This window comes from Phyllopteryx taeniolatus, chromosome 12 (assembly GCF_024500385.1).
Source record: "Phyllopteryx taeniolatus isolate TA_2022b chromosome 12, UOR_Ptae_1.2, whole genome shotgun sequence".
NCBI lineage: Eukaryota > Metazoa > Chordata > Actinopteri > Syngnathiformes > Syngnathidae > Phyllopteryx > Phyllopteryx taeniolatus.
Window position 1 is genome coordinate 18650301 of NC_084513.1, and position 72089 is coordinate 18722389.

The 72089-nt window shown below is 42.2% G+C and overlaps 1 protein-coding gene across 2 annotated transcripts; it reads right to left on the bottom strand.

Annotated features, from left to right (window-relative positions):
- Positions 1-23788: 23788 nt before the first annotated feature.
- On the bottom strand, positions 23789-45714 carry LOC133487070 (protocadherin-17-like). 2 transcript variants are annotated; one of them, XM_061793059.1, is made up of 4 exons: positions 42295-45714; positions 37849-37907; positions 37511-37680; positions 23789-27301 (listed from the first exon to the last, which is right to left on the bottom strand). In XM_061793059.1, exons 1-4 carry the CDS (start codon positions 44764-44766, stop codon positions 26730-26732), a joined length of 3273 nt encoding a protein of 1090 aa, XP_061649043.1. In that variant the 5' UTR covers positions 44767-45714; the 3' UTR covers positions 23789-26729. The 2 variants fall into 2 exon arrangements, with proteins under 2 accessions (XP_061649043.1, XP_061649044.1); XM_061793060.1 differs by lacking the exons at positions 37511-37680; positions 37849-37907 and having other exon boundaries at positions 27013-27301.
- Between the last annotated feature and the right edge of the window lie 26375 nt (positions 45715-72089).

Genomic DNA, 72089 nt, shown 5'->3' on the forward strand with positions numbered 1-72089 from the left:
AGAAGCATCCGGACTGTTATGGACGCAAAGTTGAAAAGCCAGCATCTGTGATCGTATGGGGCTGTCTTAGTGCCAATGGCATGGGTAACTTACACATCTGTGAAGGCACCATTAATGCTGACAGGTACATACAGGTTTTCGAGAAACATATGCTGCCATCCAAGCAATGTATTTTTTATGGACGCCCCTGATTATTTCAGCAAGACAATGCCAAACCACATTCTGCACGTGTTACAACAGCATGGCTTTGTAGTAAAAGAGTGGGGGTACTAGACTGGCCTGGCTGCAGTCAAGACCTGTCTCCCATGTGCGGCGCGTTATGAAGCGTAAAATATGACAACGGAGACCCCGGACTCTTGAACAGCTGAAGCTGTACATCAAGCAAGAATGGGAAATAATTCCTCCTACAAAGCTTCAACAATGAGTGTCCAAAGTTCCCAAACGTTTATTGAATGTTGTTAAAAGAAAAGGTGATGTAACACAGTGGTAAACATGACCCTGTCCCAGCTTTTTTGGAATGTGTTGAAGCCATCAAAGTCTAAGTTAATGTTAATTAATTGTTAATTATTCGCTAAAAACCATAAAGTTTATCAGTTTGAACATCAAATATCTTTGTAGTGTATTCAATTAAATATAGGTTGCACATGATTTGCAAATCATTGTATTCTGTTTTTATTTATGTTTAACACAATGTCCCAAATTCATTGGAATTGAGGTTGTAGATATATTGGGACAACATATGAGTTAACCACCTAACCTTAACCAATTTAATGTCTTAGTAGAGCTACACAACTTCTGTTCCTAGTACACTAATTTAATATATATAAGGCATATAGACAAACAACCTTTCACACTGTAGAGTCTTCAGTGAACCTAACATGCATGTTTTTGGAATGTGGGAGGAAACCCGGAGTACCCGGAGAAAACCCTCTCAAGCTTGGGAAGAACATGCAAACCCTTCTCCGACTCAGGCAGCCAGATACGAACACTGACCTCAGAACTGTGAAGCCGATGTACTGTAAAGATGGATAGAGAGACTTTAAACTGCCCAGTAACAAAGGTGTATTTTTATTTATTTACATTTCAATCGCAAATACGCCGTTTTGAAACTGAAATTTGACTTGAGCACATAATTTGAAGGGGTGGCTGGGACAAAGAACAAGTTAATGTTCACGCAAAAAAAAAACATTGATTTGTCTTCACCTGAGAAGACCACAGTCTATGATCAAATATGTTCACTATAAGCATTTTTATATATCCATCCATTTTCTGAGCCGCTTCTACTCACTAGGGTCGCGGGAGTGCTGGAGCCTATCCCAGCTATCATCGGGCAGGAGGCGGGGTACACCCTGAACCGGTTGCCAGGCACTCACATTCACACCTAAAGGGCAATTTAAAGTTGTCAATTAACCTAGCATGCATGTTTTTGGGATGTAGGAGGAAACCGGAGTGCCTGGAAAAAACCCACGCAGGCACGGGGTGAACATACAAACTCCACACAGACGGGGCCGGGGATTGAACCCCGGTCCTCAGAACTGTGAGGCAGACGCTCTAACCAGTCGCCCACCGTGCCGCCCATTTTATATATTTTAGGTAAAATATTACAATTATTTGCTTGGGGCACATAAAAGGCACCCTCAGTCAGAAATGACCCACGTATTAAAAGTAAGGCCTTTGGAAGTGCAGTGGTTCATGTCCCTTCTTACCACGTCTGTCATCATTTGCCTCCATCTTGACAGTCGTCGTGGTTTAATCGAGTTAAATTCGACGATAAAGGTAATTGCGTATTCATTTGGTTTGATTTGGGCTCAATCAGCACCTTGATTTGTTTGTTTAGATCAGCCGGAAGGATCACTCAGCTGTTGCATGATGGGAGTTATCATCCGGAATGGTTATATGTCACATCACTCAGAGAGAGAGGCAGCAAAAAAAGAGAAGGTGAAGGGAACATATACATATCTATATAAATATTGCGCTACAGCATATGTAAGTGTATATGCTTGGTTGGGTCATCTAAAGCTGAATGAAACCCCGCTTCCAGAGCAATTTCATACAAGTACATGCGTGTGCAGTTTTTAGCTTTGACAGCAGAGAAGGAAGAACACACTTTCACATTACAGGAAGCACAGGAACACACACGCACATGCACACAGACCTTTCCCCCCCCCCCCCCCCCCCCCCCCCTTTCAAAAGATTCCATTAAAACCTTTTTTTAAATCAAGTGTAAAATAATTGACCCTGAGGAAGTACTAATCTCATCTAATTTGCGAGCATATAATATCCTGACTGATTCCACTTATAACGTGTTTTTGGGTTACATGTTGTGTCCTTTGAGAGTTGAAATGACAGGAAGGATTGCATCACTTAATACTAGTTAAGACTTCTTTTTTTTTCCTCCCTTCAAGTGCTTATGGAACCAGAGCCTAATTTCCATCTACAGTCAGTCACATTGGTTGCGACATTCGCAGCGACTCCCAAACCGACGCCCCGTGTCAATCTTCCCAAAGACTATAAGCACGCGTTTGGCTTTTGTTCATAATTTTCCAGTGTTTGTTCAGGGCCGATGGGGTGGCGAGAAATGAGCTGCACTTGTAGCTCGCAGGTCAATATTGCAAATAGTGTTTCAACTCGAAGTCAAACAATTTTGATCCCCAGCTGATCCAAATGTTTACTAATCCAAATGTATTTCCAATTATTGCCTGAGGGGACACTGAGCCTCATCCAGCAGCAGTGCCGTTTTATATATATAAAAAAAAAATAATAGCAGTGATTTCCTTTTTCGAATTCCAGTTTTCTCTTTTAATGGCTCTGTTATGAATGTGTTTTATTAACATTAGTATGAACATTTCCATATCTATCTTTGTGTTCTATTTAAGTTCGTTATGGGTAGCTTTTCCCCACCTTGTATAGAATCGAACATCGTCATCGGATCCGGCGAATTTTTGTTATCCAGATGTGGAGTTCATTTTTATTTTATTTCTCCTTGTAATTTATTGGTTTCATGCACTGCGGTGTCTGTCTTGGAATACAGCGTTCTGGAACAGAGCACACGTAATCATGAGTGAGTTCATCATCGCTGGGCAGTCAGTGGTAGCGCAAAACACTGTTGTTTATGGATAATAATATGTACATTGGAACATAATGTTAATGGTATTGGTTGTGTTGCTTTTGGGGGGGGGTGGAAAGCTGTATAATCCACAAAAGATATGATGTCACAACCATTACTGCTCTGTTTTAAATATACTAAAATACACTAAAAAGGCACTGGCACAGAACCCCCCTCCCAATTCCCACTTGCTCTTCGTCTGGTCTCCGCTGGGAACCAGAAGATCATAAATGTTGACTTTACATCCCAGTGACGAGCCTTGTCCATCACCTTATTTAAACGTGTTTTGTCACTTCGCTACAGGGCCCCCGCTGACGTTAAAATTAATATTCATCCCCACCTTGAGACCTTTGCAAAACCTCTCATCAACACCGCTGTAGCAGCCCGCATGCACTGAAAATTCTGACTTTAATTATGGGCTCTTATTATCATTGCACAATGACCACAGAGGTCGATAATTCTTTGCTAAATTGACCCTTGGAGTGTTTTTTTCTTTTGCTCGCCTGTTTTAAATAAAACATTTTTCCATGCCTCTATAAAAGAGGAGTGTAAAGATCGGAATTGCAAAGCAATTAATGAACGTGAGTAAAAGCAAAGAGCTCAGATGTATATATTTTTTAAAAAAAAGTCATAACTCGTTTCAAACGCATGCATTCATTTATCGAAAAACGACAGTGTATAATTCTCATTTCAGACGAAGATGTATTGAGATGAGCAATATTATAGCATTGCACGCAATTACATTCAAACCCATGCATGAGCAGAAAAGGGGTGATTTCCCAGGGGGGTTGCGCTAATCCATTCAAGTACCATGGCACCTTGTCATGCACTTCTTTAAACAAATGATATTTTTATCCCGCTGTAAGGTCACGCTATTTACATGCAATTCTGCAGCTACCAAGACTATTAAAGGTGACAAGTCCTTCTTCAAACATTACACAGTGTTCTGGATCCCAATTTACACCTTAACTAGGTCTTCAGAATGAGTCAGGTTCTTCTGTCTGTCTGTGTGATTGTGTGTGTGTGTGTGTGTCTGTGCGCGCGCGTGTATGTGTGTTTGTGAGGCAGCTCTTTGCATGCCTTTCATTTGCAGCCCAGCAACACATTTCCTCCATGCTTGAACATCAACGCACATCTATTGATGTCTCAACGCGTTCTTTGAACAAATTTAACAGGAAATTGTACAAAAGGCAGAAAAGCACATTCTGCCTTAATAAGCTGATTTTCTTTTTCTTTCTGTGTGCTCGACTGACCCAGCACGGACCTGAATACAAAGAAGGCAATCGGAAGCATGGGTGAAGAGCAACAATATATATATATATATATATATATATATATATATATATATATATATATATATATATATATACAGTATATTTTCATAGCCTAACAGGAGATAAAAAAAAAAATTCTCTGCTTTACCTGCATTTAAAAAAATATATAGCAGTGGGGATTCAAGGAGTTTCTAAAACTAAATCTGTTCCTGGAGTAGAAACTCCATATAAAGGGATGAGTGCTTTTTGTTTCTTCTAACATGTCTGCTGTACATATCACACTGCACATCTTTTTTTTTTTTTTTTTACCCTAAGGGAGTTTCTGGCCTTTATGCTGGTATGACCATACCAACAAATCCAAGAAAAATTAAGTGTGATCATCTTTTCCACTTGGAATAGTGACAGTTTCTGCAGACAGCATAAATCTCGCTGGTTGTTCTTGCACATCGTCATTCTATTGAGGTGAAGTCTATTGGTCTATTGTCAATTATTCATTGCCCTCATTGACAATTTTGGGTCTTCATTGAACCTAATAAGCATGCAGAACATGCAAACCCCACACAGGAGGGCCTGAGCTGAGATTCAAACCCAGAATCTCAGAACTGTGACGCAGACTTGTGAAACACACACTCACCATGATGCCCTGTATTTGAAACAATTAATATAATAACGTAACTCTTCAAAAAAAAATGTCAGTTTGGGGTTATTGCTCAAAACCACAACTGAATTCTCATGAGAACAAGCTGCGACTCTGTGGTTCAAAAGCAATTAGCGCGCGTTTACCTCCATCAACGAACCAGCGAATTAGCTGTTTTGCCGGCGTGTGCGTTTGCTCATATAATTTCAGCTGCTCTATAACCAAACGTAGAGACAGGCGCACTTGTGGCAAGGTGAAGAGGCTTGGCGTGCTGGGATATTTACCCAGCGTGCATCGCGTTATGGTTAACCTACTTTCTGTCATTCAAAAGAGGGGGAGCCAGTAGCTGGCAGCTGCTCCTCATACTTTTTGCCAGCTGACTGTTCCTGTGAATGTGGCTCAAACACCACAGGTGGATACGGAGATTCTCTCATGCTTTATTTAGAGCTTCGTGAGCTTCATCAAAGTGCCGTGAAATCTTGCTAACCTGCAACTATTACGCACGTGAAGGCGGACTCGGTGGTCACAATATTAGGTACACCTGCTCCACCCGATGAGATCCAATGCAAGTATCCTGTATCAAATAGTCTGTCTTTACAAAGATAATAATACCCACGGATGGACGGATATGAATGTCCGTCAGATGAGAACGAAGACAAAGAAAAAAGAAGCCTGTTGATGTCACGGCAAAACTGCGGCAATCATGAAAAAGCATTATTATCTTGGATGATACATGGCTGATACAAAGGATACAGCTTTTGTATTGAACCCCGTTTAAAGGACGCACATGTACCTAATGAAGTGGCTGGGACCTGTATATGAGAGACAGCTTTCTCGGTCAAACTTCGTTAAAAATGCACGCTCTCCTAAATAATAATTAATGTACTGAGCTAATGTTGCCGCCCATCTATACTTTTTTCCTGCAGGCAATATAGTGCTGCACAAAAAAAAACCCACAATGTATACATATGTATTTCAAAAGACCATTTGCACAAATGATTGTAAACACGAGAAAACTGTGACTAAAGACAGAGTATGATGATGATGAGTTAAAATAATAACTGAGGTTTGAAATAATAACACAAAAGGCATGTCAACACCTGTTGTTTTTATTATTACACCTCATGCAGTGGGATGCTGTAACATCTCCCCCGCAAGCAATCATTAAGGAGATGTTTTAATCAGCCAAAAGTCACGAGCGTGGTGATGCATGCATGCATCATTTATGCTCGCTTTACTACTGGGGAAGTGTGTTGCGGAACTTAACTAAAAAATAAATAGCGTGGTGTTTTCTTTTGGGCTTCAGTCTCTGACAACATCGCTCAGAGAAACAATGCTCTTTAATAATTGACCAGCAGAGAGTTTTTTTTTTTTTTTCTTCTCCTTCTATTTATTTATTTATTTTACTTTTTTCACGACTGCAGTGCTGCACCATTTGTTTCCGAAAAATGTTGATGTGAGCAATGAATTGAAATGGACAGATGATTCCTATTGGGAGAAGGAATGAAAACAACACTTCTACTTTTCGCGCATTCTTCCATTTAGGATGAATGTCTGTGGATGAGCTTGTCTGACACGTCAAAGGTAATTCACTAAATTAGAGTGCTTTCATATCTATAGTTTGTTTCCTCTGGTTTGAATTAGTTCAATGGGTTTGTAAACAATTCACACAGTAAAACTTCCATGCGTAGCAACGTGTGCCGCCACAAACCATGCGATGTCGGTCGCTTCACTTATTCATCGCAAGAATGTAAACAGGAACAAGGTTTGCTGGTCAGACTAGGCTACCAAACACAGACAAACACGTGCGCCTCAATACATTTGAATATTCTAGAAAAGGTAATACATTTCAATAGTTTAGTTCAAAAAGTGACACTCATACATTAGACAGATTCGTTAAGCACAGAGAAATGACTTTACAGAAGGTCAATTCCTACCTAATTTTGGATTTTAAAACTCATTGACATTCTTTTTTACGTAACATGAATGAATTTGGGTTTTGATTAGCTGTAAGCTGAAACCATAAAATATGAAGAATAAAATAATGTAATATTTCACTATTTGTGTCGTGAATCTAGGTCAGGAGTTTCTCAAATTGAATTGAATTACTGAAATGAATTTAGTTTTCCTTCTAATTGGAGATGCACGCACATGTGTGTTGCTGTTACATGTCTGAACAGAACAAGGCAGAAAATATGTTGTGCTAACTGCACACATGCTAAACCAGTGGTTCTTAACCTGGGTTCGATCGGCAATTACCAAGGGGAATGGAAACAGCAAAATTCACATTCACTTACAGTAAATTTTCATTGAATTGAATTTTTGTTTTTTTTTGGTGTGAATTTCATCCATCCATCCATCCATTTTCTGAGCCGCTTCTCCTCACTAGGGTCGCGGGCGTGCTGGAGCCAATCCCAGCTGTCATCGGGCAGGAGGCGGGGTACACCCTGAACTGGTTGCCAGCCAATCGCAGGGCACATACAAACAAACAACCATTCACACCTACGGGCAGTTTAGAGTTGCCAATTAACCTAGCATGCATGTTTTTGGGATGTGGGAGGAAACCGGAGTGCCCGGAGAAAACCCACTCAGGCACGGGGAGAACATGCAAATTCCACACAGCCGGGGACGGGGATTGAACCCCGCACCTCAGAACTGTGAGGCTGACGCTCTAACCAGTCGACCACCGTGCCGCCTCGTGAATTTTTGTTCATTTTGTGTGCAACTGCTGCGTGATTCATTTTGTGCATGACCTGGATGACTGAGAATCTACAATAAAATATAGATCTGTTTTGAATTTGAAATAATAATAATTATTATTTTTCAAATTAGGAAGGGTTCCGTGAGTGTGAGGCCTCCAAGAGGTCAAGGTCCGGCTATAGCAGGATACACACTTTCTGATGAACAGGCTGAATTTGAGCGTTTCCATCCATCCATCCATTTTCTACCGCTTATCCGAGGTCTGGTCGGGGGGGAAGTAGCTTTAGCAGGGAGGCCCAGACCTCCCTCTCCCCAGCCACTTCATGCAGCTCTTCCGGGGGGATTCCGAGGCATTCCCAGGCCAGCCGAAAGACGTAGTCTCTCCGGGTCATCCCCGGGGTCTCCTCCCGGCGGGACGTGCCAGGAACACCTCACCGGGGAGGCGTCCGGGAGGCATCCGAATCAGATGCCCCAGCCACCTCATCTGGCTCCTCTCGATGTGGAGGAGCAGAGGCTCTACTCTGAGATCCTCCCGGATGACAGAGCTTCTCATCCTATCTCTAAGGGAGAGCCCGGACACCCTGCGGAGGAAATTCATTTCGGCCGCTTGTATCCGGGATCTTGTTCTTTCGGTCACGACCCACAGCTTGTGACCATAGGTTAGGGTAGGAACGTAGATCGACCGGTAAATCGAGAGCTTCGCCTTTCGGCTTAGCTCCTTCTTTACCACAACGGACCGATACAAAGTCCGCATCACTGCAGACACTCCACCGATCCGCCTGTCGATCTCCCGTTGCATTCTTCCCTCACTCGTGAACAAGACCCCAAGATACTTGAACACCTCCACTTCGGCCAGGATCTCATCCCTGACCTGGAGAGGGTAGCCTTGGCGGAGTCCAACCCTCACCAGAAACAAGTCCGACTTACTACCGGATATGCAGACCATACTCTGACTCCGGTCGTACAGGAACCGAACAGCCCGTATCAGGGGTTCGGTACCCCATACTCCTGAAGCACCCTCCACAAGACCCCCCGAGGGACACATGGTTGAACGCCTTCTCCAAGTCCACAAAACACATGTAGACTGGTTGGGCGAACTCCCATGCACCCTGGAGGATCCTGCCGAGGGTGTAGAGCTGGTCCACTGTTCCACGGTCAGGACAAAAACCACACTGCTCCTCCTGAATCTGAGATTCCACCTTTCCAATTTAAGTCAGCTTGATTGTTGGATGTCTCTGAAAGATGGTCCTGAGCAATTATTCTATGGTGTGGGGTGTGATAGTTCATCCTCCGCGATCTGCTTGGTCAGGACGAACAATCGTACATGTTTTAACATGTACGATATGGAATCCTCATGTGTGTGGTCAACACATAATTCGACCGAGCCACAGACTCCGAGATTGTGATGTGAAACGGTATGATAGCGAATTAGGAAGCGACCTGAAGCTCACGCAACATAGTTACCAAATTGGCTAGCAGTCTTCTTCTTGGTGTCTCCAGCAGTCTAAATGCCCTGTGGCACCATGCTGCCTCTAACAGGTCTATCTTGGTACTACATCGGTCATCTGGTTTGGGAGGAGAATCATGATTGTTGATGGAGATATCGTTGTGTGTGTGGTGTGATCAGAATCATCTTTATTTTCCAAATATGTCCAAAAAACAAACAAGGAATTTGTCTCCGGTAATTGGAGCCGCTCTAGTACGACAACAGTCAATTGACAGAGAACACTTTTGAGACATAAAGACATTGAGAAAAACAGTCACAGTCACAGCAATAAAGGGTTGCTCGTTATCTGGTAATGCCGGTAAAAAAAATTTTTTTACAACTGTGCAAAAGATGCAGAGTCCTCTAGCACTTAGAGCAGTTCGAATGACTAATATTACAATAGTCCGGTGCAATGACCGTTGTGCAAGGGGCGCCGAGACTTCACGCGAGTAGTACGATAGTCTGGGACAATGTTGATTGTGCAAATGTTGCAGATACTCCTCAGTCAGTGTGCAAATGGAGCAGATGCTCCTCTGGCATGAGTGGCCAGTATTGATCAACAACAGATATGCAAATAGTGCAGTGTGGTGAGACTACTACAGTGAGTGCATGAGTAATATATAATTGGCCTGACAGAATGTGACAACAAACTCAAGACAAAAAGACAACAAATTGCCAGCATGTTGCAATGGAATTGTAGGTTAGGTGTTTAAGAAGTTGATCGCAAGAGGAAAGAAGCTGTTGGAATGTCTGCTCGTTCTAGTTTGCATTGATCGGTAGCCCCTACCTGAGGGAAGGAGCCGGAAGAGCCGGTGACCGGAATGTGGAGGGTCTGAGAGGATTTTGCACAATGTTGTCTTAGTTCTGGCAGCGTACAATTCCTCAAGGGTGGGTAGGGGGGTACTGACAATCCTTTCAGCAGTTTGGATTGTCCGTTGCAGTCGGAGTTTGTCCTTTTTTGTAGCAGCACCAAACCAGACTTTGATGGAAGAACACAGGACTGATTTGATGACCGCTGTGGAGAACTGCCTCAGCAGCTCCTGCAGCAGGCCGTGCTTTCTTAGAAGCCGCAGGAAGTACATCCTCTGCTGGGCCTTTTTGAGGACGGAGTTGATGTTGGTCGCCCACTTCAGGTCGTGAGAGACCCAGGCACTTGGATGTGTTGGTCGTCTCCAGTACACCACACACTGTCAGAGCAGTAAGACCACACATGCTGATTTTTTTTTTCCCTCGCCGTGTGGGAGTCTCTCACATTTTAGAAAAAAGAAGATTAGGATATTAAAAATAGATATTTGTGTGTACCCCGCTTAATTCGGTCCAAACAAGACAACAACAACATCTGTCCAACTGAACTGCACCAAGAGGTGAAACCAACTAGAGTTTGATTAAATGGACTGCTCATGTGAAGGACACTTTTGCTTTTGAATATCATAACAATGTAAATAATGCAAAAATGCACGGATTGTTTTTGCATTTTCACCTTGAGTCGCAAACTTTCCTCGCCCGCCCCTTAAAGTTTGCCAGCTTGTTTGTGACAGCCAGACAAAGCACTTAAAAGGTGACACTTTGGAGACCTGCGGTATTTAAACATGACAGAGCGTGTTAGCGTCTCCGCTTTATGCATCTAATGGCCCACTTTGTCGGAAAGAAATAGGCATGCAGTGGACTATTTTTGCCCAATTCAAAGAGAAGAAAAGTGTGTCATGACCCAGTAGCACATGATGAAAAAACCGGATGAAACCTGTGTGAAGTCCTGCCGCCTCGGCCCCCTCAACGCTGTAAACATTATTCATGATTGACGGATTGGCATCCATCTGAACCCCTCCCAGAGGAGAAAGACTTTTGAACAAGAACTCCAAATAAAATGCGTGTGTAGTTTGGGAGCCTTTTTGTCAGACGGGGGTCAATAAAAGGATTGTTAAATGCTGCGGGTTAGAGTGACAGCGAAGTGTCAGACATACTAAGAATAGGTGCAGGATGATATGATAGTCTGAAAAAAAAATGCAACTAAACTGTCTGGCAGTGGCCTGTCAACGTGTTCAACATGAAAGTACACACAGCAGTCACCCAGAGCGGCATCACAAATGTCACAAAGACAGTAGTGCTCGCTTTTGATGAATTGAATTGAATTAGTTTAACAATTTAATAGAATGTAATATCGCTTTGACAATGTTGATTAAGAGTTAGGATTATAACCCAAAAAACCATAAGGCTTCGAGTGCTGCTAGTAGTGTTACACAACAGTTACATCGTAGATTTCCTTCAAACTTGGTGAAGGTAGAAAGAAATATAGAGACAATAAATGTGGCGCGAAGACTTTATTTTCACTTTTTGCTGTTTTAGTCGAGAAGGAACCTTTCCCTCAGCCGCAGAATGCAAATCGTACAGTTCCATCCGTCGATTCCTAACATCATTGTCCATGAACTCAAAAGTAGCGGGCTTAGAAATAAACAAATGAACAGACTTTCCGATGGAAATTTACCAGAACAGGCTGCTAGAGATGATTGGCGAATAATGCCTTTGCCTTGGTGAAGCAGCATGTGGCCAATTGTCCAAGGTTTTTGTTTTTTTTCAATACACAATTCCATGTAACTGTAAACAATTGTTTACAGCAATGCTTGTGATGAGCGGCTGTCGTATTAGTCAGAAGTCCTCATACACTGAATTACATTTGTGCAACAACATCACCTTGGCTACAAGAATGTGTTTACTTTTTTCGCCATTTGTCACAATAGAACCAAATGGTACACTACAAACGGTAGAAGAATGTGTGGTGGTTTTGTACTTTTTTTTGGGTCCACTTTTGGCAACTACTACTACTGAGTGTCTCTGTGTTCGTTTTAGAGCTATTATATTGGCTCTCGTTAGACAGGTGTACCTAATGTAGTGACAAGTTCAGTAAAATAGCATTATACTCGACAGCAACATTGACTCCAAACTGCACATTATCAAATACAAATACATTGTCTCCATGTCACTGAGTTTGTTAATTCAGTTCAACAGCAATCTCTATTCCGCATCTCTTACAATTAGCTTTGTAAAGCTCTGCTAACAAATGAATGTAATAGACAGATAGATGGTGGTGAGAATGTTGGCCGGGTGCTGGAAATCTGCCCACCGTCCCACCTTGTCACTCATGGTGTTTTCATGCTGTGATCACTACTGTGATGCATTAAAGGTAGGGGTCACATTTTGTGCGGTGCATGTAAATAAGAATCTTAATCCTATCATGGAAGACTTTTAAGAAATCTGAATGAAGTAGATGGAAAAAAAAAAGTGTTTTGTAAGCTCAGAATGCATTTTATTATGATAAAAATACAAAATGTGGGGTTGTCAGTAATAATGTGTTTATATGTGTGTGAGAGGATTTCTGTAGTGCGTGTGTGTGTTTCATTAGTATGTGTGAGAACATTACAAAAGTGCGTGTGAGCATTCCAGTAGTGCATGTGACTGGAAAAAAAAAAACCATGAGAGAGCGTTTCAATAGCATGTTTGAGCGCATTTTAATAGTGAGTGTGAGAATGTTTTAAATTGAGCATTTCAGTCGAAACAAATGTCATTAGTGTGTGTGAGAGCTATTCAGTAGTGTTTTTATGAGCAAAAAAATTGTAAAACAATTGAAAGTGAAATAAGTGTGAGAGGGTTTTAGTAGCGTGTATGAAAGTGTTTTAGCATCGTATGAGAGCGTTTCAGTAATGTGTATTCAGTGTGTAGTGTGTTTCAGTTGCACGAATGAGTGAGAGGTAATCCTGAATCTTGTCCCGAACGGCCCCTCGTACTTTACAATGCAACACGGTTTCAAAGTTACAAGTGGTGTGAAATGAATTCGTTTGCGCAACAGTGTACGAACTACATTGTCGCGCTTTTTCAATTCACGGCGTCGTGGGGTGATGGGGTGCGTTCCAATTTGCAAATTGAGCAAGAATATAGCTGTAGCCAAGTCAGCATCTAAAGGACTAACTCTTTTTATTTGGCTTATTTGTGGCGGTTTTATGAATAGAGGCTGTCAATGAATAATTCCCTACATGGTTAGAAGCTGGACGTTTTAGAGGGCCAGCCACGTCGTTTGGCCCTGGACTTCACAGTGGTCTTTGTCGTGTCTATTTACATTGCCTTGAGTGCTAATGTTAGCGAGCTGAGTCAGCTCGCTCTCCTCTGCACACTGAGAATGCTCTTTACAGTGTTACTTCATTCACCCAATGATTCTAGGAATATGCTGTCATGGAAAGAAGGCTGCTCATTTGCAACCTTTCAGGATTGACAATTTCCATTATTTTCAATGGGACCGTCATCACCAAATGGAATATGTTGCACCTTAAAAGTTATACTGCATTATATATTTCACGTTTGTTTCTCAGTCTAAAGTGGTATCTCAGAAGTTCAATCACAATTTATTCCCTGCTGCCGTCCCCATGGAAATGGATAGAAACACCTTTCAAACTTCAGTTTCAAAACTAAATTTCCCAAAGATATCAATCATAGTTGGAATATTTCACACAGTATATAATATATATACATTACAAACCCAATTCCAATGAAGTTGGGACGTTCTGTTAAACATAAATAAAAACAGAATACAATGATTTGCAAATCATGTTCATTTAATTGAATACACTACAAAGACAAGATATTTAATGTTCAAACTGATAAACTTGATTGTTTTTTTTTTTTTTTTTTTAGCAAATAATCATTAACTTAGAATTTTATGGCTGCAACATGTTCCAAAAAATCTGAGACAGGTGGCAAAAAAGAATGAGAAAGTTGAGGAATGCTCGTCAAACACCTGTTTGGAATATCCCACAGGTGAACAGGCTAATTGGGAACAGGTGGGTGCCATGATTAGGTATAAAAGGAGCTTCCCTGAATTGCTCAGTCATTCACAAGTAAAGATGGGGCGAGGTTCACCTCTTTGTGAACCAGTGCATGAAAAAAAGTGAACAGTTTAAGGACAATGTTCCTCAACGTAGAATTGCAAGGAATTTAGGGATTTCATCATCTACGGTCCATAATATCATCAAAAGGTTCAGAGAATCTGGAGAAATCACAGCATGTAAGCGGCAAGGCCGAAAACCAACATTGAATGCCCATGACCTTCGATTCCTCAGGAGGCACTGCATCAAAAACCGACATCAATGTGTAAAGGATATCACCACATGGGCTCAGGAACACTTCAGAAAAGCAATGTCAGTAAATACAGTTCGTAAGTCCCACTTGAAACTCTCGTATGCAAAGCAAAAACAATTTATCAACAACACCCAGAAACGTCGGCTTCTCTGGCCCCGAGCTCATCTAAGATGGACTGATGCAAAGTGGAAAAGTGTTCTGTGGGCCGACGACTCCACATTGTTTTTGGAAATTGTGGACGTCGTGTCCTCCGGGCAAAAGAGGAAAAGAACCATCCGGACTGTTATGGACGCAAAGTTGAAAAGCCAGCATCTGTGATGGTATGGGGCTGTGTTAGTGCCAGTGGCATGGGTAACTTACACATCTGTAAAGGCACCATTAATCCTGAAAGGTTCATACAGGTTTTGGAGAAACATATGCTGCCATCCAAGCAATGTCTTTTTTATAGACGCCCCTGCTTATTTCAGCAAGACAATGCCAAATCACAATCTGCATGTGTTACAACAGCGTGGCTTCGTAGTAAAAGAGTGCGGGTACTAAACTGGCCTGCCTGCAGTCCAGACGTGTCTCCCATTGAAAGTGTGTGGCGCTTTATGAAGCGTAAAATACGACAACGGAGACCTCGGACTGTTGAACAGCTGAAGCTGTACTCAAGCAAGAATGGGAAAGAATTCCTCCTACAAAGCTTCAACAATTAGTGTCCTCAGTTCCCAAACATTTATTGAATGTTGTTAAAACAAAAGGTGATGTAACCCAATGGTACATGACCCTGTCCCAGCTTTTTTGGAACGTGTTGCCGCCATAAAACTCTTAGTTAATGATTATTTGCTAAAACCAATAAAGTTTATCAGTTTGATCATTAAATATATTGTTTTTGTAGTGTCTTCAATTAAATATAGTTTGAAAATGATTTGCAAATCATTGTATTCTGTTTTCATTTATGTTTAACACAACGTCCCAACTTCATTGGAATTGGGGGTTGTAATATATCAATAATATATCACATGGGATAAGCTGCAGCTCACCCGCGACCCTACTGAGGACAAGCCCAATAGAAAACGGATAAATAGATATTGTTCATTATCCAATCCATGACATTTGATCTTCAACTACATGGCACCCTCTATTTATGGACCACCCTTTTATTGTAAACACCTGCAAGTTAACAGGATTAATGGTGAGGTGGAGAACAAATCCTCATTTCAGTATGTGTTGTGACCTTTTAGACATTACAGAATGGGCTCTCAGTTCTACATGGCCATACAGGACTAACTCAATGAAAATAGCAACCAACCATTAGTCAACTTTTAAGGGCAAGGCCAGTGTAAAATAGAACTCTGCCCCATTTTAGTCATTTAAATAGTTCAACGCTGAAGGAACGCCATGAGAAATGTAAAGCAGATATTATAATGCAAATGTGGAACCACTAGCAATATAGATGACACCGTCCTCTCACTTCTGATTAACATTTTATGCAACATCTCTTACAATACTAATCACAAAGCTTATTTGCTTTTTTTTTTTTTTTTACAAAGTGACACAAATACATCCATCCATCCATTTTCTGAGCCGCTTGCAATTAAAAAAAATCAGGTCACAAGTTACATCTGCATGCAATTCGAGTCAGTGATTAAATTGCTGTGTATTTAGGTGAGCGGTGATGGGGTGAAAATGTCCATAGACTGTAGCCTGTAGTCAATCCATTAAAACATGCATGCTGAGATCATTTGGCGAAAATTGCAGATGCCCACACCAACGTTAGCTTGACTTTGTACTCGAAACCTGTCTCATTATAGAAATGACTTTTCCCATTAAACCAACCAAAAAGGGTCAATTGCACTGCTGGTTTTTCTCTAAAAGAAAACCTTTTTATTCTTTGTGATTTTCTTTCCTGGTGCACTGTTGGAAGAAGGAAAATTACCATCAGAACCATCTCGCTCTCAGTGTGTGTGTGTGTGTGTGTGTGAGCGTGTGAGTGAGGTGGGTATAAATCATGGGCAAAGAACACCAGCTGTTTCAAAATGGAAAGGTGTCTTACTGAATTTTAATAAGTATTCTGTTTGTAAACAGGGCTCCAAAATCACCAGAGCGGTTTTCATCAAAATTTAGTGTGATGCCTTCGTTATTAGGAGTCACTGATGGTGTAGTGGTACACTCGCCTGACTTTGGTGCAGGCAGTGTGGCTTCAGTTCCCACTCAGTGACGGTGTGAATGTGAGTGTGAATGGTTGTCCGTGTCTATATGTGCCCTGCGACTGACTGGCGACCAGTTCAGGGTGTAGTTTGCCTTTCGCCCGAAGTCAGCTGGGATAGGCTCCAGCGTCCCGCGACCCTAACCAGGATAAGCGGTGTTGAAATTGGATGAAATTGAAATTGGCCTTCGTTATTAGAAGCTAAATGTATTTTTAATGGATTTTTCGCAAGATCCACTAATACTTTTGGAAATTCAGTATAATAATTATATGCAGAAATACTTTATAATTAGGGTCTGAGCATGAAGGCCCTCATGGAAGTATTCTTCTTCCCACTCTTTTTGGATGGCCTCAACACGCTTAAAAACTCAAAACAATTTATGAACCCACGTATCCTGGTGATGTTCCAGCAAATGTTAACTTCGACAACATGCATCTGAATAGCATTAGCTATTTTCCTGATTAGCTAATGGCATCATCCAGTGAAAGATTGTTGTTTTTTTTTCTTTTCACAAAAGATCAACAAGTGTTGTTTAACGTTTCGTCAAATATACCCTCACATATACTGGATGCACCAGAGGTCACAGACACCATGCTGGTGACCCCAAGTACCACATGAGTAGCTTGTGGGTCTGTTCTAAAAATAGCTCACCAGTGATGGGACATTGTGATTTCCTTGGAATGTCGTAGAAGTGATCATTTGAAATGTAAACACTTGCAGATATTTAGAAATTGTTGCATATTGATGTGTATCTGTATCCTCCTTGTTAAATCATCGTTGATAATTATTGTGAGAAATCGTTCATATGATCAGTGCCTTCACATAATAGCGTACGATTATAGGTAATTTGAGCAAATGTGTTGTGCTGCTAGCTAAGAAGTAGGTCTCAGTTTCAAAAAGGGTGGTGGCCCCTGGTATGCACTGTGAAAAATGTAGTGGTGCAAGAGAACCAAGCAGGACTTTTCACATTGGCTAATGATAGCTTGCCGGGTAATGTTTGTTGCATCAGTGCCTGAGGCGCAACCGGATCACCACTGGTGTTCCTATAAGTTAAATCTAGCTGCCTATTTGCATGAAACATAACACAAGTGGTTATAGGGCTTATGTCGGCGTCGGTATCACCGCCGTCTGTCAACAGAATCACATTAAACCTCCCCGAGGATCCAAAGCACAAAGCAGATCGCAGGGAGATTTATTTCTAATGAAAGATGAAGTTGACCTTTAAGAGACAGAAGACGGGGCATATTTGGGCTAATATCTATTAACGTGGTGGATTTTGAGGGGAGTACATCCAAGCCACTGGCCTCGGCTGAGGTCTGCGCACTTGAGTGCACTTGTAGTGGCGGCTTGACAGCTGATGTCACATATTCATATGTCCCCCTCCGCCTCCCCCCTCCTTTGTTGATCAAATATGTACTAACCGCCCTCTGGCTGTCACTTCATATCACACGGACGACACAATACGATCAGTTTCTTCCTAGCGCATTTTTCTCAAATGTCAACTTCAAAGCTCCCTTGGGCTGAAGTAATTAAATGACAGCTAATTCCTTTCATAAAATACCCATTAGCATCATGTTGTGATTCAGACGGCTTTGTCGTTCAAAGGTGTTTTGTCGGTTACAATGTCAAAAGCACTGATGGCTTTTTGTAATTTTTTTTCCCCACAGGTACACCAGATATATGTAAAAGCAATGTCATATTTAAGTCAATGAATTGGGTGTAAATTCAGATATCAAAGGTTATCGATCCAGCCATTTTCTCCTTGCCTTGTCCTCATTAGGGTTGCGGGTAAGCTGCAGCCTATCCGAGCTGACTTTGGGCCAGAGGCAGGGTACAGCCTGGAGTGGTCTCAGACTCCAGCCAATCACATTAAAGGTTTTCAACTCGCAACCAATTGAAAACAGACTAAAAACACTGCAATATGCATTCCTGCCAGGTCAGTACCTATATAGACTGTAACACTTTGTAATGAAAACACACTACACGTGCACAAGCAGTTGTCCTACTGGGAAAAAGATCCGATAAATGTAAAAAAATATTTGTGCAGATATATATAAATATTAAAAAAAATAAATTTCTCAATGTCATTAAGTGCATGTTAAGATACAAATATGAATTTGAACCAGCAAAAGTTTATGTCAGATTAGAATTAAGCCACTGACATGTGACACCAGTGGTGGAAACTCAATTGTTGTCATTTTGCAGGAGAGAGATTTAAAGTTTTATGGCTGCAATAAAATATGGGGTTTATATCTTGGTGGTTTATATGGCATTGATTACTTTTTCTGGATACTTGATTTTACAGAAATTGTCCTTTCACTCAGATTTTGGCATTTCGCCAAATATAATGGTTTAGGACTTTAATCATATTGGGTATTCATATTGGATCATATTACATTGCATTGCACTTTTATCCACAACTGAGGTATGATCATCTTCACTTTCATAGCTTGGATCCCATTCAGTATTATCTAGGTTGTTGCATATGATCTTGCGTGTATGATCGACATTCAATTTCTTGGCGATATGAGCCGTCGCTCAGCCGATTTTTATTTTTATTTTTATTTTTTTTTGCGGCGACTTCCAAGCAAAATATTTTTATGCGAACGCTTAGATGTTGGTCGCAAACTCAACTAAGCTCACAAGAATTCTTCAAAAAAGTGTCGTCAAGCAATTTATTGCCACTCCCGGTTGAAGTTGACAGTCAAACTAAACATCAAACACAGAGAACCACATAAATTGGCTTTCGGAGTGTCTGCTAGCTTAACGTTAACTAACAATGCAAAATGCCATAGATGGGCTAACAAATAGCATCCATGTTGTGGTGCTATAGCCCTTCAAGCAATTGATATTTGAACATAAATGGTGAAGCAACACATGGAGATAGACAATATAACAATATTCACAGGCTTATATTCTTTATCCTCTGAGGGAGTTGGAAACACTTCTTCTGTGTATCTCTATGTCTGTGTTATTCTGCCCCCAGTTGGCCAAGGTGCGCACACCTAAAGGAGCACAATGTGCAGCTGGAACAGAATAATGGCATTTCCATTCATTTCAATGGGGAAAGATGAGTGTTTTGCGTTACGAGCATGGTCACGGAACAAATTAAGACAAGGCACCACTGTTTCGTTGGTGCAGAACACTTTCAACACAGCAGTATGGGAGAAATGAATACTTAACGCAGGTGGCGTCCTGCGTCTGTCACGGCTCTGATATTACTTCCTATGCTGGAAAATTGCCGGGTTGACTTCATCAGCCTGTTCGTTTTGTTTTATTCAGAACAGGGACAAAGAAAAACTGCTTTTACAAGGCATTGCCAAAGTGGGAGTATATCACATCACATATTGCATATTCAACTAACAGATCAGGGCTGGCGAACCCCTGGGGGTTTGAGAACCATGGGCATAAACAAGCCCTTTGTTTGTTTTTAGATCCACAACACAAAAGACATTTTAATATTCGCCCCCCCTGAAGGCACGCATGCTGCGTTCAATGACATCTTTCAGTCCAAATGAAAATGACCCTCTCCACATCCTCGCGTTCATGCGTTGTGTGTGCTCAGTGTTGCGGTTCCCCGACCAAGTGGAACCATCTCGCCAAGCGTCGGCTGGAGGTGGAAGACGAGCTCTCAATCGGCCGTGTTGTTGAATTATTGAATTAAAAGCTTAAGTGAGCAGGGTGAGCATGTCAATTTCGCACAAGTGAAATGGCGCTCGCCTTGTTCCATTTCCATCTGAAAAGATGGCTTGTCTATGTAAAATGTGGAAGAAAGGGGGAATTATGCCGATCACTTTCATTGTCTGTAATTCCTTTTCACCGCGACTGTCATCAATCTGAGAGACAAGTCGCATTCAGCCAACACAGAACGCTAGTGTCTAATCTGCATTCTGCTCCACAGCATAGCACATTTCTGTACCAGAGCTGTGTAATCAAGGGAAAAAGGCTGATTCCAAAGCCAGTTCTTCTTAATTATAGCAGAAGTGGAGGTTCAAACAGCTTTACTCAGATGGAGATAAAGACTACGTGAGGCTAAGTGTGGCACTCACAAGAAAAAAAAGAAAAAGGAAAATAGTTGAGCCCTCATCTAGTTGACATTCCTCTCACCTGTCTGCAGACATTCCCGCATGATCGCAAACCTCGCGACTGATCCACATGAAATGATGCCGTGTTCTCTGTCTGTATTTGAATGGGATGAGTTGCTGTGACCCACGCAATCTCGCTCTATTTCAATTTATGTAGATGAGCTCATCAGAGCTCGCCTGCTGAGATGAGACATCTAGGTCTGGAATTGTGTCAATAACGCCGGCAAAACAAATGCAAATCAAAATCCAAATTAATGTGTTTTACCCGAGGAGGAAACCGAGTCGTACTTAGAGTCGGTGCTCTGTAGATGACAGGATTCTGTTTTCTGCCAGCTTGTGCGCACACACACACATACACCACACACACACACGCGCACACACACACAATACACACAAGGCATTCTCAAAGTGCTCGCTGTTGAAAGTGAGGTTCAAAAATCTCCAGAATCTACACCAAGAAACAAGAGGTTTCTGTGTAGTTCTTTTAGAGATTAAAATAAGTGGAAATCATTGCTATATTTGCCGGATCCATCTGGGTGAACACGCAGCCACGCTTATACTTAGTCGCTCTTTATAGGCTCTGTAGCGCAAATGGATTGGTTCGGGTCCAGAATTTTTCAGCTGCATTCCTCCGGTCCTGCTGATGTTTATGTCCCCGTCGTCCTTTTGACTGAATAATCTGCAGCCTCGTTTGCAAAGCAGGTTAGCTCCAAAAAGGGAATCAACTAACAGATGGATGGTCCAAATGTTTTATGTATGTGGACCAAGGCCTTTTGTCACATGCACCCACTCTTTCATTCTCCATTTTGCTGAAGGTTGCAACTAAGACTGGATTTACGCTGTGGGTCTAAGAGCCCGATTCCTATATTCGACTTCCACGTATTTTCAAGTGATCCATATCTGAAATCTCTGGCTTTATTTACTTAACTCTTGAAATAACACACACACTCCAAAGTGTAAGTAGACAACTAAACAGGCTGTGAACCTGAAAATGTTTTCGAAATTTGACACACCAAAGAGAAGACTGCTCTTAACAACCCTTCCACATTTGAATGATTAAAACATTTTGCCAGGTATATAAAGTGAGGCTTCAAAATCCTGAAAAATCAAGCCTTTCTTTCAGCTCTTCAATGCTGTGGGCGTGTCCGCTGAACACGTCCTGCTCAACTGTCAACTGTCAATCAAATCCCCTTACTACAACCTGGAAAAACGTTTCAGTTTGTGGCTACTTTGTGGAGCATATTTCTTATGCCTACACATACAGTATACACGTTTGAGCTGCGAAAATAAGTTTCGTCTTCTCTCCGTATCGTGTGCACACTTACAGCCAACAACGAGGCGCTCTAAAGGAGCCTTGCCCACCAGAAGACAGGGTCCACATGCTTTCTGTCAAGCTGGACTTTTTATTTATTTTCTCCCTCACTCTTGCGCCTTCTCTCTTTTCCGCCGACAATGAGGCACTCATGCTGGACTCCAAAGTGTGTCAGCCTTGCCCAAAACATCGGGAAAACTGAAATGGTGAAAAACAGTTTAACGCTATATCTCCACAATTGAGTACTACGTAGTTTTCAGTCTCAACTATCTTCAAACATGAATAATCTATTTCGACACAAATCTCTGAATTCCCTGTACAGGGTCTTTAAAGCTGGAAGCGGGCCTTCGCACCCCCTTTTTTATGGACAAATGCTTGAGATGATTGATCATCAAACGTTGACTGCATGCTCTCCCCACAATTGATGCTGTAAGCAAAAAAGCTTCACATTTAGTGTCAGCTGTATGTCTCGTATACACCATTCCAATTGAGGCTCATTCGCTAGTAGGAGTTGGTCAAAGTACGAGCAACTGATTTAAAATTGCTTTAATCCAAAACGTCCAACTCCCTGTTCACGTTTGGGCATGTGTCCTTGAGACCTTTTCGTGCATCGTTACCCACGCAATTTTGTGCCAAAACTGATGACGGGAGCTAATTTTTCATGTTCAGATCCCTAAAATACATAATAACACATTTCACCGGCGCTTGCAAAAAAAAAATCATTTTTGTACAATACACCATTTATTTGGCCTTTTTTGACTCCTCCCCCACATAAGAAACCTCGACACTGCTCCACTGGCCATTGTCTGTTGCAGAGTTTTTTTTTCAATTTTTTATTTTGCATGTGTGTGCGTGTGTATGTGTGTGTGTAATGTGTATGCCATCGATCAGCAATGCGAAGCTTGCATTAACAGGGTACGGTATATCCAGACTGGCCAATAATGAAATTCAAATGATAACTTTTGTTTTTTAATATATACATTTGTCCTTAAAGGATAAGGTCAAACGTGTGGGGCACCTACACAAGTGCTATGTATTTTTTTCTTTTTAATATACAAATCAACAGACTCTAGATAAAAAATTGTGCAGTCATCCGTATTGTCAGTTGAATCCTTTGACAAAACCAACTGGCACACTTATGTCAGCTCCAACTTAAGCAAGGAACTTGTCTCATCTTTTAAATGTCTTTCTGTTGATGCATGTTAACCGAAATGCTAACATTATGCAACTAACATCATACATCAGGGCTAGTTACCACCAGCATGGCACCAATTGTGTCTTTGAACCATGGAGTGTAATTTGCTCCCATTTGGACACATTGCTCCCGTCGGTAAAATTTTACATATTAATCCGCCTAGGGGCTTGTGAATAGGAAATCATTGCAGATGTTTTTTTTCCGAATCAGATTATCTCAATTTTGTATTTACAAGTGTTTACATTTAATGCATTATTGGTTCGGTCGTTTGCTGCTGCACTGACCCATTTTACCCCCCTCGTGGATTAATACATTTTAATTTAATCTCCTCAATCTCAGAGTTCTTCTTTAGGAGAGAGAAAAAGTCTCCTAGCAGTTGAGTGTTATTTATTTATTTTTATCACACTCAAGTCCTGTCACATTTCTGTTTGAGATGTTTAAAATAAATAATATAAAAGAAAATAACTGACGCCTGAACCTCTGGCGGCTTTGAGTTAGCATCGACAACGCTCCATGACGCTATATACGGGGCGCGTCAACTAGTGAGTCAACTCATCATGGGATGGGGTGCACTAATGTACAGTGCATGTTTTTTTATTTGTAGTTAAAAATATAGAGAGCAGTGACAATAAAAGAAGGGGGGGGGGGGGGGGGGGGAAATACACGCTGAGCTCCTCCAACAAGGATCTATATTTAATTGCTCCAAAACACATATCTGCTTCCACAATGCATTGTTGTCATTGGAACATTTGTAGGATCATTCGTATTCTTTTTTTTGTTTGTTTGATAAAGCAACAATATGCAGTATTTTACTTTAAAACAGTGATTGGGAAATGTATATCGACTGAAGTGGACCACAGTCGGCGATTCTTCGCCACACACCAAGCGATTGAGCACCCGATATCGACTGACGCGCTACCACGGAAAAACTGCAACCTTGTATCGAGTTTAGAGACTCCGCACATCCAATATACTTTACTGAATTATCTTTTGTTAAACCACAAAACCATGGCGCAATTGTCAAGGAAGACGTGGAGGATTACAAAGAAGAGGAAACAAGCGAGAATAAGGAAAGAGAGTGAATGTTTTCAGAGTCTGTTGCCCATAATCGATGGTCTCATTCACAAACTGCACCCGTGCAATTCGGCAACAGACTCTACACGCTTTGCTTTCGAGCCACAGGTAATTATGAATGTAAAACCCGGAAACATGTTTTTGGGGGTGAAAGCTTTTCGATTGGCTGTTACATCTGCGATGTTGCAATCCCATGCTAGCACGAAAACCGGTGGCCAACCGTCGGCGACTCATGAAAACAGTTCAGTCGGTTTCGGATGTGCAGAACGGTGTGCGGCGGGATTAAGTCAAAACTTGACTTTTTGGAGTGTTTATCGCATTTATCGGCTTTTTTTTTTAAATGCCATGTTGTTGTTGTTTTTTAAATCAGAAAATCTGTCTTTCACTGTCGATTTGTATTTATAACAGTCAAAGCAAAATTACATTTTACACCTGAAGGGGGAGCCCGGGAGCAGATGAAAAAAGTCACATATTGTTGCTTTAACATGTCTCTCACATATGAACACAACAGCTTCAAAAGTCATCATTGGCTGAAAAACAACGTCCTTCTGTGCACACAGTGTATACAAATTTAATAAAATACACAAATACAGTACAGTAGCCCACATTCACGTGTAAGCCCAGCTTATTTTCACACAAACAGCAGAGAGGACGACGATAAAATTACAAATACATTCTTAAAAAAATTGTTTCATCAGAACCTCGAATGGTTTCATGAAAAGGGACGTCCCCTGTTGCACCACCGTTACAGTTCATAAGACACTTCACTTTTGTATGTAACGCCACTGATATGTATGCGGTCGGCCTTTGATTTTCAAAGTGACGTTCCTTTAAACACTAAATGGAGACAGATAGCTTCACCGTACAAAAGCAGACAGGACTCAAAAGCTTAACAGTAGCGATTTTGTTCCAACAGCCACACAAAATTGGCGTCTGCAATGTGTAAAATACGGACATCTAAATTGACAGGTACAGTACACCATGGAAACACTTGAAGTCAGGTAAGCACTGATTGGCCCGCAAACCTTCACAGCAAAGAGTCAAGGACACAATTTCCACCTAAACACAACAAGTCACTAGGGATGGGCTTGTAATCAATCGATTCATCGATCATTAAGGTCGTAATGAGTGGGAATGATTGATTGAAGCAGTTGTGGCTAGATAGAGCGCACTGATTGGCTGCAGTCAGCTGACTCGTGCATCTCAATAAATGAGAACATTGTGGAAAACTTCATTTATTTCAGTATTTCAATTCAAAAAGTAAAACTTATATAGATTTACCACACATGCTCTAACCAGTCGTCCACCGTGCTGCCCATTTTATATATTTTAGGTAAAATATTACAATTATTTGCTTGGGGTACATAAAAGGCACCCGTTTCTACATCTCCAGGGGGCTGCTACTGAGTGAGTTTTGAGCCGTTCGGTTTCAGGACCCCTAAAAAATGTATATTTACAAAATACCTCACACACTTCCAAATATTTAGTTTTTTCGGGCATGTGAAGACCCCCCAAAATGCACTTGATTTTCCAATCTGTTTAATGAATCAATGTAATATGTATGAGTTTCATTTATTGAATTGAACTTTTGGCGTCACACTCTGGCGATCATTTTAAGGATTCGCCATGTAAAAGGTGGTGCGAGGGCTCTTTCATTGCTGCTTGAAAAAAAAAATTATTTCATAAAATTTCTAATATAATGTGTTCTATTCTTGAGATGGGAATTTGGGATTTTCATTAGCTGACAGCAATAATCATTCATCCTTTAATCCATTTCCTATACCACTTGTACCACTACCTTTGCCACGTCACTCAGAAGAAAATTATGAAATATTGCACTCATTGAAAAATGATCAAGCCCTGCCATGAATACGGAAAATCCGCAAGTAAGTGAAGCCCCCTCAAAAAGGTTTATGCTGTACCTGTAATTGCTGTAAGATGCGAAAAGATGGCGGCAAAGGGCTAATGTCTAAAAGAAGCTCCTCAATTCACTTCAATAGTTCACAGTTCCTTAGCGCCAAGATGGCACCAGATGGCAAGGCCTGGGCACAAAAACAGCAAATAAGTGGTTTTTTTTGGCCAAAACACAGAGAATAGTCAGCCAACTGGCAAATTTGTAAAGGCTGAACCGAATAAGTGGGGATTTACCTCATGAGTTTCGCTTTTTGAATTGAGCGACTGCAATTATTGAACTTTTCGACGATATTCTGATTCATTGAGCTGCGCCTGTTGTCTGCTGTCTAAAGAAGACATATCCATGCTGTGGCCCAAGTTCTCTGCTCGATACAACACTGGCATGGCAACAGGAGTTCAGAACATTCATTCAAGAGAGTCCCAAAAAACAATCGATTAATTGATTATTTTTCTCCATTATCGATCAAGGAAAAGTAGCCGATTGCCCATCCCTACAAGTCACCGAGTAAAAAAACAAACAAAAAAAAAAACAAAGAAAGACACAAAGCAGATGATTTTTGGTTATACAATGTTCGGACCCCAAAGAAACAAACAACAAAAAGCAAAAAGTCAGCCCCAATCCCACGCTTGTCAGTTCCCCGAGTCCCGCGGCTCGTACTCGGACACGCCGCACTCCTGGCTGATGACGGCGCTGTGAATGAGGCTGCTAGACAGCGCCTTGGGCCGGAGGTCGCGGGTCAGGTAGGAGGCCTCCTCCAGCGCGGTGCGCAGCGGCGAGCACTGGCCGTCCGGCGGGCCGTAGGCACTGCTGTCTGAGCCCCCCTCCCGCTCCTCCTTCACCTCTCGCTCGCCCGCGTCTGGGGCCGTCCCGCTCTTGGTGGGGCTTCTGGGGCCCGGCGGACTCTCCTGCAGGGGCGGGCACGGCGCACGCTGCGATTTCAAGTAGGGTTTGACGTTGGCCACGAGGACGGTGCTGTCCCGCTGCTCCTTCCCGAAAGTGCTGAGGGTTTTCCGACTGCCGCGGCTGATGGTGCCATAAATCTCTGTCTCTACCATGGCATCCATTCCCACGGGGATGAAAAGGTTGGTGCGATTATCGGCGCTGTCTGCTTGGCTTCCGATCCGTAACTTTGGCATCCAGCATCTGTCAGAGTGTCCCAGTGCACGACACTCATCGGTGCAGTGGACTGATTTGTCTTGTTCTGCAAAAACAGTTTAACATTTGTTACTTAGTTCCACCGGGCTCCAAAGAAAGAACCTACCAGCACATGTTGAGTGATGACTATCAATAATTAATGAGTTTTGGTTAAAAAAAAAAAGAAAATAGACCTATCTCTAAATATAGCGTAAAATATCTATTATACATTACTGGGAATGTTCCAAATAAAACCTGCATAGTGAAAATTCTGAATCTTTTTACCTCAATATGCCATTTAAAAGTATTTTATGCAACAAAATAATAAAATTTTTCTTATTGCTGGTCAATGCAAGAGATGAGTGATTCACAATATTTGTAAAATATTAATTACCACCATACATGCCTTGAAATTTCTTATAGAGGCTCTAAGCAGATATCCATATTTTGTTTATAACTACATTAAATATGTTTGAAGATCTATGCAAAGACATAACAATATAGTGCTGAGTTGTTGAGATATAGCTTAAGCATCTTTTTCACCACTTGAATTTTTTTTTATTTGTGGGCGGGGCTAAAACACATCCCCGTGACATCACAGGGCTGGGGTGTGTACTTTCTAGCGCTAGTTCCCTCCCCCACTATATAAGGACAAAGTGATGTCATTTTGTTTGGCTGCTCAGTTGTGAGTTAGCTGTGCTGAGCTTCCATAACACGGCCCATTTACCACTCCAGCGTACCGTTAGCAAGCTAACGATGGCTACATCCCGAAAATGTGTCTCCAGAACAGCTCAGTGATGTTTTTTTATGCTCCCAAAAAAAAATGAGGAAATAAAAAAGCTATGGATTTACTTTTTAAAGACATCCGCAGATGGCGAGCTGAACATCAACACCACCAGCCGACTTTACAGTGCAGTTTTGTAAACTTTCACCAGCGACAACTTTGTGGGTAACTTGATACTAGTGAACGGGGCAGTGCCGACTGTCAAGCTCCCTGGGCTTCCTCCTACCGTCCCGCTGTCGTCAGGTGACGTGTTCGGCTGTGACATTATGTCACCGACAACGAGAGTAAGTTGACTTGTGTGCTTATTTTTATGATTATAGTCCACAATAACCATTCAGTTTTGAAGTTGAGCCTCCTAACGTGATTTTACATTGTATAAGCTTTCACCCCCTCAGTATGTTTGATTCCTTTTGGCGGATCCATTCGACACGCCCACAGCGTCTTAGAGCTGAGAGGTGGCCCTTATTATTCAAGTTTTGAATCCTGATTTTATATACAACCCCAATTCCAATGAAGTTGGGACGTTGTGTTAAACATAAATAAAAACAGAATACAATGATTTGCAAATCATGTTCAACCTATATTTAATCAAATACACTACAAAGACAAGATATTTAATGTTCAAACTGATAAACTTGATTGTTTTTAGAAAATAATCATTAACTTAGAATTTTAAATTGTACTTATATACTTATTTTAAAGGAACATTTGCATTCCACAGGCGCCCCCAAACATATAAATATTAGAAGCTGCAGTCTTTTGCAACAATGGTGGAAATTGAGAATTTGGCAAAGGGGAAAATGTGCCTCATGACAACGCATGAAATGATAATGGGCAACAAAACATTTTTTTGCATCGCTGTTCAATGCAAGAGTTGGGTGATTCATATTATTTATCAAATATGAATTTCAACCAGACATGACTTGAAATTACGTCGACAAATCCTGCAGTGTTTTCTAACAAAGAGCGGAGTAAAAATTCTGAATGTTTAGGAAAATATTTGCCTCATGATGCCACAATAAATTGATGATGTGCAACATGCATCGCTTTCATTTACAGTTTATAATTACTTGTCAATGTAATAATACTTTAATTTCAAATTTCCTACCACATCTGACTTGAAATTTCTTTCATTTCTAACTATGACTGTGCAAATATTCGAAATTCTATGGAGAATATAACTTTTTGAGGCCCCCCTCAGAAAGGTATATTTCACACATGAAATCAGTGCTATGGAGAAAAAGGTCTGATTTTATCATTTATATTTTTGAGTTTGACTAATTCATAATGCAGTATGCATAAAATATCCCTTATACAGTAAATTACTGGAAATGTTCAAACTTAAACCCGCTGCTTTTTGTGATAGTGGTAGAATATTTGAAACTTGGAAACTTTGCAGTCCAGTCTCCCACATGATGCCACATCACAATGATGATATGCAACAAAACAAAGCACATGAGCAACATTTTTATTTATTTTTATTTTTTTTCCCCCCCACTTAGGGGCAATGCAACAGTTGAGAGTGGTTAATATTATTCATGAAGGTCTTTCCTCCCGTCTGCAAACCATCACAACCTGCGTAGGTGTTTCCTGGAAAATGTGCTTGTGGTGCAAGGGAAGCTTTTTTTTTCCCCTGATGCAGAACCAGCAAAAACAAGGAACTGTGTGAGTTGCATCAGAAAAGACTTGCACGCATACACTTTACCTGCTCTCAAAACTGTGTCAACATCAATTTCAATTCATTCATTAAAACCGAGACTCAAGGACAGTTTGGGATTACCAATTGTGGCACAATCGTTAGCTTAACCTCAGAGTTTATTGCATCATTTTTCATTTCGACCTTCTTAATCAAGCACAGAATAAATATTTTGTGCCTATTGATTGAACCGCTATTAATATGTAGACGGAAAAAAACAAAATACTGAGGAGAAATGCAAGTCACATTGCAGACGCGCCTGACACGTCACGTTTTAACATCATCACTCTCACACAAGCACAAAAAAGAAGTTCCATCCGTCTAATTGTTGTCTCATGTTTATCTTATTTTTACACAAAGGTACCACATTATGCTATTATCATTAGTAAGGAGCTTTTAAAGAATTTGTTGTCAATTTATATGCCTACAAATTGAGAGTCAAGGACAAATTGGAGTTTGTTGGCATTACCATTCACGGCACAACCATTAGCATAACCTTTTTTTTTTCCCTTAAGAGTTTATTGCATCATAATAAGATCCTTATTTGCATTTCCTGGCCATTTTTCATTTCACCACTTATTAGACACGTCTTATATAATGACCTGTCCTTGCCACTGAATGACCTCATTTGCATGCTTGGAAACATGAAATGCTGGGGGGAAAAACAATGATTTAATTCAGTAGCCGAATAGTTATTGGTGTAAATTAGCAGTAAGTGAAAAACAATTACCTTCAAAACGTATCAACTCGCGGCATGAATTTCATATTTAATGGTGGATATTGCTTTTTTCTTTTTTCTTTTTTTTCCCCCCAGAGTCTTGCTGTCTAACAGCCTTTGAGTGTTTGTATGTGACTCCTCCTCTCATGGCCAAAAACATGTCAGGTTAATTGGTGATTGCAGTGTGCCCACGGGCTGGAGTGTGACTCGTTGTCCGTCTCGATATGTCGCTCCTGTGGTTGACTGGCGACATGTCCGCAAAGACTCCGGCTGCAAAGTACAAGCAGCAAGCTAGAAGCTTTAATGAATGAATAATGAATGAATGCTTATGTCTCGATGCAAAGAGCACACTGATCTAATCTCACGTTGAAAATTAATGTTGTTCTCGCTGCGTATTCCTCACACATGACTCTGCTCCTGCGGGATCGCAAACAAAATGAGCACACGGCAATGAGCCAGTTGTTATTGCAGCAATTACGCCGCAATCAACATTTATTTGACGCTGCCGCAATAAGTATTATTGGTTTGAGGCTACGTGTTACAAATGTCTGCGCAAATGTCTCACCAAAATAAGCATTCCATAACAGTTTGATTCTTTTTTTTTTTTTTTTGCTCCATAACGTAAAAATGAAACAGCCCGTTGTGACTGCAAAGCACACAGTTATTCTTCCTGTTGCTCGCCCGCCTGCTTTAATTTGGCCGTAATGATCAATTAATTGCTGGGAATTATGTCCTTTCCTCAAAAAGGATCTCCTGAAAATATGAATGAGACACTTGAAGGATAATGAATGAAACACAGACCCCTTATGTGGGAGCCTCAATGTGAGTTCTCCTCTCGTTCAAAACGAAACTTCCAACCTCGAGTTAGCCGGCCGGGCAAACTCCAACAGACAAAAAGAGGAGAAGCGGGGGAAAAAACTGTTTCAGTAAAGTACAAGTAGTTGTCGGTCCAGGGACAGCCACACACGCAGAATTCTACTTACGAGATGCCGTTTTAACTAAAAACTGAGCTGTTTTAGACGTTGGTTTGCCTGACAACAGGTGTAGCAAAACTTTGAAAACAACACAGCCATCCTTCTCCTGTTTGAAATGTCCGTCTGAATTGAGACTCTTTGGAGCCCACTCATTCTTGTATTGGGGGCCGATTGCAAATCTGATTGGCCGTCAATAACTGTTGCCATTCATTCAACGAGGCCGGTGCAGCAAACGGTTACGAGAAATTACCGGCAGCTCCCAACTGGGAGTACAACCATCATATGAGTTTGATGGTGATCTCGTAGAGTTATGACTGGAAGCCCGTTTGCTTTGTTGTCAACGTTGTTTTTGGCATCACTAGTCCACAGACAGCGGAAATACCGTCTCCGAGAGAATTCAAGATCAACGAATCCATGGTTCACAAGTGGAAGAAGCGGGAAAACAAGCTTCGCCAAGTCAAGAAGACGAAGCTGAGGCGAGGCGAGGTGGCCCGAGTTGGAAGACCAACTCGAGCGATGGATTAATGAGCAAAGAACAGCCAGGAGAAACCTCTCTACAGTCACCATTCGACTGAGGGCAATAATGCTTGCAGAAGAAATGAAAATCAAACATTTTCAAGGAGGTCCGTCTCGGTGCTTTCGTTTTATGAAACGGCGCCATTTATCCATCCGGGCAAGGACTACCGTGGCGCAGCAACTTCCGGCTGATTACAAGGAAAAGATGGTGTGGGAGCAATGGATGACAGATGGCGAACACAGCTTTACTAAGACTGGGAGGCAACGGAGGGCGAGTTACGCCAGCATACGTGAATGGATTGTGGATGCTTGGGCTAACGTGTCTGCTTGCACTGTTGTTCGAGCTTTCGCACGGCAACGAGACTGTCTCGAACCTGCCGTGTTTGTTTGAGAACTTGCCCAGCTGTTCCTTTCGGATACGGAAGATGACAACTTTGATGGATTTGTAGATGAGTATTGATCAAAAAATAACGTGAGTACATTGTTAAATACTTCAATATAGTACAACCGAATACTTTTCTGTCAGACAAGGCCTTTTGGCCTGAAGATTCTAATTCTTATACAACTAAATAGTTGTTCAGGAAAGCTAAATATTCAAGCATCTTTCACTTTATCCAGTAAATGTTGGTTTGTTTTCTGCTATTATTTTTTAACAGCCTTATATTCCCTTGTCTTCTGTTTCTGTAAAGGAATAACATATTTGATCATGTTAACTTGATGTTTTTTATTTGGAAGAGAACATGCAGTGTTCCCAATACATTTGTGTGTATGGAACTAAAAGTTTGACTCATTATGCTGCTTCTATTGAGCACACTGTATATTGTGACCCTTCTGGTCCACTGTAGTTCTTGTGGAAATGAGCCAAACATGTCTGAGTCAATGTGTTTAACAAAAAGCCACATCACGCTTGTGGCATCATACATCACTTTGATTTAAATTCAGAAATCATGCTAACGTCAGCCTCGAGCTCACTATGACTAACAGAAAGTCTGAAGATTTTGTTTTAATTATCGCTTGTTATTTTTGTCTTCTTTTGGAATTTTGAGCTAAAGATTTTTTTTGTTTGTTTTCTTGCTTTTTACTACTCAATTGTCATAAAAAATAAAAAAAAACAACAACAACAACAAAACGTGTCACGTCGTTAATTATCTCCCTGCACAACAATTTTCTTGCTCCCAGCTGGCATCACCATCAAAGGCTGACATGACGTCAAAAAGAATTCTCTACAAACCAAATATTTGGCTCTTTTGGAAAGCATTATTGTTTTATTTTCTTTCACTCTAAACACTAAATAGTGTTCATTTTTTAACTTTTTTCGACACCACAAACAGAAAACCAATGCTGGGTCAATGGTGTCATTGCAATGCCTCAAAACTCATCGCACTCATGATGTCATCCCTGCGCTTTTCACAGTCCTACGAGGCCATATTCGCATATATATCGTATTGCTGTGATCTATTAAGCATCATCAGAGTCAGAGACTCTTCTCTTTTATTTGGCATTTGGGCTTGACGATAACATTTCTCATGATTAACACAGAATTTCAACAAGTATTGAGTTTGTTTTGACTCTTCCATCATGATATGAGTGCTGTGAGTTCGTAGACAGTAGTACAAAACGGAGTTTAAACCCAACATTTCTAGAAAAAATAGGCCTCCTTCCCCCCCTTATACGTAACGTCAGCAAATCATGCGAGATTTTTGCTTTTCCTTTGCTTTTTCAATGCAGAACAATAATAATAATAATAATTGATCAACTTCTGTGTTCAATTAAACAGATGCAGATTTCACACTGAGTATACACTGTGAGTAAGTATGAGACAAAATCATTTTTAAGTAAGTATTTTTGTTTGGGGCTGTTCGCGAGATTTTTGTTTGTTTGTTTTATTTGACAGTGGTTGTCTTCGCTTCACGTATGTTGTGGAACAGATTGTGTCTCCCGGAGGTTTGGTGATTTCATTCGAACTCTTGGGCGACTAATCTCAGACTTAAGTCATTGCTACGAATTGTATGAGACACAATTTAATTGTTTTTTTCTGTTCTGTTACAAAACTAACCGGCAGCTCCATCTACACCAAAATGACCAGTCTTTGATCTCCCCCCCCTCCCAACTGCCATATTACATATTATGTGACCGAGATCAAGACAAAATACATTTGTGAGTTCAAAATGCATTTTATATCAAAAGGATGGACTAAATCGTAGCTTTGATTTGGCAAACCCACACTTGTAGATATTTGAGCGCTTGACTTTGAAGCATCCACAGGGCCTGATTATGCTTCTGTGCCATTTGTTTCTCCATTTCTCTTCCACAGAGACAGGGTGGTTATTTTATTTCTTTATTTTTTTTTTTAAGATACATGAGAGCAGAACGATAAGCGAGGCAAGAAGATGCTGCGACTATTTCCATGGCAGCCATCATGATGCACTGAAGAGGAGCTCACTGATGGAACTGATGACGAGATGTGCGTGCTTGGAAGCTCCAGGAAATCACACGGCGGTATCATTGAAATCATTGTTCTCTTCTACTTCTCCCCGTGCAAGTCATCGTATCACCTCAAATCTTTTTTGGCCAACAAAAGGGGGGACATGTTTATATTTTATCCCTCCTAAATTAGTTATGTTATTTTTTTTTTGATAGTCACGCAGTACATTAATAAATAATCAACCGCCTTCGGGAACATAAATCGCAGCCTAGATTTATAAAGTCCTTGATTAAAAGTAGAGAAGGAAGGTCATGTTGAAACCAGGATGCTTTCATCCATTGTTCGTGCCATTGACTTTTTTCCTCATTTTTAGTTCATATCTTAATAAAATAAAGAAAGAATGTACACCTCAAGTGAAAAAACTGTACGTTGACTTTAACACTCACATAAAATAAGCATGGGAATCTTTTCGATCTGATTGGGTAATTGTGAACAGAGCAGTGGAAAACGAGGAACGGAAAACGCCTAGCAACATACCCACAGTGCATCTGGCGTCTGCGAGAGAGAATAAATATTCAGGGTGCATGATAGTGGGAGCTTCACAGGTGCATATATTACCTGTATCAAAGCAGCCAGGAGACTGGAGGGATGGCAAAGGTAAAGATATAAAAGAAATACTACTTAACCTGCAAGCTTTTTTGTGCTGGAGCAAGCAAAAAAAAAAAAAAAACTGTCTCCATTTTCTGAGCCGCTCCTCCTCACTAGGTTCGCGGGCGTGCTGGAGCCTATCCCAGTTACCATCGGGCAGCAGGCGCGGTACACGCCGAACTGGTTGCCAGCCAATCGCAGGGCACATACAAACAAACAACCATTCGCACTCACATTCACACCTACGGGCAATTTAGAGTTGTCAATTAACCTAGCATGCATGTTTTTGGGATGTGGGAGGAAACCGGAGTGCCCGGAGAAAACCCACGCAGGCACAGGGAGAACATGCAAACTCCACACAGGCGGGGCCGGGGATTGAACCCCGCTCCTCAGAACTGTGAGGCAGACGCTCTAACCAGTCGCCCACCGTGCCGCGCACTCTATTTCATTATTTGTAAAATAGTGGTTAGCACGTCTGCCCAGTTCAGATTAGTATTTGAATCTTGGCACTTCCTGTGTGGATTTGGCATTTTATCCTGGTACTTGCATGGGTTTTCTCCGGGTACACCAGCTCCTTCCCACGGTCCAAAAACATGGCCCCATTTCAACTTAAGTTACCAAATATGGTTCACTGCTCTCATGAGGACAAGCACTATCGAAGATGGATGGATGGATGGATGGATGGATGGATGGATGGATGGATGGATTAATAGCTGCTGTTTGACCCAGGGATTGAGGAATTCCATTTTTGTGACATTCTACGGCAGGGGTGTCAAACTATTTTTTGTCACGGGCCACATCGCAGTTATTGTTTCACTTGGAGGGCCGTTATGGCTGTAAACTCATATGAATCTATGATTGCCTCATATTATTATATATACACAAATTAATGGATAATTACTTTTGAAATCAAAAGCGAGTAAAAACTGTTTGTTCAACTGCAGAATGAATCAGTTTTATTTTAAAAGTGGGGTTGGTAACAAAGAAATGCTTGCAATATCTCAATATTTTTAAAAGTGAAGCCAATTTGGAATTTTGGTATTTTAGCAAGAAACACAAAATCGATGCACACTCTCGCGGGCCACATAAAATGACGTGGCGGGCCGGATCTGGCCCCTGGGCCACCAGTTTGACACCTGTGTTCTACGGTAATAATCGATTCGATTGGATTGTGTTCGATTTAAGAACTTTTGTTGTACCACTAAAAGTCTTCCATTTCCAGCATCTAAACGTAATCTGATCAAGGTTTACCTTTTTACCCTGCCAAAAGGAAAAGCAGGATCACGGCCCTCCATTTATAAACGCAATGCACCACCTCTTTGCATTGCGCTTATCTTACATATACAGCCGGATAAATGAAATTCCTTGAGCGCCGCCGTAGCGCATGTAAATATTCGGTTGGCACCGACGCGCAAGACATCTCTTTCAATATCTCTCTGTATGATTGGCCTGAGAACTCGACGCTGAATCGCATTCAAGAAATGTGTTGGAAAAATTGTGATTGAATTTACACCTCCTACGGAGACAAGTGTGGTCTGCCATAATTCCCCACAGTGCGCACACAAGGGAGGAGGGAGACATTCACACTTGCTCTCTGGTTCTCTCCCCCCAGCAGCCACCAGAGTGTTTCTGTCCGTGCCCTCCCGAGCCTGCCGCGTACAGGCAGTTCATAGCAATGTAAATGGTGTGGAAAGTAGCGCATAGGGAGCTGATGACCAGAGCCCTTCTCCTCCAAGGCTCGTACGAGCAAATGAAAGCCATCGCCTCCTCGCTCGAGCCTGCCGTTAACCTTTATCTCACCTGCGAGGCTGGCTCTCATATTTGCTGTTTGTCTCCAACTCCTGCTAAATATATCAATCCCGAGCAGGTCGGGCGGGTGGCAGCAGCTTGGCAATCATCTGTGATTGCACTCTTGGCAGTCATTTCAGTCATAATTAAACTTTTATATTCCTATTTTTAGTTGTAAACCCCACCAATAATAACTTAGAAGCACTTTGGAGGGCGAAAGGTGGAAGCACAGCTGCCACAAATACCTGTGAGCGTCTGTCGCGCTCTCATGTTAAGTCAAGGTATGCGTGACGCGTGTTCAAATGGAGGCCTGATCAAAAGAGACGCAGGGAGGCGTACACTTTGCCATGCATATGAGTTTGTTTGATGCCTAAATCAGACGCGGGATGTTTGAACATTCCACCTTCACACAGCGGACCCTTTTATCCTTTCAAAGTATCCCCTTAAAAGCTCGCTTTTTACCTGGCACTCTGCGACACCAGCTCAAGAAGCCTGCCGTGTAAAGCGAGCAGCAGTCGCAACCTCCGCCACAACAACAACAACAACAACAAAAATGCATTGCCGATTTACCACCTGCATGGTAAATGTTTGTCTACCTCGGCGGTGCCCGAAGGCGGGTGAAGCCGCACTTAAACGCCGGCCGAGCCTCGGCGCATAAAATATAAACAACGTTGTGCCACGGGAAAGCGCAGAGGCATCTTGACGACGTCGGGAAGAGTCCACTCACCCTGCTCGAAAGGCTGCCCGTTAACTGATGTGGCTTTCATCTTGAGGGCCTCCCTGGCAGACGTGTCACACTGGGAGCCTCGATTAGTATCCTGGTCACTATCAGCCTGGTCACTATCACCATGGCCACTGTCTCGGAGGCTCGCTCGTTCTGCATCCTTAAATGTAGAGCTGCGGCAGGAAAAGACAGGGGTGTGTGGGGAGGACGGGGTGGGGGGGGGCATATAAGTTGTCATTCTCACTGTGTGAGCACTGCTGTTTGATAGCCAGGCAGGCTTGATACTGGGATGAAGGAGCTCAAAAGACCCGGTCAGGAAGTGTCTGCATGTGAGCTCTTACCTTTGAACAAACGGCTGCCTGCTGCCACCGTAATTAGGCTCGGAGGGGAAGTTTTCTGTCTGGAAATGACAATGAAAATTGTGTTTTTTATTTTAAAAAAAACCCAAAAAAAACAAAAGCACTTCACACTGTTCACTGATGACATTAGACACAGGCGTGAATTGAAATGATCCGCGAAGCCTCTTTGACACAGCCTGTTCAAGCTGGGATTTAGCTGCCTTTTTTTCCGGGTCGCTGTGCTGTGTAAACGAACATTAAATGGCTTTAGATGTGGTATCAGTGAAGTTTCAGACCTGACACTCACTTCTGCCTCCCTGTTGTGTTAAAAGCAATTTCGCTGTCCGACGTCTTCCGGGCCACACGTGTATACGACAAAGGGAGCGAAAAGGCAAACTTTTGAGAATGTTTTTTTTTCTTCTTTTTAGAAATGTAGGTGTGATTGTCCAAAAACTGAAAAACACATCTTTTATGAAACACACGACAAACGCATGTTTGGGTTGTTCATGATAATGAGTTTGGTAGCTACGTGTACATTAACTATGACCGCCAGAGACATTTTACTTCCGTAACTTTAACTGCCAACCCAAATATTCACATAGTAGCACATTCCCAAAAAAATACACTATTGGATAACAGCGGTGGGAGCAACAGGTGGGAATTTTGTTGTTGAATCATCTGTACGTGAAACTTGAAAAACTCAGACACAAAATGTTTGCACAATGTATGGTTCTTTGTGACACTCAACAGTCTGATTCCACAAGGCTATTAGGGGTGCAGACAAAATATGGATATCATAATATAAATTATTGATACAACTAAATCAAATATTGATTTTGTAGTTGTTATTACGTTATAAAGCTCCTAATTCCTATATTTACGTTCAAATGTTACTTATAGGGGGCCTCGGTTTATGATGGCGTTCTGGTGGTGACAAATCTTTAGTTAACGGAACGCACCGTAGTCTTGCACTAAATTTTGCTAACACAGTGCTAAAGTCACGATGACAGTAAATGTTCATATGAAAAACAATTCGAGGCTATGAATATAAAACAATCAAATGAAAAAACGAAACTACCGCAGTAAGTTTGAGTGTGCCTTCTTGTGCCACGTGACGACATATTCTTACGCCGCTACGCAAACTAGGTAAAAACCTTTCATCCACTAAGTTCTCCCATCATCAGTTGCTAAGAAACTATGATACATCAGACAGGGGTTTCTTCCAATACTTCAATTACTGCATAATTGAAGTATTATTATCACTCATAAGTTACTTTTACACCTCCGTTAGTAACTGAAGGTTAAAATGCTTTCTTCTCAAATGTGTACGAGCTCTTTCTAGAGCATTCCTTTCTCCTTAAACTCCCTGCAACCTTCAGCTTTACAGATACCATTTTTATTCTGCAAGCACTGTGTTGTGGTTAAAGACGTCTACAGTGACACATGGTGGTATCAGTTATAAGCCAGTTATAAGAAAGGCCACAACCAGAGCCAAAACAGATAATTTGACATTGAGCTGCTTTCGCTTTTTACACAGAACCCAGTGAAGCGGGATATTACAGCAACTGTGTGCACTTTCGCACACCGATACGGCATCCTGCCATCAAATGGTTCAAAAGACTGAAGTCAGCCCCAGCGTCTGGTGAGAGAACACTTGTTGGACAGACACACTGTTTGCAACATAAGAGGAGAGGAAAAAATGAGTGTCAGCTGTCAGACTTAACAATCCCTGTCCCGCTTTTTGTACTCTGTTACGGGTCTGATTCTACAACCCCAATTCCAATGAAGTTGGGACGTTGTGTTAAACATAAATAAAAACAGAATACAATGATTTGCAAATCATGTTCGACCTATATTAAATTGAATACACTACAAAGACAAGATATTTAATGTTCAAACTGATAAACATGATTGTATTTAGCATAAGAATCATTAACTTAGAAATATATGGCTGCAACAAGTTCCAAAAAAGCTGGGACAGGGTTATGTTTACCACTGTGTTACATCACCTTTTCTTTTAACAACATTCAATAAATGTTTGGGAACTGAGGACACTAATTGTTGAAGCTTTGTAGGTGGAATTATTTCCCATTCTTGCTTGATGTACAGCTTCACATGTTCAACAGTCTGGGGTCTCCGTTGTCGTATTTTACGCTTCATAATGCGCCACACATTTTCAATGGGAGACAGGTCTGGACTGCAGGCAGGCCGGTCTAGTACCCGCACTCTTTTACTACAAAGCCACGCTGTTGTAACACGTGCAGAATGTGGTTTGGCATTGTCTTGCTGAAATAAGCAGGGGCGTCCATGAAAAAGACGTTGCTTGGATGGCAGCATGTTTCTCCAAAACCTGTATGTACCTTTCAGCATTAATGGTGCCTTCACAGATGTGTAAGTTACCCATGCCATTGGCACTAACACAGCCCCATACCATCACAGATGCTGGCTTTTGAACTTTGCGTCCCTAACAGTCCGGATGGTTCTTTTCCTCTTTGGCCCGGAGGACACGACGTCCACAATTTCCAAAAACAATTTGAAATGTGGACTCGTCGGACCACAGAACACTTTTCCACTTTGCATCAGTCCATCTTCGATGAGCTCGGGCCCAGAGAAGCCAGCCGCATTTCTGGGTGTTGTTGATAACACCCTACCCTTGATAACACCCTACCCTTTGCATAGTAGAGTTTCAAGTTGCACTTACGGATGTAGTGCCCAACTGTATTTACTGACATTGGTTTTCTGAAGTGTTCCTGAGCCCATGTGGTGATATTCTTTACATATTGATGTTGGTTTTTGATGCAGTGCCGCCTGAGGGATCAAAGGTCACGGGCATTCAATGTTGGTTTTCGGCCTTGCCGCTTACATGCAGTGATTTCTCCAGATTCTCTGAACCTTTTGATGATATTATGGACTGTAGATGATGAAATCCCTAAATTCCTTGCAATTGTACGTTGAGGAACTTTGTCCTTAAAGTGTTCAATTATTTTCTCACGCACTTGTCCACAAAGAGGTGAACCTCGCCCCATCTTTGGTTGTGAATGACTGAGCAATTCAGGGAAGCTCCTTTTACACATAATCATGGCACCCACATGTTCCCAATTAACCTGTTCACCTGTGGGATGTTCCAAACAGGTGTTTGATGAGCATTCCTCAACTTTCTCAGTCTTTTTTGCCATCTGTCCCAGCTTTTTTGGAATGTGTTGCAGCCATGAAATTCTAAGTTAATGATTATTTGCTAAAAACCATAAAGTTGATCAGTTTGAACATTAAATATCTTGTCTTTGTGTATCCAATTAAATATAGGTTGAACATGATTTGCAAATCATTGTATTCTGTTTTTATTTGTTTAGCACAATGTCCCATCTTCATTGGAATTGGGGTTGTACTTTCAAAGGAGGAGTTCAGTCATTGCCACCACGAGATGCCATGTTGCTGTGTAAAAAAATAAATAAATGAAGAAGCAAAGTTGGCTTTTTACCAGGTCTTCTGTTACGGCTCTGATGCGGTTATTTTGCATGATCTCTGTGTAAAATAGGTTTGTTTTTGCATCACCTGGCAGAGATGAGGACATGATTAGAACGCGGCGCCATTGTGACCATATGTGCCTCTTTGGCAAGGCATACTAGGGAAAGCATTAGCTGCTTTCATTAGTGCCCTTTTCCCTTCATCTTGAGAATAATGTGTTTGTGTTGATCACACCCACGTAGCACAGCGACTGGTGACAGCGCCAGGCCTTGTCATCTGTGCTACCATCTCCAAATGTGAGACTGACCCAGATATTTACATCGTGTACGGACACACAATTCCAGGCAGCGCAACAAGCCCGCGCTGGCCAATTAGCATGTTAGCTGGCGAGGCTCGAACGGACCCCGTCAAGGGCCGCTTCGTGCCAACTTCGGATGAGGCTGGGCGGATCCGACCCATATTTGGGATGAAAAAAATGCGATTGTCGGGGTTACGTCGTGTGCATCTCGGTGTCTGGCGCATATTGGTTGGGTAATGCGATCGGACAAGCTGCTCAAACACCTGTCTGGTCCAACATCTCAGGCTGGGTTTTGTTTTCTCTCCACAACCCAGGATCTGCTGGGGGGTCACAGCGGCCTTGTTCAAGACTCACACTGTTTACCTTTCCCACACAGCAAGCGAGGGAGGGAGGGAGAGGGAGAGAGAGAGAGAGAGAGAGAGAGAGAGCGAGCAAGAGAGAGAGAGAGAGAGAGAGAGTATTTCCTCATTACGTGGCCTGCAGGCATAGCACTTTACAAGAGAACAAATGTGGATAAAACATTAACCTTATTAGTAAAATGCCAACCAAAACGAAGTTGTCATATCATGCTTCATTTGCAAAGCGTTTGCCTTAAGCGAGCAAGCTGAAGTGATAATGATGTCAGATTGTTCGTTCCAGAGTTCCACAGCCAAACAGAGGGCACACATAAGCATACAGTGTCTTACCTGTATCACTGACATCCTGTTTGCTGGAGTGTCTGTGCTCAGCCCGGCAAAGCTGGAGTGGCAACCTGCCCTGGGTACCGTCAGGCTGTTTGGCGTGGTTTTCAGGTACATGACCTCGGAACTGGGCAGCGTGAGCGGCAGGGGGCTCTGGTAGTCGAAGCATATAGGCGAGGTAATGAGCGAGGGGCTGCTCACCACGTTCATGCGGCTAGCCGAATCTCGCTCCTCCATCTCGCTCTGCACCAGCATGATGTCACTCTTGTTGATCCGCTTCTTCTTGCCCTTCCCCACCGGAGGATTGGAGTACTCAGGCATGCGGCAGTTATAATTCCCGCTCTCTTTATCTTGATGCTTGGACTTGACAGCGATGGCGGTCATGACAGCTAAGAGCATGACAGAGATAATGCAGAGGGTAACGATGAGGGGTAGAGATACGTCCCAGTGCGGCCGCTCGCCGCTCATGCCGGATCCCCCACCACCTGCTGCCACTTCCGTGCTGGCCTTGATGACCAGCTTAGCCACGGTGGACAAGGGCGGCTTGCCGTGGTCGGTTACCTTAACCACCAGCTCCACCACGGGCGAGACCTCTTCCCACGGGGCGCGGGTGGTCCGTACTTCGCCGCCTATCGGATCCATGTCAAACAGGTGGTCATCGTTCCCTTCTGCGATCTCGTATGTCAAGTGTCCGCTCTCTCCGTGATCGTGGTCCACTGCTTTCACCGTAGCCACAATGTAGCCGATACCCACGTTCCGAGGCACTGGGATTTCTGCTGTATCATTTTGAAGGAGCGGTAAAATGATCACTGGGAGATTGTCGTTTACATCAAGGATGTTGACCCTAACGGTGGAGGTGCTCTCCATGTGAGGGGAGCCTTCGTCTTTAGCCTGTACTTTGAACTCAAAAGATTTCGTTTGCTCATAGTTAAAAGAGCGTGACGCGTAAATGGCTCCGTTGGTGGGGTTAACTGACACGTACGTATAAACGGACACTTCGCCGATATGCGATGGCAAAATGGAGTAGGTTACAGTGCCGTTGCGGCCTACATCCGGATCAGGGGCCAGCACGGAGCCCAGATACTCTCCTGGGATGTTGTTCTCGGGCACCTGTAGCACATAAACGACTTTTGTAAAACGAGGTGCATTGTCATTCTCGTCCAAGATTTTCACAGTGAACGACTTGGTGTAGTTCAAAGAGGGGATGCCGTTGTCTCTGGCTACGATCGTGACGTTATATTCGTCCTTGGTTTCCCGATCCAAAGGTCTGTCGGTGAGCAACGTGTAAAAATTGTCATTGTTCTCCTGCAGTCGAAAAGGAACATTTCCCAGCACGCGGCACTGGAGCTGACCGTTTCGGCCGGAATCTTTATCAGTCACTCTGACAAGCGCGATGACAGATTCGGAGGGTGCCGCCTCGCTGATGGCACCCTGCCGCACAGAAACAAAACTGATTATTGGCGAGTTGTCATTTTTGTCAAGCACTTTGACAGTAATTTTCGCATGGCCTGGTATGGGGTTGGGCCCGAGATCCTTGGCCTGCACATCAAATTCTATAATCGGATTTTCTTCATAGTCAATTTCGCCCTGGACCTTGATGACTCCAGTACTGGGATCAATGGAGAACAAATCTTGTATTCGCTCAGATGCATATCCTGTGAAGGAGTAAACCACCTGTCCGTTGCTTCCTTCGTCATGATCGGTGGCGTTTAAATCTATGAGTACTTTTCCAGGCGGGGAATTCTCCGGGAGTTCCAGCACATAGGAGGATTTCTCAAAAATGGGGCTATTGTCATTCGAATCAGTCACCCTGACATTGATTTGCATGGAGCCTGATCTCGGATACTCGCCCCCATCTATGGCAGTGAGGAGGAGGGTGTGATGGCTCTGGTCTTCCCTATCCAACGGTCTCTGAACCACCAGCTCCGGATAGATAGTCCCATCGCCTCTTACTTTTAAATCCAGCGAGAATGTATTGTAATCATCTCTGGTGACCTGATAAGTCTTGATCCCGTTCTCCCCGGTATCCGAGTCATGTGCAATAGTCAGCGGGAAGCGCGTGCCCGCAGCCGCGTTCTCCGAGATATCGATGTTAACGTGATCTGAAGGGAAACTGGGTGAGTTGTCATTGATGTCCTGTATGTCGATCTTGATCATGCATATTTCTTTGTCATTGGCGAACACTTCCATGGAGAGCTGGCACTTTGGGTTCCGCCTGCATAACGTCTCCCTGTCAATCCTTTGTTTGGTGAAAATAAGTCCACTCTCTGGGTCGGCGTCCACCAGGTGTGGTGCAGAATTCTCCAACACTCTGAAGTTGGATTTTTTCCCTCTCTCCAGGGTCTCATATCCGCCGTCTTTCGCGATATTACCGATGACAGTGCCGGGTCCTTGCTCCTCCGGGACAGAATAACTGAGGTTTTTCAATGTCAGGGCTTTAACCCACAGCAAAAGGAAGATGGGAACAGAGAGACGCATCCCTTCAGTTGGATATGCGGTACTGGCACACAGTAGAAAAAGAAAAACAAAAAACTGACTTTCAACCTGTTGATTATTCCACAAAACCTTTAGAGGACAAAATCCAAAGCAGGCATGTTGCTGCCCTGCTAATTGGATATCAAATCGATTTGTGAACCCTCTTTAATGGGCATTAGCTCTCTCACATGCCGCTCTGCGTTGATGAACTCTTTCTGTAAACAAAGATGACCGCCCGACGACACCCCGTGCATGAATTAAAGATCAAATTCAACATTGGAATGCTTTGTTTCCCCTCTCAGCGGGGCTCCCACAATGAATAATCGATGAGAATAAAGTATTAATATTCCCCTCTGCGTCCAAGGTTAAAGCATGGTGAAGGTTAGAGCTTGCCTTTCAGTAGGAAGAAGAAAAAGGAGGAGGTGAAGAAAAAAGGCAAAACAGGCGCATTGCCCTCATGCGACATCTGCACGCTGCAAAGCTCCAAATTGCACCATCGCTCCGCGTTACCACCGCCGGTGCATTGTGTGACTTTAGTCTCCGGTGCGGCACACTGTTGCATCGGGGGGCTGCCTGCCTGACTGTCTGAGCCTCCTCCAGTAAAGTGCACGAAGCAAACGAGCGTGGCTGCAGCCGCTCGCTTCGCCCTCCCCTTCCTCCGGCGCAACCTTTTGTGTGCTCCTTTCGCCGAGGAGCATTCACAGCGGTTACTTTTTTTTCTTTTTCCCCCCCTTTTTTTTTTGTGGTCCACTAATCAGTCCGCTAATCCCGTAATCCAGTCCGATTCGAAGGCGCTTCTGTTTGCATCCATCAGCCGCCACGCTTATCTGTTGCACAGCGGAAGAAGACGAGAGCGAGCCGGAGAGTGAGAGAGGAGAAAATAAGGTGCGAGATGATTGAAGATAATCAGAATGAGTCGCGTCTCCTCCTCAACTGTTGAAAGCTGCTCCCCTCCTCTTCTTCTTCCTCCTTCCTCCCTCCCTCCCTGCCTCCCTCCCTCCTCTTTGCCGCACACTCCCGCGCGTTACGTGCGCGCACTTTAGTGCTCCCTTCGCAGCCCCGGTGAGTGAGCGGTGACAGATATCTCGCCGTCTCAGGTGGAGCACATGGATGGCATGAAGAAAAGCTGTACTAGTACGACGTGATTCATTTACTGATGGGCGCGCAGTATCAGTGGGGAGGGAATGCAAAAAAAAACAACAAAATAAATACGTTTAAAAAACAGAGGGGGGGGGGGGGGGGGGGGGGGGTTTCTGTGGTGGTGGTGGTTGCTCCAAACAACTGGGGGGGATTAAGAGTGGATCAATGAACGCTACATGCGGTCACTCCAGTGAAGAGCCAGGATAAGATGTGAAATTAAAGTGGATCTCGTTAAATCCCCCCTCACCCCCAACCCATCTCAAACACATATCTGTATGACAAGATGGAGCCGACGAAAACCACAATATTAAAAAGATTGATAGTTTCAAGCTTGGCTCTGGATTTCTGATGGATCTCATTAGATTGTGCAGGCGTAACCAATATTCTGGCCGTAGAGTTTGTTGGCACTGACTGACAGCCACAGAAAAATGGATCGCACTCGGTACTTAAGTACAAAAAAAGACTAGCAAAAGTAGATTGTTACAAAATAAAGGTGAAAATGTCTGAAGCTTGCGCTGTTGCTAGACAGAAATAGAAGAGCAACTGGTTGTGCTGAGTGTTTTTATAACATGCCTCACAAGTCATTCATCCTCCAAAAAAAAAAGAAGCGTTTGCAACTGCATTGTTGTTAGCATTTAAGTTAAAAGTTAGCCTAGCTTCTATATTTTCTTCAACTTGGCTACTACTGTTTCTTCTTCTCTGTATTTTTCAGCAGTCTTGATGCCCTGTAGCCCCGTGCTGCCTCTCACAGGTCCGTGTTGGTACTGTGACTGGTTTTGGGGCGGAGACCCGCAACTGTTAAGGCCTTTTTATACTCCCGCGCTCGCGCGGCCGACATCACCCGCATTGCATCACGTGACGAATTGGCCCACGCGGCCCCGCTGCATAGCTTGACGCGCACACGCCAAAAATTGTTGCAACGCCACGGAGATCATCTCTCGTGATTGGTCCGTTTTAGTCACATGCTGTGATGACGTACTCGGCGTGCCCCTTGGTTCTACATACCATCTACGCCGCCGCCTTCTTGATCGATTTTGCAGCATAATTAAACGTATCATCTGGTCATCTAGGTCCATTTGTTCTAGCAGACGCTGTTCCACAGTCGCCATTGTTGTTGCTTTGTTCCTCGTTACTGAAAGGAAAGTAAAAACGGCTACCCGAAATGGCCGGAAAAATGCAGAGGAAACTCCACCCTGTGGTATCCTAGCCAATACCAGCCATAGCGACACCCCTGACTTTGAGCTGAACTGCAGTACACTTTCAAAACTGCGCGCGTGGGTTGTGCTCGAGTATAAAGGCAAACTACGCGTGGGACAGCCGCAGCGACATCAGCGCGGTCGCCGCCCGCGCGAGTAAAAAGAAGCCTTTAGAGGAGATTATCGCGTGCGGTATGCTATGTTGATCATCTCGACTACACCACACAGTGCAAGAGTAGCAAGCACAGACTTGCAAGTTTTTTTTTCCTCGACATGTTCTCTCTCACATATTAAAAATCAGTTACGATGTTAAAAATCAGCATGCGTATACCCTGCTTAAGATACAAAAACAGTTTTTTAATATTCACTGCCTTATGCACAATGTGATCCAATGTGAGCGCTGCATCAAAGATAACCGGAGCTCAAAGCCCTCAACCAGGGCTTAAAATATTCAGATGTATACATATAAACCTTGTGATCATGTCAAATGGGATTTTCCACAGTATATAAAAATCGCTGCCAGGATGCGCAACCTGGATCGCAGCCGAATGACACTTGTTTGTCCTTACATATACAGTATGCACACAGTTACAAATGTGTATTAAGGCCACGCAAAAATATATAAACAATGTACATAAACAAACAATATAGTATAAGGTCAAAGAATTACAAGAATAAGGTTGTAGTTTTACATGGAAAAAGGTCAATATTTTACAAGTAAAAATACAAGGGACAAAAATCATAATTTTGAGTGAGAATCAAGTCATGATATTATTTTAAAAAAACATGATTCCCAAAACAGTAACAAAAAAAAGATATGACTAATCTTTTGAGAAAAGTACAATCATTTTGTGAGATAAAGTCAAAATATTACAAGGGAAAAAGGAGGAATATTATGAGAATAAATTAAAAATATTAAGGAATCAGTCAAAATTGCACTATAATTGAGTAGTAACATTGCAAATGCAATTAAAAAGTCATCATTTTAAGAAATGTCATTCTGCCTTTTTATCCCTCAAGAATTAGGGAGAAGTTTTTTTGCTGGGAACTGTTTTTAAATTTACAAGAACAAAGCTTTTCTCTTACAAGAAAATGATGAGAAAAAGTAAGATTGTGAGACAAAATTATGAATGATTATAGAGAATAAAGTTAAAATATTATGAGAAAAATTTGGAATTTTGTGACAACGAAAAGAAAAATGTTTATATTGTAGTATGAGTTCCTTTTTTTCTGTAACCCGACAACATTTCTTTCAAAGCAAATTTTATTGCATAATATAACTTTTTTTTGTCTTGTAATTTTAAATTTTTCTGGTAATATTACAAATTGCTTCTCGCAATATTATGATTTAATTATTACAATATTACAACCTTAATTTGACATTCTGACTTTTTTTTATTGTATTTATTTCTCATAATTGTGCTTTTTCTGATCAGTATGACAATGAAACTGCGTACATAGCAGTTGTGGCAATATGAAATCTGTTTACTATTAAGATATAGTCAATATTTGGAATTGTAAGAATTTTATGAAGTTGCCGACTTTACAACATATCCTGTGGAGGGACAAAGTATGAAAGGATGGAACAGGAAAGTACAGGATGATAAAGTTGCCATAAGGGCTGTGTAAAGCAACACATCCTAAAAATGAAGGATGATAAATCAAGAACTGTAGACAGAGAGTTGCAAAACAATCAAATAAACCCAACTTGGACTACATGGCAAAATGTGAACTGGATGACATCAGAACAATCTGCTCACACTCGCTTTGAGTAAATCTGTTGACATCACTGCTTTTCCGCCCATGATGTCACCTTTTAATCTTTGCAATAGTTTAGGGGCATTAAGTGTTTGGAGTGAAAAGCGCAATAGCTCATCTGAGACACACATTTTTGTTCCAATTCTTGAGCGATAGTGCTGTTATGCACAATAAAAAAATGCGTTTGTAGAATAACTAATGAGGTGCTTGACTCTCTGTATTCATACTGTAGTGCCTCAAAAACGGAGTAACATTATCTTTGTGAAGGCAGGAATTTCTCTTGTATTGCATGCGATTCGATCCTGCAGGTGTATCAAACGGAGTGTCCTGTGAGTGTGTCATTATGCTTGTGTCCTTTTAGAAGCTACAGTAAAAGGTCTGCAAGGCAGGATGCTCTCAGTTGGAGACCATTCCAAATGCTTCATTCTCTACTCAAATATCACACGTTAGCATAACCTGCCTTTTTTTGCTGCTATCAAACATCAATATCCCCCCCCCCCCCCCCCCCCCCCCCCGCCCCCCACCCCTCACACACACGTTTCAAGCTCATATCCAACACTGAAAAGATGGACTGACATTTAGCTCTCAGCATTTCAACAATATGACATTTGCATTTCTCTTTTTTTTTTTTACCCTCCACCACTCCAGCGGATGTGGCGCTGGGCGTTCCTCGCGAGCATCATAGCGAGTCTGTGGGGCCAAAGAGCAAGCCCCGTCTGGCCTGGATCTTCATTTAATTCGGTGTTGGCCGCCGTCTAAATCAACCCCCTGCCTTGTCTCTGAGTTCATTTCCATTGTCTGCAACATGGCTGCCGCGCTCCTCTTGGGAGCATCAACTTTGCCCAGCTGGGCTGCAGACTGCATAAAATGTCCATTTCTGCAGGTAAGAGATAAGGGCCGAAAGAGAAGCTAATTATCATTCGGTGTGTATTAAAACCCAGAGAAAGGGCGGCTATCAACAGCGGTGTCTGTACTGACACAGGCCAACTATTTAATAGGATCTGAAGTCCAAACTCTGCTTCATACCCATAATAAATAGACCACATCTTAATGTAAGACTTTGACTGTTGTACTCGTCTCAAAACGAACTCTCTAATGAGGCCGCCGCCCTCAAATGAATAGCGGGGTAGTTGCCAGTAAAACACTGGGACGCTCCGCTTGTTTCACGACAAATTGAATTTCGCTGGAAAGCACTTTATTCCCGCAGTGTGTAACGTCATACCTGTTGTAATGGACTCCGTCGTGGTGGAGTTGACTTAACATCTCGGCTCATCTTTCCCTTGATTCGCTCGGGGCTCGGCCGGGGCCTGATTGCAGGTGAGATGAACTTGTTTATCATTCGGGTTTTGCTCCCAAGACTGGTTGCGCAGTCAACTGTGGAATACTGATGGTTGTCGGCGGGAAGGAGGAGCGACGCAGCCGTCACGCACAGCCCTTGTAAGCAGATACTGTACATCGGTTCACAAGTCAGGTTGGAGCCCCGTTTCGGGTAGGGAGAACTACAAGAATTAAAGGCGAGTTTGCATTTTAAAAAGAAAAAGAGAAAAACTTTTTTGTCAAATTTGGTAAAACACTCACTAAGACTTGACAGTAGTGCATGATAAATATGATCTGTGAAAAAAAATGTGATCTCGTCTCTGGCCCCATCTTGTGCCTCTAATTTGATATACAAGAATCCACCGCGCCTGAGGAAAAACAACCAATCATCACTAGAAGGCATGGCTTACAAGGTGTCAATCATTTGTCGCGCACTTGCGGCCACACCCTCGTGGCCTCGCACTGACCCGTTAACTTGTTACCCCAGAAAAGCACCTTATTCATAATGGAGTGTTACTAGAACACTAGATGCAATGAGTGCCCACAAGTGTAGTTAGAACGTCAGGTAAAATTACGGGAATAATGTCCCCCCCTTAATCGATGGGACCTTTTTGAGCAAGGCAACTATCGGGCAGGCAAAGGCCATTTTATCAGACAGTACTCATGTGCTAAACTCTGAAAAGAAAACTACACCTGAACCTGAACCTCATAAGCCACACCTTCTGTCTTCGATTGGTAGTTTTTCTTCGGGTGCTGTGGTTTCTTATGTATCAAATTAGAGGCACTAGATGGGTCCAGAGACAGATGATTTTTTTTTTTCTCAAATATGGCTCCGGCTTTCCTGGGTGGAGTTCGCTTGTTCTGCTTGTTACTCCGGCTTCCTCCCGTATTCCCAAAACATGCATTGTCGGGTAATAGAAGACTCTGAATTGTTCATAGGTGTGAACACCCTGAACTGGTCACCAGCCAATCGCAGGGCAAGAATAAAGTCATAATGTTACCAAAAGAAAAAAAAAAAAAAAAAAAGGAAATAGAATTTTACAAGGAAATAGATGCAATTTTAGTCAATAATAATAATAATGTAATCTTAAAAGGAAAAAAATGGGAATTTGACAAGAATAAAGTCTGAATACTATGAAATAAAATCTTATTAAAAGGTAATATTGTGAGAAAAAAACCTTTTACAAGAATAGTATTAACTATATATATAATAATATAAACTTGACTTGTTTGTAGAGTTAACTATTGAAAATTGTCTCACTAATGACCTGGAAGAGATTATTTCCCTTTCCGGTATTTCCAATTGGAAAAATGTGTTTCAGCATACAAATAAATGAAAAGTAGATCAGTGTCATGAAAACGTACACAAAAAAGAAAGGTTCAACAGATTTGAACTCAAAGACCATTTTTATCTAAACAACTGGCTTAAAACATTAAAAATAGATACAGTAAAGCTTTTGATCATGTTAAATGGGATTTTCCATGTTACAGTATATTGAAATGAGCTGCCAGAAAGAACAACCTGGATCAGCTCCAGATGACAATATTAGGGCCATGCTGAAACTATAATACAATAATCGAATCCAAATACCACAATATAAAGTTACAAGACAAGACAATTACAAGAATAAAGTTTTTCAAAAAGAAATATTATGAAATGAGATTACAAAAATGTTTTAGTAATTTAAGGATGGGGAGGCTATAACTTGCATTCATTTTCTATCACACTTATTCTCATTGCTGTCGCAGGTAGCTGACTTTGTGCGCGAGGGGGGGTAGGGCACATTCTGGACTGGTTGCCAGTCACTCGCAGGGCACATACAAACAAACAATCCACACTCACATTCACACCCAATTTTGAGTCTGCAATGTAGTGAACATGCATGTTTTTGGAATGTGAGAGGAAGCTGGAGTACCCGGAGTCATGGGTGTGTGTTCCGGTTGTTGTTTTCCCCCCGTCTCGTACACACCTGCTCCTCAGCGCATCTTCACCACCTGTGCCTCGTTCACCCTAATTACCCCATGCATTTAACCTCGTGTCTCATTCTTTCTAGTCGCCAGTTCGTTGTACCTTGTCGTCGCGTTCCAGCATTCCTTGTTTCCACGTCACAGACTCACAGTAAAACTAAACCCTGTTCTGATTATCGACCTCGCCTTTTTGCCTCACGTTTTTGGTTACTGTTGCCTTTTTTGGATTGCCTGACTGTGTACTGACCTCTGCCCGTATATTAAACCTCTCTTTTTGAAACTGGCCATTTGTTTTGGAGTCGTGCATTTTTGGGTCCTATCCTCTGTTCCGTTCATGACAGAACGAACTGGCCATAACATGGACCATGCAGACCGTGCGCAAAGCCCTTCAAGCGCAGGGTCAACGCCTCTCGAAGCAGGATGAGTAACTTGCTGCCCTCCACCTTCATCTAGAGGGACTGTCAGAGCATCAGGACAATATGATGAGACAGGTGGCCTCGCAGTTTGAAGTTCTTATGAAAATGATTCAGAAGAAGGAACCAGTTGGCACAACACCGGATGCCGCCACGGTACCAACGTTTTCATGTGAAGCAGTTACCATGCAGCCACCTGCCACGTCCGCTGCTGTCTGCCCACAGCTCTCTCGACCGGAGAGGTTCTCTGGAGATTCTGGGAATATTAAGACGTACATCACTTAGTGTAAACTCCACTTTGAGCTGCAGGCAGCTGCCTTCCCCACCGAGCGGGTAAAAATCGCTTTTTTGAGGCGTGTCATTCGTGGGCTTTTTTTTGTTAAGACTATGGAGCAAATATTTCAGTTTTCCACGCCAGATCGTGAGGCAGCTCGCTCCCTTGTCACCTTACAACAAGGCACGCGCATGGTGTCAGATTACGCGATTGAGTTTCGCATTCTAGCAGCTGAGAGAGTCAGTGGAATAACAGGGCACTGCTTGATGCATTTTTTCAAGGACTATCCCTCGCCATCAAGGATCATTTGGTCCTACTAGACCTGCCGACTGACTTGGACACTCTCATCACTTTCGCCGTAAAGCTCGACAAGAGGCTTTTGGATCGCGAGCTGGACAGAGTTCGGCGGAGGGCTGCGTCACCTCACACTTGGAGGACGAGCCTCGGTGTCCAGCCAAACCAAGGCAGATCCCCTGTTTCCGGTCTCAATCCACTGGATAGTGTCACCACGGAAGAATCCATGTAACTAGGCAGGTTCCGTCTCTCCTCTGAGGAAAGTCAACGCCGGCTGAGGGAAGGGCGGAGCTTCTACTGCGGTCAGTTGGGTCATTCCGCGAGTAACTGTCACGTCAAGGTTGCCGGTGCCGGTAGCAAGGGCGTACGGGACCAATGAGTCTAAATTTCATTAAGACCCTACCGGGTTCTTCCTAAAGTGACACTATGCTCTCCTGGTCAAGGAATTCAAACACCTGTATTAATTGACTCTGGTTCTGACGCAAACTTACTCAACTCCCTCCTCGTTAGACGGATGCACCTTAGAACCTTTCAAATAAAACGCCACCGCAACACCTATGCTGCAGATGGCAGTTTTATGGGCAAGATCACTCACTGCACCCAAACACTCACATTGACATTTCCTGGTTCCCACTCGGAACGCATTAGTTTTCATGTTTTTGACGCTATGAATCATGACCTTATTTTAGGGGACCCTTGGTTGAAATTACATAACCCCCACATTGACTGGTCTTCTGGGCAGGTTATGTCATGGGGCAGCAATTGCGCCCAGAACTGTTTCAAGCCTCCATGTGATGTTCAGGGCTATGTTTCAAATGACAATCCATAGACCCCATCTGGGGATCCTACTTATCTCAGGTGTCCACCTGTTACCAGGACATTAAAGACGTTTTTTTCCAAGTCCAAGGCCAAATCTCTTCCACCCCATAGACTGTGCAGTTGACTTGCTGCCTGGAACCACACCCCCACGAGGGAGGTTATTCTCTCTTTCAGGGCCGGAACACAAGGCTATGAAAGGATATGTGGATGAATCACTGGCAGCCGGGATTATTCGCCCATCTTCATCCCCTGCGGGAGTCGGATTTTTCTTTGTGGACAAGAAGGACAAGACTCTGCGACCCTGTATCGATTACCGGGGTCTCAACGACATAACCGTGACATAACCGGTTTGGGTCGAATTCTCTCACAATTCCCTCCCCTCTGCATCCACTGGCCTACCGCCTTTTCACGTTGTGCATGATTACCAACCATCTCTATTTCCTGCCATTGCCCCAGAGTCCACATTTCCAGTGGCATGACCTTGGTGAGACGCTGCAGGAGGACCTGGGAGCGAGCCCGCCAGATGCTGCTGCTCCAGGGACGGTCCTACAAAACCACAGCTGACCGTAGGAGGACACCAGCCACGAACTACAAAGTCGGTCACCGAGTTTGGCTCTCCACAAAGCATATTCCACTCCAGGTGGAGTCCAGGAAGCTCGCTCCCAGGTTCGTTGGGCCCTTCCCCATCACAAAGATCATCAACCCTGTCACCGTGAAGCTTAGGCTCCCAAGGTCGATGCGGGTCCACCCTGCTTTTCACGTTAGCCTGCTCAGACCCGCCCGGGATTCCCCTCTCGTCCAGCCTTCCAGGCCCCCTCCCCTACCCCCGGTTCGTGGATGGGGGCCCTCTCTTCAATGTGTGGCGGCTGTTGTCGTTTCATTGGAGGACTGGGAGGGCTACGGGCCTGTGGGACGTTCTTGGGTGCCGTCTGCGTTTATCGTGGATGACTCACTCATTCGGGACTTCCACATTGCGCATCCAGGGGCTCCGGGGCCATCTGGCGCCGGCCGTTGAAGGGGGGTACTGTCATGGGCATGACAGTACCAGTACAGTATAGGGAAAATGAGAGTATACTGGGAATACTGTTTTCCCCCTGTCTCGTACACACCTGCTCCTGAGAGCATCTTCACCACCTGTGCCTCGTTCACCCTAATTAACCCTTGCATTTAACCTCGTGTTTCATTCTTTCTAGTCGCCAGTTTGTTGTACCTTGTCATCGCGTTCCAGCATTCCTTCTTTCCACGTCAGAGACTCACAGTAAGACTAGACCCTGTTCCGATTATCGACCTCGCCTTTTTGCCTCACGTTTTTGGATACTGTTGCCTTTTTTTGGATTGCCTGCCTGTGTACTGACCTCTGCCCGTATATTATTTGTTCCGTTCAGTTCATGACACCCGGAGAAAACCCATCCAAGCACGGGACAGCATACAAACTTCACATAGGAAGGCTTGACCTGAGGTTCTAACCCAGAATCCCTCGGCTGTGAATAAAACACTTTCAAAATAGCAGATTTTTTTTACGCTAGCGCAATGATGGCATCGCCTGAAAGCATTTACCAAGTGTCCAACGGAATTGCTTTGATGCCCTATCACAGCCTCTGGTTGGTAGTTTTACATGGTGTCTGGCCTATTTCCGTCAAATAATATGCCAGTAGTCTTTTTTTTTTTTTTTTTCTCCATTGTTAAGGGTGACGAAAGGATTCTTTTGTATTGGAAACAATGGAAATGTGGATGCCTAACCTACCTGAACATTCGTTAGAGATGCTGCTCTCTGTTGACTGGTTGACAGGGAATTGTCACACATTTAGGAGGTGGGGCTGTGGGGGACGAGATGGGGATTGGGATGGGGAAAGAATGGATTGATACTACAGTGGTGTCTTGAGATACAAGTGCCATAACATAGGAGTGTTTCAAGATAGGAGCCGTTGCTTGCTCGATATTTAGGCTTGAAATACGTGCGAAATTGGAGATACGATTGCGCTTCAGACCCCCACCACTAGATGGCGGAAACAAACTTAACATTTAGCCACCATTGAGCAGTGGAAGGACAATATCAATTGGTGGCGCCAATTGAAGAAGAACAAGGAAGGACAAAACATGAGGTACAGTCGTGTTTTTTGCTTGCATTGTCCGAGTTTGCAGGTTATGTGCAGAGCAAATGTGTTTTCATGCAATACAATGCTGTTGAGTGCATTAAATTGCATTTAAAGTGCATTTAAAATATGAATTTCTGTGTTTTTTTTGTTGTTGTTTTTTTGGGAGGGCTGGAACACATTAATGGCATTTCCATTCATTTCAGTGGGGGAGATACAAGAGCCAAGCGAGGTCACAGAATGAATTAAACCCTCAAACCGCCACTGTACTTCTGACACGGCATGCATCTTTTGAACAGAGATTTATTTATTTTTAAACTTTTCTAAATGTTAAAAAACACATGTTTAAAAAACAACAGCGTGGATTAACAAAGAAGAGAAGATTCCCGTCTGTGTGTGTTTTTTTTGTTTATGGGTAATGTCGGCACACATGACTGTGTCGCGTTTATCTTATCTGCGTGATTGATTGCCAATTTATGCAGCGTAGTAGTGCTCTAATGTCACACGATGTACATATCTTGCAGTGGAAACCAAGCCCGAACCACAATGAACTATGGAAACATGACTTACGATATGCTTATTGTGATGTATGAGATTGTCCCCGAATCATTTCTCCCTTTCAGCTGGGTGACAGCATCCCTCTTTCTGAGGGAATTGCATGCATTGAAATTCAGTACAGGAGTTCCAATGTTCAAATTTGACTGGCAAAAGGAGAAAATGAACAATTTTACTCCCTCTCCCTCTGCAGCCAGTTGTAGCTATCTATCCTTGAGAGGTCAGATGGGTCGAGCAGAAAGAGGCTATGTAATCTCACAAATCCATCTTGGCCAACTTCAAACTGTACACAACCAGTCGGAGTTCTTTATAGAGATTAAGGTGATAGAAGATTGCTTTAAATGGGCCAAAAGAAGCAGAAATTGATTGCTTGTAAACAACGAGAGCTCCCAAAAGAGAGTGGCGTGGGGTAATTGCCACAGCAGCAGTTTTGTCAGAATTTCACCCATCCATTCAACCATTTTCTATCGCGCTTGTCCTCATTAGGGTCGCAGGTGAACTGCAGCCGATATATATATGTATATATATATATACATATATATATATATATATATATACACATGCCAATGTTCCAGTAAAAATGCATTTTTTGAAATGCATAGTCTCGCACAGAAATGAAAAAAACCCTTTATTTTACATATCTAGTATGACATACAGTGCATGTGCGCTAACTGCTTGTTACCAGATTCATCTGAAAACACACTGTACTGTATTTTTAATACTTTACCTGGTGTATACAGTATTTAGGTTGGCACGGTGTGTAGTGGCAGGTACTGTGGCTTGTTCCCACACTCCAAAGATATACATGTTAGGTTAATTAAAGAATTTTAATTGTAAAGATGTGAGTGTGAATGTTGCCCCCCCCCCCCCTCTCTCTGGCCTTAGTCAAGGTGGAAGACATTACAAACATTTTGATCTAGCAGTCAGTGTTAAAACCTTAACGTGTCAGGTAGAAAGCCAACTAGAACATCTGACTTTGATTTGGGGTTCATCAGAGGTGTGTGATTACTATCATTTAACATGTGTTTGAATGTTTTTGGTTAATTCTGAACACAGTCACATTCTAGTTATTTTAGTAGATTATTTTTACTTCCCATCTGAAAACTATTTAAAAATCAATTGAGTTGTACACGTTATAGGTCACATTAATGGTAGAAATAATTTTGAAATGATTTTCCTTGGTCAGTTTTGTTTGTATCACAAATAAACTTTTGCAGTGTTAGATGTTTTCAAAACTTCAACTTTGAGACACATTCTCAAACGTTTGAGTTTCCCTTTTAATTAAACACATTCACCCCTTGTTTTTAGTCAATGTCGCCCAACTGCTTCTGCAGCTAGCGCCATGCAGTTGGCGCTTTTACGTGCCCATAGTGGATGTGACAGACAAAATTTTCATCCCATTGCCTTCTACGTATTTGTTTTTTTTTCCTTCCAAAGGACTAACCCCTTTTCCCAACAGTTTCTATCAGCACCTTCCCTGATGGATTTGTGAAAGTCTTTTGCGAAACAAACCATCTGGTGCGTCAGGTTATCTGCGCTCCCAAAGCAATGGAAATAAATAGCATTTCGCTTTGTGTTTGAGATTGCAGAAGTAGACAGTTTTTTGGGGTTTGATAGGTTGAGCAAATTAAAATTCTGCAACCTTGAACAACTTTGAAATCATCTGCACACCTCCGATTGGGTGTGATGATTCTATTTACAGACTTTTATTTCAGGACTAATGAGACGATGTATCTTATTTGTCTCGTCTATTTCAGTGTCATATTTAGCTGCCTGTTTGAAGAAGGATATTGCATATTGGACCAAGATGTACTTTCTCTTGACATTCCTCGTGACACTGCAGGAGCAGACCTTGGCTTTCCACCAGCGGCGGTTGCTCAGTGCATTCTCAGAGGTGAACACTTGTCATGTCGCTCGAGCACATCCACAGGCAGAGCTGCGGGCCCGACGGTGCATCTAACAAAAGAGGCCTCATGCATCTCATAAGCCTTGTTATCAGGATACGTGTAGAATAAATTATTTTTGTTAGCGACCAGCTGTGGATTTGCATGCAAATTCCAATCCTCAAGGGTCAAAACGCCATTTCTCCAACGTTTCAATTCGGAGTCAAAATTTCACACTCGCCAGTATATGATTTTTGTATTTGATCTTTCTGTGTGTGATTGTTTTAAGAGTTTGTTTAGTTTTTTTTTTATCTGTTTGTTTGTTTGTTTTTGGTTGCTTGGTTGGTAAAATTCAACAATGTGCAGGCTAATTTGCATTTTTGAGCACATAACTGGTGTCACTCGCTGTTAAGGATGCGCCCTATAAATGAGTTATGCAAATTTACACCAAGGTAAATGCTCAACAGTCTGCTTGCATCATATCGACAGTTCACATGCAATTCACATCACATCAGACACTGGTGGCAACAGACAATCTTGGGAATGTTGCAAGGAGAGACGCACACAATCTGATGCTCAAGGTTAGCAAAAGACATTTCTGAATTTCCTACGTATGAGTGAAGAAAGGAGAAAAAAATATTGTGGCGCACTGTGTGTCATCAAAGTCAAAGAAATCACCAGTGCTGAGGAAAATATGCAAATAATTGCAGAGCTTGTGTACTGCGAAGAAAAGCAATGTAATTTTTGGCCTGACATCAAATGGTCAAAAATGGTGGTGGGTGGTCGAGCGCTCAAGAGAACATTGGTGGTCCGGTGACATTTAAAACCTTTTGGGTTCACATAGTGCACTAAGGAGTGAGTTTCTAAGGAAAGGCTAGGAAAATAATCCCAACACTATTGACCTCAGACATTAAAATCCAAAGGTTTGTTCTGACAAAATGCATGAATGAGACAGTTGTAAATTGTGATGTCTAAGAAGGAACACTTTCAGTGGCAAACAATCACAATTTAGAAGGGTTATCTTATCGTCCAACATCAATGTGGGAGTTTGCACTGCTAAAACTGCTAGCAGCATTTGAATGTAGTCTCAGTTCACAAATCCCCCACCCTCCGCCCCTCTGACCAAAGGCACACTCCTCACTAACATGCACAAGCGTGATTCTCAAACATGGCCATCATGGCATGCCATTATGAAAGTGCATAGTTTTGATGATAAGTCACAAAGAATGCATATCCAGCTTCCAGTTAATATCGAAAAGACGTGATCAATTTACCTGTCGAGCAGAAATGTTGCTAATTCTGTGTCGCTTCTGAATCCTCGCAACTTCCTGAGGTCCCTCTGCTCGGCTTGTGTCTTAAGGGTCATTCAAAATTGGAAAACAACAGATGCCACTTCTAACACAACACAATTTCACACCAACAACTCAGGTTTGAAGGTCTGAATAAGGTCAATATTAAACTGGGGCTAAGAAGTACAGAAACAGGAACAGGCATCTTGGGGTGGACAACCTTAAAATCAATTGGGTTCTTTTTATGTAGGACTGTCAGCAGAGGATTGTCCTCAACCCAAATTTGAGCTCATGGCTCTAAAATACCTGTACGTTGAAGAAATAAATAAAACTCCCTTTATAACACCAAAGAGCCAGACTTTTTACCATGGTGCTGCTGCAGAGGGCATTTACTGACTAGATTTCCCTTCCAGAGGCGGGCCTGTCCCTCATGGGCACCCCATTCTTAATATTGCATCATCCATCTCTGGCTTCTATCAAACAGAGGTCACCAGCCTTGAGGATTCACTCATACCTGTGATGATAACATCCCAGGTCTGTTTTGTTGCAAAGAACCCTCAATCCAGATTTGAGTCAGGGTCTGTTGGCTTAAAAAGCCTGTACACTCCACTGACCACGCCACCAAAGAGCTGAGGTCTTTAGCATGGTAGCCATATTGCTTACTCAACCGTAGCAACTCATTTGTCATTTGTCCCATGTCTGGGATCTATTGCACACAGGGGTCACCTGTCGTCAGTGTTCTTCCACATCACAGATGCTATCACAGCTATATATCCCACTTCTGGTGCCAATTTGAAACAGAACTCTATAAGGAAGGCTCTCCTCAATTTCAATTTCAACAGGGGTCTTTTGGGTTAAAAAAAAAAAAAAAAAAAAAACTTTCCTCTGACTAGAACACTATCACATTTGGCTCATTACCATGCTAACCAGATTGCATACAAAACTGCAGTGACTACATGTACTGAATATTATGTTCCGATTGTCACAGTGCACCATCCATCTCTGGTTTCTATCAAACAGGAGTGAGTACCAAGGGTTCCTACGCACCACAGATAGCATCCACTGATAGCATCCCACTTTTCACAACAATTTGTCACAGAACTCCAAGGAGATGTACCCTGAATTTCAATTTGATCTGGGGTCTGTTGGCTTGAAAACATCTTTTCCACTGGCCACAACATCAAATAGCGCTTTACCATGGTCACCAGTTTGTAAACTTGGATAGCGCATTTTGACCTTCAAGGTACTCAAAAGCGCTTTAACGCTGTCGTCTCATTCGGCTACTTATGATGCAGCGTCAGGAGCAAGTAGGCGTTCAGTATCTTGCTCAATGACACTTCGACTTGGTCACAAGGGGGCTGAGGTTTGAACCCACAAACCTTGGGTTGGAAGGTTGGTAGTACCACCTGAGCCATGCGTTGTGTACACAACCCTAATGTCGCCCTCATAGATAACCCGTTCCGATCATTGTAGTGCGTCGTCCATCTCTGGGTTATATCAAACAGGAGTCCCCATTCCAGAGGATTCTCCCACATCACAGATGGCATCACGGATAGCCATCCCACTTCTGATGCCAATTTGCCACATTTGCCTCAGGAAGAGGAGTACCCTCAACTTCAATTTTAGCGGGGGTCTATTGGCTTGAAAACTTTGGACACAAAACATGACACCGAAGGGCTGAACTCTTTGGCATAGTGCTCTTCACACGATTTCGTCATTCTGGAGTCAGGCCCATGTTCCACATGGGTGCCCCGTTTTGAATATCACAGTGCATCACCCATCTCTGCTTTCTATACCACACAGAGGTCACCTGTCCCAAGGGTCCTACCAAACCACAGATGGCATGACATCTAACCCTCCCACTTCTGATGCCAATTCGTCACAAAACTCTGACAATGAAAACCCTGAACCCGTATTCGAGCCGGGGTCTGTTGGCTTGAAAGTCGTGTACACTGACCATGACATCAAAGAACCAGGCCATTCAGCAATGTCGCCAGATTGCTTACACAGCCGGGGTGACGACATGTTCCGTCCCACTACCTCCCCCGCCATCCCTCTTCTGACACCATTGAGCACAACACCAAAGAGCCAGACTCTCCGCCTAGTCTCATATACTCTAATACTCTATACTTGGAAAGACAAAACATTTCTCTTTAGGCCTGATTGGTTTAATGAAACGAAAGAGGCTATCTTTACATTGAACCCGACGCATTACTGCACTTTGGTTGTTAACGGAAACCAAACAGATTGATACAACGCTACATTACAATCAAGCGAACTATCAGTGTTTTCTGTCAGATAAGTTCCAAATGAGAGCTGTTGTAGGAGGAACCAGGCCCGCACAGCTACAAATCCATACTATTTACCAACAGAGTGAGTTTTATTAAAGAAGCTGGCGCCTCCCTTGCAAATTAGTCATATAATTGTAAATGGCCTGAGCTGGAAACACAGCGTTTGTGCAGCCGTAAGGAAGACTCACCCTCCGAGAGTTTCATTGATTATTCATCTCGGTAACGACCTCTTGTCTCGGCCTGTTAGACTCCAGTGCCCATCAGCCTGTCACCCAGCTCCCAACACCGTGCCGCTAACATTTCACACCCACTTTTTTACAACACATGTTCATAAATAAACACATTACAATCTCATCCAGATGAGCTTTTCGTTCATGCCCACCGAGGATTGTCACTTTCAGAGGAGCGCATCAGCTGTGTGTGTGAGGGGGTGCTATGGTGTGTGTGTGTGTGTGTGTGTGTGTGTGTGTGTGGTGGGAGGGTGGGGGGGGGGGGGGGGGGGTGCTGGTGCATTGATGAGATGGCAGGGACACAAAACAGGAGACAAAAGCAATCACGGCATCGACTTGGAAGTTGTCAAAGTCATTGACCCGCAGTCAGTGGACGGCTGGAGGAGAAAAGGAAAAAAATGAAGGATGCAATTTAGTGAGCAACTCCCTTGGACAAAGTCAAGCTGCACACAAAGTTGCATTATTTGGCCTCACGATGACGACCGAGAAACGTCCATCTCCTCAGGACGACTCTCTCCTCTCCAAGAGCTTATTTTTCGACAGTGAGACTAAGATTGTTTCAGACCCACAAATTCTCTCAGCTATACGAGAAAAAAGGCTCATGCTACGCTTTAGTGCCTGTGTGGGCGTTTAATACATTTTGACAGCCTTATGTCTGCTCTCGTGAGGATTTAGTAGCATTCGATACCAAAAGGAGCAGCGTAATTAGTTGAAAATCTAAAATTGTTCTCAAACCGTATTTGTCATGAGTTTAACACGCGGGCAGCAAAGCGGACTTGCGGTTAATGTCTGCCTCGCACTCGAGAGGTCCTCTAAAGACTAAATTGTCCATAGGTGTGGATATGAGTGTGTGTGGTTTTAATATGTGCGCTGCAATTGGCTGCCGACCTTTTCCCCCGAAGAGAGCAAAGATAAGCTCCAGCTCACCCACAACCCCTAATGAGGACAAGCACTATACAGCAGAAAATGAATGGATGGACTTTGAACCTCTAAAGAATGACATACAATTCTGAAATCTGCCAACATTTTTTGGGAAAAAAAAAAAAATGCCACAAAAGCTCTCAGAACCACCGTCGTGGATTATGTTACGTGAGAGGTCAACATATTGCGCTAGATCTCAGCATTAAAGGATTAACGCTACATAGGTTTTGCTTTTTCTTTGGCTTTTTTAGTGACACTGAAGGAGGAGGAGCAAAAGAATGTGAGAATTGAGGAAGAAGAATATTGGCCACAAGTTCCACGTAGAGGAATTCAATTCAAAGCATTACAACTCCAACGTTGTCCCCTTGTTATAAAGGTAGCCAGTTGCTGTTTTTACAGTTTATGTAAATGAATGTTAAAACTTTGCTCATCATAGTCAAGTTCATAGTTTTATTAACTTTAAATTGATTTTTCTTAACTTGCAGGGGGTCCACAGTTTACGACGGTCCCGACAAACTTCCCTTCCAGTGTGCAAGTCAACCACAGGAGTCAAGGTAAGGAATTTTTTGATGATTATGGCCTTCAGTTGTTTTTCTTACAAATATTTACTATAATTATGACTTCACTATTGCTATCTATCGTAGGTTAGTGGTAGAATACGACGTGTTCCAATTGATGTAGAAAATGCGGTTACATTTAGTATCTCCGTGATTTTCTTTGGGAAACACTGAACTCTGAATTTTGTGGCAAAAATATGAAATTTGAAGTGGAGTATGATGCTGTGTGGTTTGAACCGTCTGGTTATTCTTACCTTTTTAGTATAATTTCCAAATTATATTAAAAAAGTATACTTTGGTTTTACATTTTGTAATTGTAAACACACAATGGTAGAAGTGTTCTCCGGGATTGGCTAATTAGATAACTGCATAATAATTGCGAGTTGGTGCATTAAACATTTTGTCTGGTTGTCAGTTTTGAGTGCATCACACTTAAAGTAATGTTTCCCCTCTCGCTACAGTTAAATAGCATGAATATTAAAAGGAGCAATAATAAACATATTTTTTTGAACAGAAATAGAAAGAGTCAGTCCAAAGTGATCTTATTATTTTTGTCTAGGCAGATTTTAATTTGTATTTTTTATTTTTATTTTTTTAAAGAAACTTCTTGTATTGAGCTCATTAGATTGTGTAAGAGGTGTACTTATTGTTTTGGGCAACAAGTGTAATTCTTCACTGCCCAACAAAAGAGGAATATCCCTTATTTCTTGAAGAAATACATGCACAGGAGTTCACAAGTTCAGCGTAAAACTTCACAGAGATATGTAAATGTTTAAAGTTTTTTATATCAACTGTTTATTGAGGAGCCAACTTGATTTGTGCCTCCAAAGACCCATATATTATTAAGATAAATATATCATGTGTTCCACTTTCTTTCATGGGTGGGTGCTTCTTTTGTCCCACATGGAGTTAAAGAGAGTCACACAACTGAAGGAGGTGAGGAGATGAGATGGGAATGGGGGTGGGGGGGTCGGGGGGGGTGGGGAGGGGGAATAAAATAAATAAAAACTCCTCCCAGGAGAAATGAATGCAGGCAGGGGAGAGCAAAGTGAATGCAATTTCAAAGGTGGAAATAATGGAGGTCATGTTGTCTGATGCTCCTGTGCTGGCCACCAAAACAACTGGGAATCAATCACATTTGCGCATGTTACTTTCTGAATGTTAATAACGACACTTTTAAGGTCGTTTTTTTAATAACAGTGCTCAAATCACGACGGGGCCATCCATTATTCCCCAGACGCAATGAAGTGCCGTGCAGTTATCGGCGAGGTGTTATCAGCTGACTGGAGCAATAATATTTGAAATGCAATTTAAAAAAAAATGTTTTTTTTTACCTTAACCTCTGTTTTCTTCAAGCTGTTCCCCTGCAGTGTTTTTGTTGTGACGCAAGGTCAAAATGGAGTTTATCCTCCGATATCAGCTGCCAGTCTAGACGAGAGAAGCGCTCACTCAAGGTGACATCACTCTGCTGTCTGCTCTCAGCACGCTGCCACACCTTTCATTTCCTGCAAGCTCAAATTTACAACTTCATCCTCTGACAGAAGGAGTCCACATGTCTAATGTGACCCCAGACTGTGATCCTCTGTGGGTAAACAAAGACCTGACCTGACCTCCCCCGAGAAAACAACAAGCAAAGCACTTTTTGGGGAATATTGAAGCAAAGAAAAGTGCTTAGCGTAGAGCAGTGATCACCAACCAAGGTTGCGTCATGCATCCTGCAAGTATATCCCCTTTGTGTTCAATTAAACAGGCCCACATTTCACATTGAGTAAGTACATTTGGGAGTAGATTAAGACCAGGTCATTATTTCAGTATTCATTCTTTGTGTGACAGTTTTTTTGAGTGGTGTGCATGGAGATTTTTTTTTATGTAGTTTGCTTCAATAATGGTATAGAGTTTATTTGTGCTCTGGGAGACGTCATACAAAGCAGTAGGAAAAGAGCAAAATAATAAATCGCACAATAATCGGAATAAACTCGTAGCATTGTGAGAATATAGGGGTGGAATGAATTCATGATGTTATGAGAATGAAGCCTCTAATATTACAAGAAAAAAAAGTTGATGTAAAACTAAAAAACAAAGTCACCTTTTTTTTTTTTTTATGAAAAGTCAGAATATTACAAAATGGTATTTATTTATTTATTTTTCCCGAAGAAAAAAAAAACAAGATGCTATATTACAAGAAAACATTTTTGGGGGATTAAAGTCAGTATTTTCCAAGAAAAAAATAAATAAATCCTAAAATCATACCTGAAAATACAGTTATACAAGTATGAGAATAATATGGTTTTATTATGAGGCAAAAGTCATAGTATTGCAAAAATAGTCATGAATTTAGAATAATAATGTCATAATGTTACAAGAAAACATCAGAAGAAAAGTTGATTTGTACTTATTAAATTCATAAAATTTAATTATATTAGTTGTAATGATACAATAACATCAGAGTATTACAAGCCAAAGGTTTCCCTTTTTTTCTGAGAAAACATGGACTATTACAACAACAAAAATCATCATTTCAATTAGAAAAATGTCATAATGTTTCCCCCGAAAATATTACTACAAGAAAGCACAACTTAAAAAAGTTCTAAGGAATAAAGATGTCACGTGACAAGAATTGTCCTTTTTAGTCATAGTGTCTTACAAGACATTTTTAAATGTCTCATAACAATGTCTTATATCTTATAAGTAAAAAAATAAACCTTTCATGTTATGAACAATAATTCCTTAATCATGCAAGAATAAATTTGATTTTCAGTGTGCTCTGGTTCACCTCCATAGTTGCATACTGCTCTATTCTTATGTGTGTTTAATTACTCAAAGGTGCGATAGCAACAGCGACAATAACCCTCAGAACATTCCTCACTTCTTTCCTTATTCTTTCTTATCTCCGCCTGAAAACGTGATTTAGTAGGCAATGGTCCAATCAGCCGTCTGAAAAATCATTTAAATGAACTTCGTCGGGAGATATTTATCCAGCAAAGTGGCAAACAGACGACACACTATCAGAAAATTAAAGCGGACGTAACAGTTTTGAGGGAGGCGTGTGAAATTAAAATGGGACAAATCGAAGCGAGGCGCCGCGGCAAGGCAAACACTCCAAGATGTTCCTGAACAGATTGGGCTTTTATTTTTATTTACTGTGTTTATTTATTTCCTTATTTGGGTTCTTTGGATGCTTTTCTCCTCATTAATTCAGTGACGAGACAAGCTTCGTTTTACAGAGAGCTTTGTCACTGAAACTCTTTTGCAATCCCGCATGCACTGTGATGGATGTAACCTTAAAACCTAATAATTTCTGGAGAACCACACGTCTAGAGTCAAATAAAACGTCAGCGTTTGGACCACCATCATCCATGGTGTCACTTTGCTTAATTGGATTAGTTCTATTTCCATCATTATTCACGGGGTTTTAAATTCAAACAAATCAAAGGTTGGCTTGAGAGGTTACGTGGTATGTCAATAGATTGCGGAATGAATTCAACTTAATTTAACTTAGGAGTTTCGTAACTCAAAACACTGATATCCCAAATCATCTTTCCCCATTCAAATGAACGGAAATTCCATTCTTCTTTCTAGCCTTACAAAAAAAAAAAAAACATATTTCCAAAATAGCACTCTCCAGTATTTTGCTTTATGAAACATACAGTAGTAACATAATTAAATATAATGCAGTTTGTGCATCATGATTAATTCATTGTGCAGCTCTTTCTGCTGTATGCGCCATGGTCAACAGGGGGCAGTGTAATACAGACGTACAATTACTATTATGTGACTCGGTAAGCTGCAGTAATATGAGTTGTTTTTCGCAGAAGATAAAGAATATACTGTATGCTTGCAAGTCCTGTTGTATTGTCTGTCCCCGTGTTGCTGCACCGTTTGTGTTCAAGTATCTGTTGGTTATAACTACGGCAACATCAGTGCTACTTTCCGTAGCCTGTATATGGCGCTTTGTATTGAATGTTAGCATTAAGCTAGCAGACTTTTCTGGTTTGATTAAATAAACAAGTAATTCTTTTTTTTTTTTTTTTAAACTTCAACTAGGAATGGCAATAAAATGCCAAATTTTCAAATACGCATGTAAACTTTTTCGCTGGCCGGTGGGGCGGTTGTGGTCGAGCCCCACAAATTCTGCCTAGCATCAGGTAATGAGAAACAAATCATCGACATTTCTGGGACTGCTAGATGGCAGTGTGTACGTCTTCACAGGCTTCATTGTACACGTATGATTAAATTGCAGAATGATTATGTACGCACTCTATACTCATGACAGTGACCTTTAAGGCAGTCATGGTTGACCCCCACAAATTCTGCGTAGCAACAGTCAGTCAGAAAAAAAAAAAAAAAGAGCTACTCTGCTATTCATTGTTTGTGGTCTCACTGTACAGTGTGCACAGTTCAAAAGATAGACAGACAGACAGATGGACTGACTAACGGACTGATAGAAAAAAATTACTTTTGCATTTCATGTTAAGTAGCCTACAAAGTGTGATTTAGTCATCATTTTTTATCTTGCAAGACGCAAGGGTTCAAGACTCGTGAGTGCTTCTCTGAATAGGATTGAGTCAGAGTAAAAGCGGGACTAAATAAAACCAAGCGGTTGCAAATGCACAGCGTGTGTAATTGCACATGATTCATGAACTCCAAAACGCCAGTCGCCGCAGCGATGCCCGCGATGATGCCGTTTCCACCCAGGCCGTAATTTGTGCAGCCCCCCCCCGTTACCACAGCAACACCGTGTTATTAACTTTGACAATCCTCAGTCATGTTAATGCCAGGCAGGAAGAGAGCGAGGAAGACAGGATGCCACCTAGTGGGATGTGACTAACCCACATAACTCAGCAGCAATTAGCTTTGGGCTGTACAGTAAAGTGACGGGAACTAATTCCTAAATACTGTAGCAACACGAAAGAGGAGGGAAGCCACCCACAGAAGAGGAATGGAGTGTCAGTGGCAAACGGATGGGCGCGGGCCCACATCAGTGCAGGCCTCTCCAATTACTTCAAGGTTAACTGTGATCCACTAATAACTTCGGGGAACTGGAGAAACAAAGCATTGTTAGCTAATTACATAAGCAAGCCATTTAGACTGATTGATGCAACGTATTATCCCGCGCTCGCCTTCTCGCTGGCCTCGCCGTCTCGTCCTCCCACTCTAATTTGCTCTTTCCATATATAGCATAAGGCTTCATTTGGCAGGCGCCTCCGCCAAGGAGACCGGTAGACAACGGGGCCCCCAGCCCCCCAACGCCGATTGATCATCATCAGGAGCCAAACGCTCCCGTGTGAAGTCACTGACGAGGTAGGGGTCAAATGGTGCCGAGCACCCTGATGAACTAAATTAATCAGTGACGCAGCCGTTGCTTCACACAGGCCGTATTTAACAAAGAGGTCCTAAAGCAGAGGACGGGCTGGGGTCATTTATATTTATTATTATTATTATTTTTTTTTTTCATGTTTCCCTCGTCGCCACTGATGTAACGCTCAAAAATGCCACACCCGCTCACCCATGCAAACATCCTGTGTTGCTGTTGATGTCGTAATAACAGATCATCCGGAATTATCCCGCTTTATTTATTTTATTATTATTTTATTTTTTTTGTTGGCCGCCATTGTAAATAAGCTCAAAAGGAATGTGAATTAGGCGGCGCCTGTGTCTCACGCCTCATGAATATGATTAATTGCAACAGCAATGGAAAAAATAGGGAGAGAGAATATTAATTTGCCTCGGTCGTGAGCGTGGGTTAGCTTGTTGGTGATAAGGACGGAATGCAAAGGAACACGCGGCCAATTATCGTACGTTAATGTCGATTAATTAATCGCGTTAAAAAAAATGTTTTAAAAGAAATAACGCGTTTAATCGGACTTTTCTATTTCTACACTCCAAGTGAGAAAGAACCTTTCTCAGTGCCATAATTCCTGGCACAGTGATAACACTGAGTGACGTGGAGAAGAGCATGGTTGTCGGCAAATTGTGCAACAAAGACTTTTGCTTATCTCCTGAGCACTTCAAGCCTTCGCTATCACCTCAGGGCAAAACCAGCGTGGATACCAGTGCTTGCTTGAGTGTCAGCTGTTCAACACTTGAAGCGGTTACTCATCATGTTACAAAGTTTGCGTGTCTAGCTGTGACTTTGTTGTTTGCTTTATTATTATTATTATTATTATTATTATTTTAGCATTAGCCTTCATATTCCACAAATGCCAGTTTGAAAGCACATACAGACACTTGAGGGAATTCAGTTGATCAGCAAAGACCGATGTTTTAATTCTGTCGACTAAAATGTACTGGAATTTAAAAAAAAAAAAAAAAAGGCCAGATGTTTGCATTAGATTAAAACGCATTTTGCATTTTAATTTGGTCACAGCAGTGGTGGGAGTTAGTTAGTCTGCTTTATTCCCAACAGTCTTTGTTTTGTGGCATTTCTCTTGCGATGCTTCCTGTACTGTTTGTGGATGTTAGATTTTTTTTTTTGGTCCAATCAGACTTCACTCTCTATGTGTTGCCATGTCAATCTAATTTGCACAGGGCCTTCACAATCAGGAGTGCTGGCTGGTAGAACTTAAACCAGGGTGCTATGGGAAATTATCCAATTTCACTTAATTTGTCTGAAAATGATTTGTTAATTACAAATATACGTGTGATTTTGATGTACCAATCAAGTTGTTTTGTGACTGCACTTGTCTGGCAAAATGAAATCGGCTTTTTCTGTCCTCTGATTGGTTGGTCAAAGCAAGCCAAGTTTGGCTAGCAAAACATGTCTAAAAGCGACCTACCTCTGGTATGTGTAATGTATTTTATTATTATTACTGTATTTGTAATTGTTTTTGCCAGGGTATAACGCTATATAAATATTGATTCTGAACTCAACTTTATTGTCATTCCACAGCGTACAAGTACGAGACAACAAAATGCACCTCAGCGTCTAACCAGAAGTGCAAAGAATGCAAAAAGTGTCATGTATATATGAATGGCAATGGAATATAATTTTAAAAAATACACAGTATAAAATAAGGTATAATTAGTCAACTGTGACAAGACTGTGAAGATGATGTACGTAACACAGTTGCATGCTGTTATATTGCGTTTTTGTATAATATTGATGGTTTCTATAACTGCAAGATGATAGTGGTGGTATTAAGAGATGGTTTAATTCAGGTAAATACCCACTGAGGACCCAGGTATCAAGTGCACTGCCTGCCACTGGGTGCTAACACAAACACAAAAAATATACAATACAATAAAAAAATTAAATATATTTTAAAAAATAGTCAACATAGTTGGTCCTTGGTTCAGTTTAGTTTTGTACCTCTTTGTTGTTCATAGACAGTTCCATTTGGTTGTGAATTTGCCCCCCGGGGTGCGATACAAATCACTGCTCCTCAGCAATAGGGTAAAATGCAAAGAAATGTGGCTCAATATTATATGCGTGACAAATGAAGTAACTTTCCTCCAAGTTTTAGTTTGTTGACTGCCTCGCTCGCCTCTTCTCTGCTTGCCCATGCCCGTTAAGAGTCCCTGCTGGTCATGCCCAGCAACTGGGGGCTGCGGTAATTTTTCTTCCTTAAAAGACATTTTTTTTCTCCCCCACCCCCGTACCCCCGCCTCCCTCCAAAAAAAGATCAGCCGCAGAAGTCTGTGTAATTTGTCGATGTGTTGTCACTCCAAAAGGAATCATCTATCATCAAAACGACATGTCATGTGTGGACAACAAATGGAGGTGCGCTGCTGATGTCGTCTGATGTCAAAACATTATTTTTGTGAGCTACCCCAAAAAAAATAGTTTCATGACCCCTTGTGTACAAGATATAAAATTAAAATGGACTAAGCGATGCATGATGCCACACATAAAGATTCCTGGACTGCCTGACACCACTAAGGGTTGCACCCCACAGTTTGGGAATCCCGGGTGGATGAAAATTGCCCCTGTGATGCATGATACCGTAAATCTGTCTGACGTCACGCTATTAGTTATGTGCGCTACATAGCACGGTGACAAAAAAAATTCTAAATAACAGGAAGAGTAACACAGTACCGCCAAAATATTATTTATGTGCGCTACATTTCCGAAAAAATGGATATAAACCTTTCCCCCAAAAAAATCCTCAAAAGAAATTGAAAATGGGAATGGTCATGGTCGTTCTCAGTGATCTTCTGTCACCTCGCCCTGGACTAGGTTGCGCAATCTGTGGAATGACAATTACTGTATGTGCCAAACCCAACCCAGTGCCCCAGTGTGATGCACCATACCACTAACATATGTAGAGTTTGGGTTGTACAACTTGAAAACCTAGGTTTTGTGCGCTACATTTACAAGTACAAATTTGC

Excerpts from the sequence above, each read along its gene's own strand:
- LOC133487070 (XM_061793059.1), bottom strand. The coding sequence starts at position 44,766 with ATGCGTCTCTCTGTTCCCATCTTCCTTTTGCTGTGGGTTAAAGCCCTG. Across the intron at positions 37,681-37,848 it reads AGGCAGCCGTTTGTTCAAAG|CTCTACATTTAAGGATGCAG; the intron begins GTAAGAGCTCAC and ends TTCCTGCCGCAG. Across the intron at positions 27,302-37,510 it reads CGGGCAGCCTTTCGAGCAGG|AACAAGACAAATCAGTCCAC; the intron begins GTGAGTGGACTC and ends CTGTTTTTGCAG.